The sequence below is a fragment of the Elgaria multicarinata genome, chromosome 5 (genome assembly GCF_023053635.1).
Source record: "Elgaria multicarinata webbii isolate HBS135686 ecotype San Diego chromosome 5, rElgMul1.1.pri, whole genome shotgun sequence".
Lineage (NCBI taxonomy): Eukaryota > Metazoa > Chordata > Lepidosauria > Squamata > Anguidae > Elgaria > Elgaria multicarinata.
In genome coordinates this window covers 102,212,108-102,284,196 of record NC_086175.1, presented here as the reverse complement: position 1 = coordinate 102,284,196, position 72,089 = coordinate 102,212,108, and the positions used below count along the sequence as shown (strand labels likewise).

General features: G+C 39.1%; 2 protein-coding genes across 6 annotated transcripts in view; one reads left to right on the top strand and one right to left on the bottom strand.

Annotated features, from left to right (window-relative positions):
* The window catches only part of ZBTB20 (zinc finger and BTB domain containing 20), a 584,371-nt gene extending 556,210 nt beyond the window's left edge, over nucleotides 1–28,161 (top strand). For all 5 annotated transcript variants that reach the window (XM_063126937.1, XM_063126938.1, XM_063126936.1 and 2 more), the window contains 3 exons: nucleotides 3,105–3,292; nucleotides 22,600–24,183; nucleotides 26,490–28,161. In XM_063126937.1, coding sequence (XP_062983007.1) covers nucleotides 3,105–3,292; nucleotides 22,600–24,183; nucleotides 26,490–26,908 — 2,191 coding nt within the window. In that variant the 3' untranslated portion in view covers nucleotides 26,909–28,161. The remainder of the gene's footprint in view (nucleotides 1–3,104; nucleotides 3,293–22,599; nucleotides 24,184–26,489) is intronic.
* A 33,738-nt stretch (nucleotides 28,162–61,899) lies between these two features.
* On the bottom strand, nucleotides 61,900–64,478 carry LOC134399569 (E3 ubiquitin-protein ligase RNF130-like). Its single transcript, XM_063127648.1, has one exon. The coding sequence runs from the start codon at nucleotides 63,826–63,828 to the stop codon at nucleotides 63,271–63,273; it is 558 nt and encodes a 185-aa protein (XP_062983718.1). The 5' UTR covers nucleotides 63,829–64,478; the 3' UTR covers nucleotides 61,900–63,270.
* Nucleotides 64,479–72,089: the final 7,611 nt, after the last annotated feature.

The following is a 72,089-nucleotide window of genomic DNA, read 5'->3' as shown; positions in this document are numbered from 1 at the left end:
TCTCCACACGAGCCGGAACACTGATTTTCCAGCATCCTGGCTCGTGTGAAATGTCTCCACAGATACAGATGGCTTTCCTCTTCCAATGTTGCCTTCTGCTCGTGAAGGGTGATGGATGAGAGAGCGGGGGTGGGTCTAGAACACTCTTCCTCGCATATTTGAACTACCCAGGTGAGAGAATACCTGAACGTGTATTCTGTAACTGATTATGTCAGTGCTCTTTCAACAGGCTTGGAATCTGTTACTGAGAGGAATAAAGGTGGCATAGATGGCTTCTTCAAAGGTTAAAGCGTCTGCTACACCAAGATCAGATTCACTGAGCACCAAGTTCCGTTTCAGTCTCCTAAAACCCATAGGGCCAATTCAAATATAATGGGAAACCATGATTTCCCACTGTGTGCACAAATCTACACAAGTCTCAGGTTTGTGCACTCTTTCCCACTCCCTCCTTTTGTGTGGCTGCAAGGGAGAAAAAATGGAAGCTATCATTTTGACTTTTAAATAAAATACAGTTATGTCTGAACATGGGGAAGTGTAGTTTGTTAGAATGAAGCTGAATCAAACCTTAGTTTCAGATCCTGGCTTTTTCAGAAACTACAAGTTTGAGGATGTACCGTATTTCTTCGATTGTAAGACGCCATCGATTGTAAGATGCACACTAATTTCAGTACCACCAACAGGAAAAAAAACCTAAGACACACCCCATTTTTAGAGATGTTTATATGGGAAAAAGGTGCACCTTAGAATTGAAGAAATAGGGTATGTGTCAGGGTCCGGGGCGTGGGCAGCAAGGCCTTAGCACAGGAACACCAGGGCCAGGATGGACAGCAGCGGAACCAGCATACAGTCCAGGCAGGGCTGGAGGCAAAAGGCAAGGTCCAGAGACGAGCGAGGTTCAGAGTCCAGAGGCAAAAGGAGAAACAGAAGGTCAGGCACAGCAAGGTCTGGGATTCACAGGTAGTCCTGCAGCAGGCACATTAGACCATGTTGCTGTGGAAATGCAGTTCTTATATAGCCCTTTCCTGGCTGCTCCCAGCTGGTCTGCATCAGTCCGCCTGTGAGTGCGTGATGATATGAGCATGGATCCGGCAACTACTCTGCAGCCAGTAGGGTGCACTGCAGCCGCCAGGTGGTGCTGAAGGACAGAACCTGACAGTATGCTGGGAACTGTTCAGGGGGAGTATTTCCTTGTTGATTCTGCTGGATCTCTGTGGCTTTTGATACTATTAACCATCGTATCCTTCTGGACCACCTGGCTTGGTTTGGTCTTGAGGTACTGTTTTACAGTGGCTCTGGTCCTTCTTGAATTCGCAATTTCAGAAGGTGGTGCTTGAGGACTTCTGCTTGATACTGTGGCCATTGGTTTATGGTGTCCCTCAGGGTTCTCATCTTGCCCCCCATGCTATTTAACATATGCATGAAACTGCTGAGAGAGTTTTGGGGGTTGATATTTTGGAGTTTGTTGCCAGCAGTATGCTGATGTTGCCAAGCTCTCATTTTTCCATTTAAATGCAAAGAAGCTGTTCAAGTACAAAATTAGTATCTGATGGCGGTAATGGTGGTAAATGGCTGGATAAGGGTGAACAAATTGAAACTTAATCCTGACAAGAACTAAGTAGTCCTGTTCATTTGAAAGGCAGGTCAGGGAATAGGGACTTAACTTATGGTGGATGGGGTTACATATGCTTTGAAGACTCAGGTTCACAGTTTGGGTGTACTTCTGGATCAGCCCTGAATCTGGATGCCCAGGTTTCGGCTGTGGCCAAGGCTGCATGTATATGGCTAAGGCTAGTGTACCAAAAGCACCCATTCCTGGAGATGTCAGATCTGGCCATGGCGACATGTACCTTAGCATGCTCTATATTGAGCTGTCTTTGAAAAGTGTTTGGAAACGTCAACTGCTCCAGAAAGTTGTGGCCAGACTGAGATTGGTTATGGGGAGCATGTTACAACAGCTTTACTGGCTATCAATCTGTTTCCAATCACAATTCAAAGTGCTGCTTATAATCTATAAAGATGTACGCAACTTGGAACCAGGCTTTTTGAAAGACTACCTTCTCCCTTAAGAGCCTGTCTTGGTTTTAAGATCCTTGGGCAAGGTCTTTCTCTCTGTCCTGCCTCCATCGGAGACGCATTTGCTAGGAACACAAGTGAAGGGGCTTTCTCGGTGATTGCTCCCAGCTCTGGAATGCCCTCCAGAGGAGGCAATCTTTATTGTCCATGTTTATTCAGGCAGTCTTTTGTTTAGCTGTCTTGTTTGCTGAACTAGGTATTTTAATTAGGGGGTATTATTTTTATTTATTTTAACTGATGTTTTTAATGTGTTTTTAACTGATGTGTTTTAAAGTTGTTTATTTTTTAATTATTTAACCTTTTATCTATATTTTAGTATTATTGACCACCTTGAGCACTATCGCTAGTGGAAAGGGAAGTTATAAATTAAATGATAGTTAGATAGAGGCAGTTCTGGATAGTGCGTGTGAAAATAGTAGAGTACATCTGATTAATAGCAGGAGCCATTTACCATTTATATATGAAAGTATACTATGAAGTTAACTACTAATTTATACAAATCTAACTTGAAAACCAAAGGGGTGTAGTGGATATGGGGATTGGACATAGACTGGAGATCTGAATTCAAATCTTATGATGCTCATTGGGTGGCCTTGGTGCTAGCTTTCACATATGACAAAGAAACAAACTTCACGACATGGTTGTTACCTATATTACACCATGTAGGTTTTGCACTCAGACATCTTCATATATGCATCTATGACTACATTTTGCATTTAAATACTTGCTTGTAACTGGCTTTCACTAGTATCTTCCAAGCCATGTTTAATTACCTAAAGCAGTAGAGCAGGTTTTGAACTCGTCGGAAATAGTACTGCAAATTTTTGTATTCAGTATGTTTTTACATGATCCCTAGATCATTGTATCAGTGTAAATACAAGGACTGGCATGTTTCCAACTAAAAAGTATGCAGAAAATGATTTCACCCTTTCAGTAAAAAATAATAATACAGTTTTCTTTAGCACATTCTAAAAATGCTCTTTCCTGCATATGCAACAAGTTCCTTCAAAGGTCTCTTTGTTTGTTTTCAGGAAGAAACCCAAGACAGCTAAAAAACAGAAGGACTCTGAGGAGAATGAGATTACGCAGACGGGTGCATACAGCGCCAAGTCGGGCCTTCCCTGCCTGAACTTTGAAACTGTCCCATCTCTGAGCCCAGCTTTCATCCATTCATCACATTCACCAATAAACCTGCACGCACACACAGGGTCACCTGATTGTGAGTACAGTAGTGCAGCTGGGGGTATCTGGGTGTGTGTGCTGTTATCATGTTCTTCTGAGTTTCTCAGTCTCGATTCATACCGTCAAAACAGAGACCTCTACTTAATTTATTTAATTATTCAATAAAATAAGATCATTGGATTTTTAAGGAATTATTTTTACAGACTCACCCTAATATGTCGGAAGTGGATTTTCATGAATTCCTTCGTTTTCATAGTACATTACTTGTTTGATTAGTTATATAGCCCACCTCATTCGGAAGACTCAGACAAGTACTGAATAGTAAAAACGTATAGGAAATTGCAAAACATAACAACTTTGTAAAGGACTTCCCCTTGCAAGTTGAATCTTTCTATTTGAGCCAGCTATAAGCCATTTTCTCAATGGTGGAGCTGCTAGTGATAGTGTTTCTTACTGCAAAGGTGGAACTGTACTTCAGCAGTTCGCTGTTACATGACACAGTTCACATTTAGTTATTTATTTACTTATTTAATGAGGACAATCACTGCAACTCGTGTGCCAGATAATATTGGTACATAGATGTGGCAAGCAAAGTGAAATGGTAAATACTATATTAATTGCTGTTTCAATATATGGGAATAGCATCTCAATTGTATGTTCCCCTCTACAATACAGTCATTCTAGGGATTCCTTTCTTCAGCCTGAGGAGGGAGGAATAGTCAATATCTGGGAGACACCTGACCACACAAGACTTTGAAAGGCAGCAACAGCTAGTATATCACTCCTATAATATGTTAATAATACCTTTGTGCATCTCTGCATTTGTGAGGAGGTGCAGCATTCTTCACCAAGGGTTGTTGCAAACAGTCTTCGAGAACAGCCTTACTTCAAACACAGTGTAGTAATCAATCCCTGGAACTCACACTGACATCTCCATCTTGTTCGAAGTCACTGTAATTCATTCTGTGATTACCCTTTATACATTAGTTCCAAGCCACATTGCTAGGTAATGCAGCTGTATCACTCACCCAACAACACTGACATGAGCATAGTCTGCAAAAAGATAGAATAAAATTGGTCAGGCACAATTGCAATCTCAGTGTCATTCCCTGATTGAAAATCAGTTTGGCTGGATCTTCCAAAACTAGTTGTGCTTCCCTAAAGCTGTGCTATTACAGAATTATTATTTTGCTATGAGGAGACAGACTAGGTCTTGGAATGATCTTAGATTTGAACTAAACTAGTTAGATCACTATTTCCAGTACTAAATATAAGTCCACTGTTGCAGCCATGTAGGGCTGTGTTGTATGTTTAACTAAAAATGAGTCAGCATAAGCGCTTGCACATGTATTTAATTGATTTTTTTCATTTTATCTTGAAATCAAGATCACAAGACAACTGAAACAAAATTGCAAAAACCTTGAAATCTTTAGTCATTTTTTTTTTATACTGAAGCTTTACAAGAATTCCAACAAGGAAGCCCTTTAGATGAATTGGGCATATGTAAAATCTCACTTTCACTGATGATTAAGGATGTCATAGTTTCCTTCTTCAGAAGTGGTTTTAAAATGAAATTTTACAAGGGAAAAAAAGGTAGATGCCAGCTTCCAGTGACTTTGCAGCCAACCAGACTTTGTGGAGGCCAATTTAAAAAAAAACCAGGTCATTGCAATAAAAGTAAGGATATCAGTTTCTTTTTTAACTTAAGAAAAACCTGCTTAAGGACAAATGTTGGAAGTAGCCATGTTATTGGGATTGTTGCTACAAAAATCACATCAGATACCATTCACCCCTTCTTCTTTCATTCATTTTAATATTTTAGCACCTGCATTAAAATATTTTTAGATTTTATAACTTAAAGCTGAGTTGAAGTTGTCTTTAAATATACTTTAACAGCAGATATTGAGTTTTTGTTGTTGATGATGATGCGTTTTGTCCAGAAGATCCTCAAAGTGGCACATAATTTATTAAAATGCAATGGTAACAACAAAACAACAATTACCAGCATTCAGATCAGAAAATCTACAATGCAAAAACAGCAGAATTTGTTAAAATCATGGTACAAAACAACATTCTCAGTTATCATAAAAAATGAGCAAGAATGGAATTAAAACATTTATTTTCCCACAAAGAATCTATATAATCTGTTCACAGAAATGAGAAAGTTCAATAGTAAGTGGGACTTGAAATATTATCCCAATATTTGCCTGTAGTACAAATATGGAAGCATCAAAGCAGTTCAACACTGAGTCTGGGGACTGAATGAACAATATTAATATGAATTTTTACTACCCCCAATCACTTTATGAAGCAGTGCTATTCCGGTCTTTTGTGTTTCTGCTGCTGTGTACCCACTTCTAGGAATAAATGGAAGACTTAATCTTTAAAGATCACATTGGCTGAGTTCATATAATATGACATCCCGTAAAGAGAACCAATTGAGTTGTGAACTGTGGGTTGTTCATGGTTAACAAACCGGGTTTGTTAACACAGCTGGGTTCACACAACACAACAACTTCAGTTCAATGACAACCCACACTCAACACTTACTCAACCTTGAGTGTGGGTTGTTGTGTTGTGTGAACCCAGTCATTATCGTGAACAGCCTTAAGTTTGCACACACAGAGAGGGAACTCACATAAAAGTGAATGTTTAAAAATCACTAGAATATTATAAGACATAGTTTTATCTGCAATGCTAAATTTGCTCAAATAATCAATTTATTAATTAAAAATACTTGCTTAATCATCTGGGTTGAATCAGCATGCTGTACTAACGGAGTGGTAGAATTGGAATGGCCACTTCAAAATGCCTCTCTAGGTGTTTGAAAGTGCTACATGGCATTCTTGGTTGAACGTTATGATTGAACACGAGGTTTGGTCAAGGGAAATAAGATGCATTTAACGGAGGGAAATTTAGAAGGAGAAGGCTAGGAATAAATTTATATGTTTTTATTAAAAGTTCAATGTCCTGCCTTTCTTTCAAAAAGAAATGTGAGATGGCTAAGGGGTAGGGGGGAGTACAACAAATATACCAAATTGTTAAAACGAAGTTAAAAAGAAAAGCAATAGGGTGAACAGCAACAAAGACCAACATTAATCAGAGGCCTTTGTAAAGGGCTATGCTTTCACCAAGTGACAAAAATTGAATGAAGAATCAGACAGATAGGCCCTTCCTATAGAAGGCTTTCGTTGACACACATGACAACCAAAAAAAGGTCCTGTCTCATACTAACCTGCTGAAATTCAGATGGTGGGAGGATACAGAATAGGACCCAATACATTGATCTCAGTTTGGTAAGGGTACACCTTGAAAGAGGCAATTCTTCAAATACCTTATCCCAGATGGTTCAGCACTTTGAAAGTTATACAAAGAACTTTGAATTGAGCTCAGAAATAAATGTTCTGTCATTTAAAAGTCCTGGGCAAATAAAGGCCTTTACCCAGTTCCAGGAATTGGTGTGAGCGGTTTAGCTACAAATCACAAATTGTTAGCATTTGGTCAGTGGCATTTTGAACCAGCAGGCTTCCAAGAGTTCCTTCATAGGCTGCCTTAGTAAACAGTCTTAGTCACAGGTCTCATTCATAATGAAGGCACAATAATACTGGCCAACCTCACAGGGCTGTTGCAATTATAACAGATTATTGTTCCCCGCCTCGATCCAGAGGCAGAGGTGGGTAAGAATTATTATTATTATTATTATTAGTAGTAGTAGTAGTAGTATTTTGGTGAAGTGCTTTGGGCACTTGGAAAAGCAGTATATAACTACTACTGAAATTGAAATGTATTCTATTCTGACAGATTTCATCCCTTCCCATGTACTCTGTCTGAATTTAGGACCTTTGTAATCTATTTACAAGTTTGCGATTTTCCTTGTATTTTCTAGCTTTTCTTAATGAATATTTATTTGTGTTGTAATCTGATATGGCTGTGGCAGTCAAGACCAAAGCCAAGTACAAATAAATCCCATATATTATTTAAACTTACTTAGCTCAGTGGGCAGTGCCTGCAGTTTGGCATTTGTATTGAACCTGTACTCAAGCAAAGAAAGACCAATGATGTTGGGACCCCAAAAATGTAGTTTGAAGAAAGGAAACAAAATGATTCAAACAATATCTTTTTAGACCACATATGTTGGAAATATAAGGTTAAAAAGTGCCACATTGTCCAGAATTCTTTCAAGTATCAAAAGTGCCATGTAGCTTACACATCTGCTCTCATGCCAGCACATTTCTTCTGATGAAACATATCATCTGAACCATTTCTTTCTTTGAAACCAACAAAGCACCTATTCTTGTAAATTTTCAGGAAGTCATTAAAGAGAAAATATTTAGTTTGGGACCATTTTTATTGTGGAGTTGAGGGTACATGTGACGTTCAGTAGTGCCATGAAGAACAAACTTTTATCCATGACTGCTGTATTCTAACAGTGTATTTTATGAAAACTAGAATACAATTATCTTTTTTGTTTTGTAATTTCATATATGGGCTCTAACAGGGTCTTAATTATTGCTGCTCAATGAGATCGGTTTTCAGTAGATACCATACACCTTTCAAGCAGTCATTGATGAACTAAAAAACATGAAATCCAGTCTCAACATACACATTTTGAAAGATATAGACCAGCTAGGTACGCCATACCATTGTATGGCATGTAGTTTGGTGTTTCTCCTTGATAGCCCACAAAACTTCCTCAGTGGGCTGTTTTTCATTTTCAGCACTGCAAAGCAGTATTTGTGTATGTTAACATTTTGGAAACCACCCCCAGTTCCTAAGAGGAGTGTTCCTGTTTAGGGTTCCAGCATGCCTGAAAAAGGAGACTGTGCTGTTCAGGGCTCAGGGGTGATGAAACCTTTTCTCCCACCCTTGTAAAACCTCCCCTCACTGTGCTATATACTAGCATTAAAAGGGGTGTGAGTGTAAGTACTTTATTACTTTTTAGCAGTGGGAGGCATTTTTGGAGAGTGGGAAAGGAAATAAGATATCCCCTCTCTGTATAGTGCAGGAAGGAGACTGATTGTTTTATTTAAACTTAGAGCACACATCCCCTCACCCTAATCCACCCATCCAGGATACCATAAGCTTTCAGGTTCTTGAACTATTCCGTCCTTCACCCGCAACAGCCTGTTTTCTTCCTCCCCCCACCCTGCCCATGGTTCCTTTCCTTCTTCTATTTCAGTTTATACCCTCAACATTCTGCAGCTGCTAGAGACCAATGAGAATGATAAACCTTGTTTGAGCACTTGCTACACTACTTTTTTCATCAGTGTTACTTTGGTAAACAAAAAAAATGCCTAGCCAAATGACTAACAGTTGTACAAACACTGCCTCTTCAAGAGCATCTAACATAGATTATCATTTCATGTTTTAAATAGTTGTATTATTTTCTGTTTCTTTTATTGCTGTCCGCCAATGTGTGGGCCCTTTGAGTGAACAGCTAGGGTAAAAATAGAATAAGCAAATTGCATCAACCACAAACTCAGTAGCAGTCCTGCACACTTCTGAGAGTGTTTGTTATCATGAGCCCAGGCTCTTCTCTTTCCTCCTTGCAGATCAAGACTTCAAGTGTATCAGGATAATTACAAAAGGACAGCAATGTATCCTCTTTTAGTTCACTTCCCTAATCCATTGAGAACATACGTAGGGAAAGCCAGTTGCATATAGACAGAGATTTTTCTTAGCCCTGCAAAGTGAAGGTCGACGGAATAAAATCTCACACATGTAGAAGGCGGCTTTTAACCAGTGCATATGTAAGCCCGGTATTTACATGAGCACTGGTTAAAAGCCATGCAGAGTGAATGTATCGGAGGGGGCAGGGGGTAGGGAGCAACATCATACCAGTTATCCCTGCTCCCTGATTTCCACACATCTACTGGTTCTGGCCCTACCCTCTGTGAGCACAGCTGAAGGTGAGAATGGGACTCTGCACATGCACACCAGTGCACATGTAGACTCTTCTACGCAGTTCTGAACCCTTCACAATCAGGGTTCTCGACTGCTTAGAAGGATCTACACACCTACCACTGAACACAGGTAGAATCCCATTCTTGCCTTCAGCTATACATGCAGAAGTTGTGGGCAGGCATGATCCTTCTCCCCTCCACACAGTTGCTGTGAGAGTGGAGCCTACACTGTCACCAAGACATTGTTTTTCTACAATGGATGTTTCTTTAACATAATGGCAAAAATTATGTATAGATTTCTAAGGACATGAAGATGTCATGATGGGGAAATCTTGCCAGCTACATTTCTTCCTATTGGATAGTTGTTAAAAGCAGCCAGAAAATGCTGTTAATCTTACAGTCACAACCTCTTCCCAAATCCAAATGCTTATAGTTCAAACTAGTTAGTAACAACTGCATGGATGATGGGGGTTTTCTTGAGAAATGATGCCATCATGTGGCCATTTTTATGTATATACAAAAGGCCATTTTTAGAAATATCCGATGTTTATGACGTTTTTTCTCTTCAGTTAACTCAGCAGTGTTGCTTATAACCCACCAATAAATTAACTACATAAAATAAATAATGCATTCGTTTAGTGCCGGTATTATTTGTAAGGATATTAGGATAAGGAACACTCTTAACACAGGTAAATAATTTATTCTTTGAAAAATCAAGAGATGGACAGATTGTTAACACTAAATCTAGTACATTACAAGATAGCACTGATAGTTCACGAATTAACAGTTCATTTAAAACATACCAAAAGTTTTCATGAGCATAAAACATTCCAGAAGGTCAGTTGATCTTATACTAATAAGATCAACATGACACCCATATTAAGTAATTCATTTAATTGTTCATATGAAGAGACATAACAAGATACCACACCAATTAGCAGCAAATAGGAAAAGATAAAATTAACAAAACTGAATTATGAAGTATCTGAATTTTGGATCTCACAGAGGGTTGGAAACTTATAGGAACTATAGTTAAAACAGGTACATTTGAAGGCACAAGTAACATAACAAATGTGGCTATTGCTATTAGCCGGAGGAGATTCTGAATTTGAAAGGCCATCTGCTGCAGTTCTAGGAGCTGTCAAAACATACCAAACATGTCCACTAAAAATGATGAAGGAATGAAATCTGTCCCAAGGCAAGGAGATTTGATTGAAAGTTAGGGACTGAACCAATGAATTGGATCACTGAGTTAGCATGAGATGGGATTTCTTGTGGGTGATGTAGCTGAAGACCCAAGCTTCTTCCTCTTCACACGACTCTAATAGTGGGTGAGGTGGGGAGAGGGTGTGTGTTCATTAACCCTGTTCGTGACAGCTCATCCCTGCAGTTCTCCATGCCTTCAGGCTGAGTTTCTGCAGTGGGGAGATTGCTATATTCATGTAGGCTCCCTACCTTAAGAAGTTGCTGTGGGTAATCCTTGGTAAAAGCCAATTATCTTTGTTGGGGAAAACAAAACAAAAAACAACACATCGATGATATGTCACAATTGCCATAAACTTTTAAAAGGCCAAAAGGGAGAACTTAATATTGAGACTTATCATTTTCATCCTCAAACCAAAAAAACTTCCTATGCTGTGGCCAAATGGATATATATTAAATCTATTGACTCAAGCCAAACACTGCTGTCAAGAAGCAAAAGAAAGTCCTTAGAGACACAGAACTTCCTAAATGTGATGTAGAATATCATCAGGGTGTGCTGGAGAATACTCTTTGGAGGTTGCTACTATTCTAAGGTTGATACTCTTTGGAGGTTGAGACCTCCATTCTTTTAGAGCATGGTAAAAAAGTGGAACAAAAGTGGAATTATACTGTATTTCGTAATTGTGTTTTAACCTGTTGGGTGTTTTATTGTGGTTTTAATTTTTGTGAACCGCCCAGAGAGCTTCGGCTATTGGGCGGTATAAAAATGTAATAAATAAATAAACAAAAGCCCCCAAAATGTTAAGATTCTGTAGTGCCCTTTTGAAATGGGATGCCAATGTCATGGTGCAGCAGAGGTGTCAAGTGTGCTGACACAAAAACCTGACGGTGGAAGGGTACTGAATTCAATGTCACAGTCCACTCTCATGATAGTGAGGATCGAATTATCTTATATGATGGAATTTCAGGTATGCAGAAAGCTTGGAGTTCACACTTTTTTTTAAAAAAAAAAGTCTCTTTTCTTTTTTAACATTACCTTGAGTGTTCTTGGGCAGAAAATTTATAAATACATTTTATATAAAAATGTATAAACAGCAGAACAAGTATAACCCAAAGAGGTTACTCCTATTTAGATCTCCTAGAGTCCCTATTATCTATTATATTGCTATCCAGAATGAAGTTATCCTCAGAAGAACCTTTTCAGATTTAAAAATATCCCCATCTTACATTTATGACCAAAAATATTGCTTGAATTCCATTTATTTGGAGTTCCAAATTAAGAGAACCTATAAAATATTGTATGAATTAAACTGCCTTTTGATCAAATTGAATTTGGTTACAGAAAGGAAATCCAAAGATATTTGGTAATTTTTTATCTGCCAGTCCACATTCACAATATGTTAGAAATACTCATGTTAAATTAACATAAAATGCAGTATGTTTCCCATCCCCACATGTAGTCTGCTACATATTTTCAGTTAAGTAACAATCTGGTAGGGTTATAATTTTTTGCACTGTTTGTTTTATCTAGTGTTTGTTTTAGGTAGCTATTACAGAAATAGATATTCTATTTTGAGATGTTCAGATAGATGATTAGGTGGAAATTCCAGCAAACCTCTAAGCAAAACAAAGAGGTTGGCTTTTGGTCAGCTCCCCTGAAAGAATGCAAATGTTTTTAGCTCCAGAAGAACCTTAATAGGAGGGTGCATATGCATGAGAGCAAATATGAGTAGGATTGCATCAAATCTCATTTTGAGCAAGTCAGAACCTGCCTGAAATTAGGACATGGAGACACTGAAAGCAATTCCGAATGTACATGCTCCCCCTATGAACAGTGCAACTGTGTGAAGAATACCAGAGGCATGAGGGACTCTGCACTAATGTCACTCCTTCGAGTACATAAATTGTGTACACATCTGATTGGGTCATGGGCCCAGGGCTGGGTAGAGGGGGGCAGTGGGGCCAGTTGGCATGGGCCTATGATTTTGAGGGGGCCTACTCCGAGTCCCCCTGTGCAAAGTTGCTTGACTTTTCTGTTGTTGATGATGAATTTACCCAAAGAAAAGCACGTAAAGCATTTCTGAATGTGAAGAAGTGATGTCTTATTTACATCTTGAATAAAAGTGCTTGCTATTACCATTTTTATAAATCGTTCTAGTTCATACATTTTTAGAACTGATTAAAAATACTTAATGAGCAGTTTGAAATGGGGCCTACATTTCCTATCTGGCCCGGGCCTATTACCAGCTTTGCCTGGCCCTGCATGGGCCTTATCATACATATACACAGGTATTTAAGGAAGCTTGATCGTCAGTCACAGTTTACACATTTGCTGCAAGAGACATCAGTGAAACATTGATGGACATGTGTCAAAAATGATGGCAGCATAAAGTTTGGAGCAGTCTTATTTCCAACATGGAGGAAGAAAGCATTGCCCTGATCCTAAAAATATGTCTTTATTTGATGGCAAATAAGATTAGGGTTTGCTGATGAAGGTAACCAGCAGTATGCTGCATAAGGCAAATTGGGCAATTATGTTCAGCTATGCATTGTGTATGTTATTGTAATAGAATATGAATATATTCATTAAGTAAAAGACGGTTTACAAAGCAATGTTAAGGCTCTAGAGCTTTCAGCCAAGCACCAAAAAGCAGGGAAATTGGGAGTTAAGGCTCACAAGCCTCAACACCACATCCTCCCTAAGGAGGCAGAAAGTGCAAGTGACATTCTCATTCTCCCAAAGCAAATAAACCATCATGACAGGATGGAGAATATGATGTGCAGAGGTGATTGTGGGGTTGTGGGACACTGATGACAAGCAACTTCTCATGTTGAGAGTTGTAGTCCAACACATCTGATGGGCACCAGGTTGGGGAAGGCTGTTTTAGAGCAAGAGAAGGCAAAATGTATATCTCCAGATGGTTTGGAGTTCAATTCATAAAAGTCCCTACCAGCATAGGATGTGTTCAGGAATGCTGGGAGTTGATGTCCAAATCAAGATATGATGTTTTCCAGCATTAAGACATGCAAACTCCAAAAGAGGTGAAATGAAGAGGAGGAGGATTATGTATGCTGCCTTGGGTTCCTTAGGAGGAAAAAAGGTGGGATATAAATGTAATAATAAATAAATCACTTTAAATCGACTGACTTAAACCAAATGAAGCGACAATGAATGAATCTTGAATACCTAATCCAAACAGTTCTTTGGATGTTAAAATTAGTTTTCAACGCATGGCATAGGTTTTCTGTTTATTGAATATCAGATATATGGTGTTGGGGAACTAGCAGTGAGAATTTTTCTTACGTGTTCAGTATTGTGAGATGAAAGGCAGAGCTAGCACCTAATACTTTCATGCATAAACTCCCAATTTCCCTGCTTTTTGGTTCTTGGTTGAAAGCTCTAGACTAGAGTCTTAACATTGTTTTGTTAAACATAGGTTTTTTGTTTAATAAATTTCATGGCTTTGTGTAATGGATGACTGGATGTTATACAGTTTCCATCAAGCCAGTGTCAGCCAGAATGTTACACCATTTTGTCATTCAATATAAAATCAAAGTTAGTGTTATATGTTGAACCCACTTTTCAAATTAATAAATGAGCCCCAGAAGTTATGCTCTGATGGTACTCGTTTGAACTTTTCAATAGCCAGTGTCCAGAGATAAAAGCTTTTTATCACTGCCTCATGAAAAGGAAGCATTTCATGTTTTGTGTCTGTATTTGGAGACAACTTGAAAAATTGTTCTACTAGAATTTAAAATACCTGATTAATTCTGGAAGCACACAAGATGATACAGGAAAATATTCTATATTAGAATAAGTTTCAGTTTACTATGTTATTTATTATAGCTCATTTGATACTACATTCTTTTTCTTCCTGTTTGGATCTCAAAGTAGTAGATTGTGATCAAGTTTGTAGTCAAGTTTCAAACCTGCACAAGCTGCATTTCCATCCATAGATATTTACTCAGAAGTAAGTCCCATTGAATTCCCATGGTTCTTGAAAAGCAGCATACTTGCTTTTAGATTTGCCAGTCCCAGCACTCTCTGTGTGTGTGCTATGTATGCCTGCTTTGTCTGACCCTATAGTTTCCTGCAAGGCCTACCCAGGGGAGGTCAGTAAATTAAAACCAGGGGTGGAATGTGGGATTGCATCAAGTTCATCTGAGAGCAGTTGCTGTAGAACATGGACCTGCCAAGAATGGTGAGGCCAGGTTTCTGGCAGACCCAGCCGGGCAACTTTATAGCCTGTTAGTCCCTCTGTTTGGTAGCCAGCAAGAGCACCTGCCTCATAAAGCAAATGGGCACATCAGAACTGTTATTATGGTCTGCCATTTTGTCTTTAGTAGTCTGTTGTCCAGACCTCTTCAGAAGGGAGAATAGAGTTATGTTATTGGAGTCAGTCTAAATTATCTCCAGGAGTCCCTTACTCAGTGCCTCCAACAGTGCCTCCGATAGCAAAGAGATTGGCCCTATTCAGATGACACTGTTAACCATGCTGATTAAGACATGCATTTTCCTTAACCAGGTGCCTCTGCAAACCACATTGTGGTTGGCTTCACTAACCCTGTTCTGCAGCAGGGTTAGCGGCACTAACTTTGGCTAAAGATGTCATGCAATGTAGCTATGATTAAGGGGCTGAAATCATAGAGCTAGCATTATAGAAAGGCCTAAATAGCCTAAATTGTGCAATTGCCGGCTCTCTTAGCGCAAGAGCTGATGGGATATGAAGTGGAGCATTCGGAGGACTCAGGTGCTCATCTAACTGCTTTGCGGTTAGTGTGTGATTAAGGAAACTGGTTAACTGTGTCATGCTAACCACAGAGCCCTCAGTGTCGTCCGAATGGGCTTACTGAGGGTTTTTCTCAACTCTGTAACTCTTGAAGTTACTAAGCCTGTTGAAAATAGATTTTAAAACGTAAGCCGGAAAACAGTGAATATCCCTCTTAACTTGTTAAACCAATGAAAACATGCCACACAAGAAGTCTTAAGATATGAATGGGTTATAAAGGAAAGTAAATGCAAAAGTACATCAGATACAAAAGTAAATGTCAAACATACAATGATTAGAAAAAAATACATGTGCATAGTATACAAAGTACACTAAAGTAACTGTTTATTAGAATGTAAGCCTATGCGGCAGGGTCTTGCTATTTACTGTTTTACTCTGTACAGCACCATGTACATTGATGGTGCTATATAAATAAATAAATAAATAAATAAATAAATAAATAATAAGGCCTATTAGAAAAACAGGGTGACTAGGCCAAAAACAAATTTGTAGGCCCAAAAGCACTTTGAAAGGTTTCAAAGTTGTACTTAAAACTTGCACCAGCCCAAACTAGTTAAATGTAGTATTTGAAGCTTTCAACTTCATAGCAGTATGGTCCAAATTCTTAGAAAAAAGGAAGGGAGCAGTGTGTGTGTGTGTGTGTATTGGTTGGGGTTAGGATTAAAAGGAATGTATAGCTACCTATTCAAAGGAGAGATTTGATGATCAAGTTAACATGGATCCAGAGGAAAGCTGAAAGAGATCTCTCCTAGAATCCAGGATGTAGAACTCAGCAAAGTCCAAATGGGGAAAATTAATCCAGATAGAGAGTGTATAAAAAAAATAAATTAAAAGTGCTGTGAAGCCCAACTTTCATCAATGAGAAAATCAAATAGGCGTCAAGCCTGGTGCCTGGGTCAAAGAAGCTGGCCTTGGGAAAAGATAGCACAAAATAGTTACAAAGCCAAGGGAAAACATGTTCCAAAAAGGAAAAAGAGGACTCTTCTTCACTCAAAAGGAAGGCAAGGACCAGGCTGAGACTGCTTCTCAGATTTCAGGCAGCAAAACTCTGCCCTCAAGGAAAGCCAGGCCTGTTTATGAACTATGATTTTCTCATTCAGTTCCATAGCTTCCTTGTGGTAGGGTTTGGTCATGCTGAGGGGATTGCTTGGTGTACACACCCACACCCATGTCACAGAAATGCATAGCTGCTTGCTGTTTCTGCTTTTAATCCAGATGGCTATTATTCCCTTCTCCCCCTCCCCTCATCCTCAACATTCCGAGTGCTACATTATGAGCTTCCATACGCTTTCATTAGCAATAAAAAACATTTTTATAAAAAGTAAATTTATTTTTTTAAAAAGAAAAACTGTTCCATCAAATATAAGATCAAAGGAAAAGGAAATCATCAGGATTTTAATTAGGTAAGCCCTCATATGACCAGATAGGGTGTACAAAAAAATCGCCAAGGTTTTTTTTTAACAAATTCCTTGGCTGAAGGACTTTTTATTTTCTTTACTACTTTAAACTGCCATCCTTCCCTCAGTCTTTCACCAATCTTCTTGAGGTTTTCAGATTATGTAAAACCAACATTTCTTTCTGGCACATTTTAGGAAGGTTGGTGAAACATTTTTTATTTTATGAATGTTAGAATGACCAACCAACCCCCCCATTACCCCTTTATCGTGGTCGAATACTCCCCCCCCCCCCCCGGTCGAACCTTAACTAATGACACATGGCCGTGCATCCTTAAATACTAGAATGTATCTAAGCTGATAGTTCTGTGATAGCTAAATGCTTTACAAATAGTTCAAGAATAAATCGTATTCAATCTACTGTCCCAACACACACACACACACACACACACACACACACACACACACATACACCCCTTGCATGCTATGAAACAATTTGTCACAACATCACAGTACTTTTCAGCATAGAAGCACTGAAAATACTGTTGTGCTAATGTGACATCCCGGATCTACAATGATACTGGCTGGTATAGCAATTATTTCACCCCATCTAGACTGTGCTTTTTAAATGCCAGGACCCATAGATTTGGGTCATGAGAATTTTTTTAATTGATGGCTTTTTAGCAAATAATGTGGCATATAACTATTAATAATGAATGAATAAATGAATAAATAAATAAAATAGTAAATAATAAAATAAATTATATGACGAACTATAGCAATCTTCAACATCTTACGAATATGAGCTGTAATTGTACCAGAATTATGTTTTGTTGGCTTGCAAGTGTCATTGTCTGTATGTTTTTTAATGTAAGGATAGCCTATTATGGAAATCCGTTAAGCTCAAGTCAGGAGCTCAAGTCCAATTAACTGAAATCTACTATTCTATCTTAACAAGCTTCTGAATCTACAGCCTTAGTCATGCTTGTAAATCATAATTACTAGGCTCTGTGTAGCTCTGAGTAACATTTCATGCACACTCAAACACTACAATTAACTGTTCCTCCATTCAGAATTCAGTACCTGCCTCTTCTTTTAGAGTTGTTCTGCAACATAAAGGATCTGACATATCCTGACATTTCTTTCCAAAACAGGATAGTGCATGCATATTACTGACAATTAGTAAGTTTTAAAGGATAACAAAAACAATTCTCAGACCCTCAGACACAGGATAAAACCCCTTGTCCTGTCACCATTCTGAAAGTATGGTACATGTGCACAATCTGTGGTACGTCCCCCCTTCTCCCCCAGGCTATATGCCCATTCATGGTCTGCCTGAGTAAGAATAGCCTTTGCATTTTCGCACCCTTTCATTTGTGTGCCATTTCTGAATCAACCTGCTTTCACAAAAAATGAACAAACCCTCCTACAGTAGTTTCTCATGCAGAGTCCATTGGGATTTCTATGTTGATATTCACTGGCAAAAGAGAGTTGCTTAACAAAGGCCACTTCAATTCCACAGAAACATTTCCCACTGTATTAACTTAAAAGAGAATGGCAGGTCTGGGAACAGAATGAGACAGAAGTCCCCCTCCCCCGCTCTGGATTTTCTATGCTGCGCCAATTAGGTGAGTGAGTGAATTAGTAAGAATTGATATAAATTAATATATAAAAGTATATTCTTCCTACAGTTATTTGTCATAATTTGAATGTAAAGGTTATGCATAGATTTTCTTGCTACCTAATGATTTATTTATTTACTACATTTGTATACCACCCAATAAATGCAGCTCTCTGGGTAGTTCATAAAAATTAAAACCACAAAATACAGAATAAAATACAATATAAAATATAAAAGCTTAAAAATATTTATTATTTATTTATTTAGTTAGTTATTACATTTCTATACCGCCCAATAGCCGAAGCTCTCTGGGCAGTTCACAAAATATAGTATAAAAGTGCAACCAGAGTAAAATTTAGCGGTGATACATTTGCTTACCTCTGGGTTTGTTTTGTAAAAATACCTTCTGGCCCACCTCCTGATGCTAAAATTGTTGAATTATGAAGTTTTCCCATATTTACTAAATTAAATATGGGAAAACTGCTTCTTCACTGGGCAGTCCTACCTATAGCATTTTCTTCATTTTAGCAGTTTTTCTATTTGAGTGTCTAAGGACTCTGACAGTACCACTCAGAGTTCCCAAAGCTGACCCTTTTCAGCTACCACCAATTCTCTTGGAATATTTTAAAATCTCCTAGTACCTTGGTACAAGAGGCTTAGGTGAGATATGGGGACCACAACTAGAGGCAAGATGAACTATTAAACAAGTTGTTTTATTAAAGTTTTTTTTTTTACATAAAAGAATACTACTATTTACTTTGATTTCAAAAGAATTCTGACTTGCAATTATGGGAGTTGTACTCCAACACCTTTGGAGGGCACCAGGTTGGGGAAGGGCTGCTCTAAACAAAAAGAGAGAAGTAGGTGGCCCTAAGTTGTTCATCATCAGTTTTCCACAACCCCACAGTCACCTCTGCACATCATATTCTCCATCCTGTCTTCATGGTTTATCTGCTTTGGGAGAATGAGAATTTCACTGACACTTTCTACCTTCTTAGGGAGGATGTGACGTTTAGGCTTGTGAGCCTTAACTCCCAATTTCCCTGCTTTTTGGTGCTTGGTTGAAAACTGTAGAGCCTTAACATTGTTTTGTAAACTGTAGGGTTTTTGTTTAATATCAGATTAAAAGCAATAGTCTCTTTCCCCCTTCAGAACTTATCACCAAGCAGTACTCTTACATAAGCCTTTGACAGTACCGTATTTCTTCGATTCTAAGACGCCATTGATTGTAAGACGCACACTAATTTCAGTACCACAAACAGAAAAAAAGCTTTGATTCTAAGAAATAATAAATGCACCCGCGATTCTAAGACGCACCCTGTTTTTAGAGATATATATATGGGGGGAAAAGTGTGCCTTAGAATCGAAGAAATACGGTAATAATGCTAGGCCTCAGGCCTACACAGATACATTTAATCATTACAGAACAAGACAGACATATCTTTTAAATGTTTGTATTTTTACATAGCATTTCTTCACAGAGCTGGGCTATTTATATTTCATATTCACTTTTGACCAGGTCATTTTTACTTGTCATTTTCAGACGATAAACCTTACTGACTTTTGCTATATCAAAAATGGATCTGAAATCAGGAATTAATTTAGTAATCTGTTTGCTCCAGGTTTATTTAGCTTTACTTCCTCTCCAACATCTGTCTGGCTTTTCCTTTTTACTTCTCTATCTTCAGTGCACAGTCACCTTGTTGATTATGCACCCTTACTATTTAGGGACTAAACCTAGCGGTATTGGATAATTTCCAGCCGGTCTTCAATATTCTACTCTTGGACAAGGTGCTGGAGTGTGTGGTGATTTTTCAGCTCCAGGGATTTCTATATGAAGCAATCTAGATTCATTTCAATCTGGCTTCAGGCCTGTTTATGGGCAGAGACTGCTTTAGTCGCCTTGTTGGACAATTTACGCTGTGTCCTGTACTGGGGAAGTGTCTGCCTGTTGGTTCTGCTGGACCTTTTGGCAGTTTTCAGTACCTGGTATCCTTCTTGGGCGTCTCTCTGAGATGGGACTGTTATACAGTGCCTCTGGCCCTTCTTGGAGGGGTGATTTCAGAAGGTGATGCTGGGGGATTCCTACTTGAAGAAGCTGTTAGACTTTGGCTTGTGGTAACCCTCAGGGCTCCATTTTATCTCTCATGCTATTTAACATATGCATGAGAGATTATCCAAAGTGTTGTGGTTCAGTGCTACCAATATACTGGTGACACCATACTCTATCTCTCTTTTCCATCTAAATTTAAGGAAGCTGTTCTAGTTCTAAATCAGTGTCTAATGTCAGTAATGAACTGGATGATGTCAAACAAATTTAAGCTTAATCTAGATAAACCAGAGGTGCTCCTGGTCATTCAGATCAGGGAACAGGGACTTGAACTGTGCTAGATGAGGTTACACTCCACCTGAATACTCAAGCTCGCAGTTTGGATATATTTCTGGACTTAGCACTGAACCAGGAGGCCCAGATTTTAGCAGTAGCCAGTAGATCAATTGCATAGCTGAGGTTAGTGTGCCAACTGCACTCATTCCTAGAGATGTCTGATTCATCTGCTCCAAAATGCTGTGGCCAGACTGTTGACTAGGACTTATTACAGGGAGCATGTGATTTCCTTGTTACAACAGCTTTACTGGCTACCAGTCTGTTTCCAGGGACGATTCAAAGTGCTGATTAGAACCTATAAAGCTCTATATGGTTTAGGACCAAGCTACCTCAAAGACCACCTTCTCCCATACAAGCCTTAAGTTCTTTGGGATAGGCCCTTCTTTCAATACGGTTGCCTTCAGAGAGGGCCTTCTTGGTGACCACATGTAGGGTGTAGGATGTCGTGGGAGATTAGGTTTGTTCCATCTTGGCTATCCTTGTGCCAGGAGGCAGAGACCTCTTTATTCAAGCAGGTCTTTGGTGTGTGAGTGGATCTGTTGAGTTGAATGTTCTTTTTATTCTGTTATTGCTGTGTTTTATTGTGTTTTAATGCATTATTTTATTATTGTATTAATCAAGTTTTATTTATAATTGTAAGCAACCTTGAGTGCCATTTTTCTTGTAGAAAGGTGGAGTACAAATCAGATAAATAAATAAATACACATTACATGCAAATGTGTTCATTAGAGCACTGCTGTTTCATATTTGTTTCTTAAGGAAGTATTTTCAAAGAGGACAATTGAGGGTGAAGTGGTGGTTGGAGGAGGCTTACCACAATTAACACTTATCTCTTATAAACACAGACATACGTAGAAGAAAAGTTGCTTGGAGAAGCAATTTGCAATGGGGGAAACAGGAAGGAAAGCATTTAAATGTTTTCTTACCTTCCAATTCTCTGCTCTGCCCACTGAAGATGCTTTTCCTTTCCTTTCCTTTTTTTAAAAAGGGAGAGTTTTAAGGACCTAACAGACACATTTGCATGTATCATGTAGTTAGCCCTTTGGGAACTATTATTCCAGGTGTTGTGATTTGCATACCTCTGCTGCCTTAGGGTGAATATATTCAATGACTTGGATCATATATCCAATGACCTGAATGAGACCTGAAATGTTTCCACACATAACATTCGGTTAGGATACAGAAATGGGCAGGATTTTAAATGCCTTTCAAAGGCTATAGAACAGTCTTGCCTTTCATACTTTACATTTTTACTGCAGGTTCTGACTGGAGGTATATTCAGAAAAGGTACAGTAATTAAAGGGTGTGAAAATGCAAAGATAGTTCTCAAGCAGGCACTGAATGGACATATAGCTGAGGGGAAGGAAATTAACACCGATTATGTGGCAAACCCTGGTATGACCCTGGTGAAGCCTCATCAAACACAATTACTGCATAAAGTGTGAACTGGCTGTGATTCCTATATTAAAAGTAGTTAAGGGTTTCTCACCTTAATCATAAACATCAATCAAATATTAATGTCTTTCAAAAATATAGCTAGATTTCCCCGCAGAAGTACTGTGGAGCTATAATGCCATTGGCATAATGCCACTAGAACCATTTCTTTATCACTAATTACATTGGTATGTTAGTACAATGGGAAAGGCAAACAAACCCTTATTTAGAACAGCAATAACATTTGTTTCTGGACCGATAGTAAATATTTTGATCTTTACATGCACAACTAAATATAGTACTACACACACTTCTCACTTTGCCTTCTTCATTTGCTTAAAGGGGAGGAACGCATTTATTCTCCAATCAGAATTTTTGAAGAGGCCTGGGAAGAACACTGGATTCTCCAGATGGGTGATATAATAAGCTGAGCCATAAAACCCTGAATTTAAGCAAGACCAAACTAAAGTATCTTGCAATCTGTTTGTGGATTGAAGATGTAAAACCAGATCTTATTTCTCTGAACATTCAATATGCGAGGCTGTGTGCGTAATCTACATGCAGGCATCAGACTCTAATCTGCCTTTCTGTTTTGCCTTTTCTATTACTGCAGGTAACATTAGTTGCAAGGGGATGACAGAGCGCATTCACAGCATCAATCTCCACAACTTCAGCAATTCGGTGCTCGAGACCCTCAACGAGCAACGCAACCGTGGCCACTTCTGTGATGTGACGGTCCGCATCCACGGGAGCATGCTGCGCGCCCACCGTTGTGTGTTGGCGGCTGGCAGCCCCTTCTTCCAGGACAAGCTCTTACTGGGCTACAGCGACATTGAAATTCCCTCCGTGGTGTCAGTCCAGTCAGTACAAAAGCTCATTGACTTCATGTATAGTGGGGTGCTGAGGGTCTCACAGTCAGAGGCCTTACAGATCCTCACAGCAGCCAGCATCCTGCAGATCAAGACTGTGATTGATGAATGCACACGGATTGTCTCACAGAATGTGGGCGACATCTATCCAGTGACCCAGGATTCTGCCCAGGAGACACCTCGAGGAACTCCTGAATCAGCCACTTCGGGGCAGAGCAGTGACACTGAGTCTGGCTATCTGCAAAGCCACTCACAGCACAGTGTAGACAGGATCTACTCAGCTTTGTATGCCTGTTCTATGCAGAATGGTAGTGGAGAGCGCTCATTCTACAGTGGAGCAGTGGTCAGCCACCATGAGACGGCACTAGGACTTTCCAGAGACCATCATATGGAAGACCCAAGCTGGATTACACGGATCCATGAACGCTCTCAGCAGATGGAGCGGTATCTCTCCACCACTCCAGAAACAACACATTGCCGGAAGCAACCGCGGCCAGTTCGGATTCAGACCCTAGTGGGCAATATTCACATCAAGCAAGAGATGGAGGATGACTATGACTACTATGGACAGCAGAGGGTACAGATCCTAGAGCGCAATGAGTCTGAGGAATGCACTGAGGATACTGATCAAGCAGAAGGCACTGAGAGCGAGCCCAAGGGGGAGAGCTTTGACTCTGGAGTCAGTTCCTCTATCGGCACTGAACCTGATTCTGTTGAACAGCAATTTCTAAGCCGAGAAGGTCAACAAGAGCCTCCCCAAGCAGAACAAAATGATGCTTCTGCTGAAGGCACTCAGCAGCAGCACATAGATGCCAACTCTTCCTCACCAGAGAGAGGCAATGACACTGAAAGGGACAGCACACTGCTCACTGTTAGTAACAGTACTGAAAAGGGGACTTTGCAGCCTTCTATCACTACAACTGTTGCCCAAGCATTGCCAAGTACCCAGCTCTACTTACGCCAGACAGAAACCCTCACCAGCAATCTGAGGATGCCGCTGACACTGACCAGCAACACACAAGTCATTGGCACAGCTGGCAATACTTACTTGCCTGCACTCTTTACTACACAGTCTGCTGGCAGTGGCCCTAAGCCTTTCCTCTTCAGTCTGCCCCAGCCCTTAGGCCAACAAACACAGTTTGTGACAGTGTCCCAGCCTGGCCTGTCAACTTTTACTGCCCAACTGCCAGCCCCACAGCCCCTGGCTCCTTCTGCAGGCCACAGCACAGCAGGTGGGCAGGGTGAAAAAAAGCCTTATGAGTGTACCCTCTGCAACAAGACTTTCACCGCCAAACAGAATTATGTCAAGCACATGTTTGTACATACAGGTGAGTGTGTGGCCCTTTGCCTTATATGTGAGGCTGGGAGTCCAAGGAAGAAACACATGTATAAGTATGCAGTTGATTTCGAGAGGTATTCTATTCTTCTATCATCACAATGTATACTAATTGTTGCTTTTTTAAAAAAGAAAATGCTCTTATGACACTGAAAGCATTCATAGTAGAATGAATTGTCTGTTTCAACATTCTGTCCCCTCTTGAAAATCAGTAATAGGATGTTTTCCTTATGTTTAAGTCTACTTCCATGCAGTGTAAAACTGCTTCTGCTTCATCTCTCCTATTTGAAAGTATGAACAGTTGTCCTTCTTTTCTTTGAGATCCTTTTAAACTTTCAGCAGATCCTCCTATAATATAATTTGCTTCCTTTCCTCCCTGAATATGAATATATATATATATATATATATATATATATATATATATATATATTAGCCTAAACATACTCTATTCCTTTAGCCACCCTCATAAAATTTGTCTTCCTATGAAGGACTTGTCTTCCTTTATTGTTATTGTAGCCCTCTTCTTTTTTCCATTCCTTTTGTAACCCATGAACCCAGAAATGAATTCAATACTACAGATTTGGTTACAGAAGCTGCATAGAACTGTACGATTCCAAGTTGTTGTTGTTGTTATTATTATTATTATTTGTATCCCACCTTTTGCCCAATGGGGAAGTGATACTCAATCTAACCTAAAACGACATTAGTTTTATGTATCACATTATTGATCCATATTGTTTATTATCCATTGTATCCCAAATCTTTCCTAAATAGACAGTTTTCCCTCATCTGGTTCTTCATTCCTATTTGAACTTTACAGATTACATTAGGGTGCTGTTGCACTCATGTCCTGCAGTCATGTCCTTTCTAGTGGCAGCTGGTTGGCCACTGTGAGAACAAAATGCTGGACTAGATTATATGGAATAATTAAATCCCATATAATAAATGTTTATTATATGGGATAATAGCTGTCTAGGCTAGATTTTTTTATTGCTAGTATTTGTTGTTTTTATGAATTTTGCTGCTTTGCTGTATTTGTTTTTATTATATGTGATTTGATTTTCAACTGCCTTGGGAGGGGTCCTGCCCTGAACGGCAGCCTAAAAATACTTGAAATAATAAATGCTAACAAAAAGAACTATAGCAAGGCATGGGATGGGGGAACTGCATTAGGAAACTGTGGGCATGTCTAGACCAGGGGAGGGAGGGGGGAGGATCTTGTGGTATTCTGCTCACGAGATCCTCCCCTTTGTCCACATGTGAGCATGACATCCAGGGAGGAAGGAGGGATGTTGCACCCGCCATTTTCTTTTTCTTTTTACAGAAGATGAGCACACATGTGCTCCAACAAAAAAGTAAGTTTTTTTAAAAAAAAAACCCCGATTGGCACGGAGTACCTGAAGAGCTCCATGCCCAGTTCCCACCTCCTCGCATTTACTTGTGAGGAGGCAGGACGAAGCCAGGACAGGCGCCCACACACCTTCCGCAGTCTCAGGACGATCCAGAGACCGCAGGAAAAATTGGGCTACAAGTGGTCCCTGTTATCCCGGGGAAATGGAGGGATCATCCCTCCTTGCTCCCGGGATCCCTTGTGTGTCATGTGGATGCACAGGGATGATCCTGGGATGATCCCTGGGATAAACACTGGTCTAGACATGCTCTATGCCAAACCTTACCAGCTGCCACTTCATTTGTCCCAGACTTTGCTACTGGTGCAGCTACAGCACTAGCATGGTCTCCTGATGCAGTTTTTCTTTTTTCAATGCCTTGCTACAGCTCTCCTTGCTATAATGCATTACCAGTTGCTGCTATGTGCTACACAATATGGGTTGAACTGTTAGCCAAGTGGGAATTTTGGGATGGATTTAGAAAATATTACATAAAGATTGCATGGTGTGGTTGGTTGGGTGTGCTTCTAAATAGTATGATCCCCTGTAACATGTTTGGAATTAGTGATACTCATCTAAATTGATCTTCAACATTTATTCCTGGCTATGTAAAGAATAGTGCAGTCATTATTAACTTGGTAACTTTGGTTCAGTTATTTTATCTTTCTGTCCTCTCATCTGTTGTTGGAGAAAATGAGTATCACTTTAAGCTGAGATAAGAGATTAAAATACCACATATGATAAAATTAGATACTGACGTTTAAGAAAGCACTCCTTCCCCCAAATGGTTGTTCTACAATTAGAGCAAGTAGAAATGACCTGTCGATTAGAGGGCTTAGTTGGTGTTAATGTAGGTTTCTTTTCTGGTTCTCTTTCCCATGTCTTTCCTCTCCCTTATGCTACTATGCAGGTGAGAAACCCCATCAATGCAGCATTTGTTGGCGATCATTCTCCTTAAAGGATTACCTAATCAAACACATGGTGACTCACACTGGTGTCAGAGCCTACCAATGCAGCATCTGTAACAAGCGTTTTACCCAGAAGAGCTCCCTAAACGTGCACATGCGGCTCCACCGTGGGGAGAAATCCTATGAATGCTACATCTGCAAGAAAAAATTCTCACACAAGACCCTGCTCGAAAGACACGTGGCTCTGCATAGTGCCACAAACGGAACAGCTAGCACAACAGGCAGTGGAGCAAGGGCTCTTCCTGCTGGAGTGATGGCCTGCACAGAGGGAACCACGTACGTCTGCTCTGTCTGTCCAGCTAAGTTTGACCAAATTGAGCATTTCAATGACCACATGAGGATGCATGTTTCAGATGGATAAGTAAGATCTATTCTGTTACGAACAACAACAAAGCCCAACCAGAGAAACAACAACAAAAAGCTATGGCACTAGAATTTAATGTTTTTGGGGTTTTTTGTTTTCGTTTTTCATTTTTGTTTTTTGTTTTGTTTATTTTCACTTCATTTTTGTACTACATGAAGAACTGTTTTTTGCCTGCTGGTACATTACATTTCTGGAAGCTGGGTGAATAGTTATTATCCCAGCCTTCCTTTGATGGTGGCCTTAAGGCCAGATAGTGCTTCAGGGGATCTACTGGTTGGATCTCTAGCTACTGGCCTCTAAATACAACCCTTCTTTACTACAAAAAAAAAACTTTAAAAAAATCTTTTTTGTCACTTGTGAAGAGCACTACAAGAAACAACAACAACAACAAGAGAAAATGTTATGAAATCTACAAGGCCTACTGTCGTAAGTACACCACTTGCAGTGTTTCAATGGACAGATTCACAATTCTGACCGCTTTGGACTTCACAGTATCCAGTTAAAACTGTGGAATAGAACCATATGGTTGAGCAGCAACCACAGAAAATGGGCCCTATTGGTTTCCACCATTAGTCTTGCTATTATAAAAAGGGCTGTGGAGAAAGGCAAAGGGAGTTTGGGTTGGATGGTGTGGAGTCCCTGCAGGATGGGGAAGGAGAAAAATAGGTTCCTCTTGTGGGTTCTGTTCCATTCCACACATTCTGATTCATAATCTCCAACTTCTTTCTTCCCCACTAACACCAACACCGTCTTTCACCAGAAGCTAGAAACAATAAAGTGAGAATAAGGTTAGCAAAGGTGGCTTTTTTTGTAATTTATTCAGTGTCTTTGCTGAGCCTAGGGCCTCAGCACAATCAATGGGACTTTTGCAAATATCAAAGAGAAATAGCAAAAGGAAAAATAATTCAAGAGGTTTTTTTTCACCTAGTGTTCTAGGTACAAGAAAAGGAATCACTTCCACAATCTTTGTGGGTAAAAGTCAAAAAAGGCTGCATCAAGATTTATTCTTGTGGAGGGAAAAGTAAAGTAGAAGGTGGGTGGGGAGTAACTAAAAAGAGTTCTCAAGATTTTTTTTTAATCCAAAATTTTATAGAGGGACAGGAGTTGTGTTTACCAGATAAGAGTGCTGATTTTTTAAAAAAATATATTTACCACAGTATTTGTGTAAAAAAAACAAAAAACAAAAGTGTAACCTTGTTAAAGTAATTTTTGTTTTTTCTTTTGTTTTGCATACACTGCCACTAATACCTGCTCAGTTGAATAACTGAATATATGTGTGTGTATAATATATATATATATATATATATATATATATGGATGTATATATGTATATACATATATGCACATATATATTTTATTTTAGATACAGACTGTTAAAGTTAGGTATCCTACTTCCAAATAGCAAGAGGGAAAGGAGGGTGAGTGATCCTGATGGTTTGTTTTAAAGAAGAGAAAATGGATCTCAACTTATTTTCTGTTGTTTTTTGCTGTGCTTTTTCAGAATAGCAGCCTGGGAGTAGAGTGATATTATACGTGATTTCTTCCATCATATTCTGTCCAACTTGCGATGACACTTGAAAAGCTGTTCTGAATTTGGATTTATAATTTTCTTAGGCTTTTCATTGATTTCCCTCTTAGATTTAGATGAAAGACAATTAGTTTTCAGAAGCAAGGTTTTAACATTATTTATTCACTCATTGGAATGATAGAATATGATTTTGTTTATAAGTTCTGGAAGTCCCTAGAAAAGAAAGAACTTAAATAGTTACTTGTGGAGATTGTCCTTATACATCCAGTTATTCTGTCTATAATCTTCCATAGTTATGAGGAATGGATCTAGTCCCTCTAGTTTTCTTAAATGCCAAAATTGTTATTTTTTCCTTAGAAGTACAAGTAATCTTCCCTCTTTTTCATCTGCAAAAATGTTAAATTTAGGGGTCATACTTTGCATTCTCTACTCATCCAAAGCAGACTAGGCAGACAGGATATACATTAAAGGTTCCTTTAATTTTATTTTGATATTTAATTTTATTTTGATAATTTTATTTCTTATTTCCTCCTTACAAGAGAAATTATCATCCCCAAGACTGACTGACATTCTTTGGGTACTTAGTTACATTGGAGCAATGTCTTAACAAATCAAGTATGCATTTGTCCTGTTTATCTTGGTACAGTAATTTCTAGTCAAGGCAGAAATGATCTAATAATAATATGCAAAAGTAGGGACAAGGGGGAAATACCTATTCAATTTTAAATGTATCTCTTCTTTAACCAAATTTTCTGAGACTGCAGTTCTTAAAAGTTCCATAAAAACCAATGGGACCTACTCAGTATAAAGTATTCATAGAATCATAAAATAGTAGAGTTGGAAGGGGACTATAAGGCCAGCAAGTCCAGGGTGCCAGGTTTACTGAAGTCTGTAGATTGTATAAGATACTCCTCCATACTATACATCATCATCATTATTATTTATGTGATTCTTAAAATCCGACTATTTCTTATGGTGAAAACATGCAGTGTTATACAGCATAATCCTATGTATGTTTATTCAGAAGTAAGTCCTACTGAATTCAACAGGACTTCTTCTCAGATTGGTGTATATAGAATTGCAGCCATAAGGTACAATCATATACAGGGAGAAAGCCCCATTGAAAACAATGGAACACTTATGTGTAGACATATATAGAATTGCACTTACTGTCTGTAATCTGGGATGAAATAAGTTTATGAATAAGTATGTCAGATTCTAAACTAATAATTGCTACAATCTGCAAAGATAGTTGTCAAAATCCTAACCAGCTACACTGAGCCAGCATAGTGGGGGGTTGATTTATGGACCCCGTCAATCTATTCCAAACCCCCACCTCCAGGAGCCCAGTGGTGCACCCAATTTACTCCCAGGGTGAAGTCTGGATCTGGCACAATGCTGTGACATTACAGTGCAGCACCTGCTGGCCAAGCTCAACCAACGGTTACCACATTCTGTCAACCATCCCACCTGTGCACCATCACAAATTGTGTGTGGGGGGTCCCTTTGATAGTAGAGAGCCAGGGCCTGTAGTCACACATTTTAACTATTCAGATGTCTGCCCAGTCAGCAGTCTACAAATATAACATCCCATCCCAACCATAAACAAATTAAATGGAAGAAAGCCCCATGGATTTCATTGTAAGTTAGTTCCACATAATTGGTCTGATTGAGCCAAGAGAATACACATATAGAACTGTCATCTTGAGTAAATGGTGAAGCCCATCTGAATAGGAGCTTCTTCCTTACAGAGCTCTGAATTTAGGAAAATGTGTTTAAGCATGCGATGTAAAATATTGACTTCTGCTATAGTAATTCACAAACCAAGGGCAAACAATAGCTGCATCAGAAGGAAATATATGAGAAGGACAGGAATTGCACAAAAGTATACGACAGTGTCTTTTGGCAAAACATCATCTTCATTGAATACAAGAATCAGACAGGAATGTGAGTTTCTCATTAGGTTTTAAGCAATATCTCAGTTAGCCTTATATAGGTCATTTGCCACATGAAGCTTAGGGACAAGCTACTTGACAATAACTGAGAGAAGTAGTTAGAATATGATAAAATATCCTTGTAAGAAATTTGATTTCAGATGTCAACAAAGGGCCAATCAGCCTGAGATTTATGAGATGACCAAGAATTGACTACAGAAATATTTGGAAGTCTATATTAAACTATTGCCAATATATAGTAGTCTGATGTTCAATTGCAAATCATGGGTATACATTAGAAAAGAAGACCTTTGCTTGGTGAAGTAGTAGTGCAGGTCCCATCCTGCTCATATACCTGAAGTAGCAAATGGTGTGTGTGCTCCATGCAGAAGCTTCTATGTGTAGCCAATCCAGTAATGTGGTCTTACCCTCCTGTTCTGAAGGTTACCCCACATGAAGCACCTGCACCTGTTACTTTAGGTAATGATGAAGAATACAGGCACTTGGACACTCTTCCACCACATCAAAGTTGTTACTACCTGTAATATATGAACTGAGACTAAATAAGTGGGATTTATGACATGTTCAAGTGACAAGTTATCTAAACTAAAAATAATTTCCAGATGTAGCAGTTATGTTGCTGCAGCTATAGTTTTGGTTGTCTATCTCGTTTGAAAGGTATTCTTATTTCAATCTTAATTTTAAAAATATGCAGTTTTGTTTCAGCAGTGCTACTATGTTCTACATTTTTGGCTACTGGATCTCTTTTCCAAATCTAAAACAATATAAAGAGGTCTTGATTTAGGTGGTACCTATACATGGGTACAACTACAGTTTAAGAGATTAAATCACTAGAACATAAGAAGAGCTATGTTGGATCGGACAGCTCTCACACTCAAACTTGCGTCTCCGAAGCCCGTTCAACCCAGAAAGTTTGCTCTTCAGGAGGCTAATTCTCATCTTTTTATTCCACTGTAATCTCACTGTGGTTAGTACCAAATGTTTCAAGAAAAACTAGCAGAAATTCAAAACAAGATGGCTTTATAAGCATTTTATTGTAACTCAAATATTTTAGCTTTCAATTTATATAACCAAACTATCCACATGATCACAATCCAAAACAGAATTAGTTGTGCTTAAGCTAACTGGTTTCAATAGACATAAAGCACATCTAACTTCATGTTGCATAGCTCCTTAATTTAAACCCCTATAATATAATTGGAAATGTACAGACTGTCCATATAGTTGTTTTCTAGCCTTTTTGAATCCTAATAATTTTGTTATTTTTAAAAACTATATTGCTTATAGCCAAAGGCCACCATAATCCAAAAAATCTAATATTTTCATTGGTTCCAGTGATGGTTTTGGCACTGAATTCTACAGAAAAAAATAGTATTATATTTATTTTTTATGTTTTAAATATATTTGCACTAAACGTAACTGAACTTCCATTTGTTTAATTGTTAAAGGGCTCAGTAATAGCACCAAAAGACTCTTCTTTTGTGTATTGTTTAAAACATTCTCACTAAAACATTCTTTTAATCTATAAAGTAAAGAAGACCAAGGCCAAGAGTCTTTGCTGAGAAATGAGGGAAAACATTTGTTTGCATGTAAGGTAATTGTTGCTGTTATTCTCTGGCCAAATGAGTTAATTCATGTCATGCCAGCATTTCATACAAGAAGGTATTTGGTAATACAGGAATGATGTTGGAGAATATAAAGTTATGCCTTCACAGAAACATCAGGTGTTTAGTGACTTGGTATTTTTTCCCCACATATTACAATGTGCAGAAAAAAAGTAGCTGCACAAATGACTTGCACTCATGCTTTCTCTAATCTGAACCATTTTTCTGAAAATATGTGCATTAATTTTTTAGGCTGAGTAACATGCATTGAAAGTATTAAGTAATTCATGCAGAAGTGTTACGTAATTGTATTACTTATTGTATACAATTGTATCATATTGTATTGAAAAACAGTTCTGAGGTTACCCCAAACTCTGCAGTGCCAGGGAAAGGGTTGTTGCTGGGACTTATGGAGCTCTGTAGATATTTCTGCCATCCTTTCTCTGCCATCCTCACTGACCCAGAAACTTCCTGGCTCATTGAGTGGATTAATGAAAGGTTCAGCAAACCACCAGCAAGGGTGCCATTTGGTTTGTTTAGATCAGCTATACTAAATTCATGTCTCCAGCGGCTCACCAAAATCAAATGGATATGTCTTTAAAAATTGGGTTTTTAAATGTAAAATGAGTAAGTACACTTCGCATTTCTAATGGATTACATATCTCGTAGGAATATCTTAACATACAAGTGCAACAACTTTACAGCTGTACACACTTATAATCTAGGCCAGTTCAATCATTTGCCTGCAGTTGCCCATTTTGGTAATTCAGCTCCAGGTCTCAGCATGATCTCAGTGTCATCAAAAGCATGGCATGCTCTGGAGGCCTCCCCTCCCTCAACCCTTATGCAAACCCACCTACCCTGGTGCCTCTGTGGGGAATTTTGTAAATCAAGGGCTGTTGTCACCCCGTCTCTCCAGGCAGTATGAAATTAAGTCAAGGGCCACAGGATTTTCATCCCTAAAATAATGCGGCATCAGTGATAGTAAAGGCTACTGCTGCAGCAACTTTGGTTAGACTCTAGAATGATGTAGCAATAGAACCCCAAGTGCCAAAATCCCTGAGAAATATCATTTCCCAGCCCTCTTGGCAACCACAATGCTGCTGCAGTGTTCAAGGTTCAATGAAGAATGTAGGAACAACCTTTCTCGTTGCTACCACCAAGTAATTACATTAATTGTAAGGAGTGCTGAGACCAAACTGTGCCCAAATATTGAATGGGTTTGGCTCGGCTTATAATTAGCTTAGAAATTCTGAACTAAGGGATTTGGTACTCCAAATATCTCAAATCTGAACTTTGCAGCATCACTAGTTAGCATGACAGTATCATATGGCCACGTGGGCATCCGAGAGCGGCAGGATGTTACATGTAATTGGACTAGTGTGTAAGAACAAGGAGTTTATGTGCTATTTTCCACATTTGGACTATCCTAATCTTTACTTTTTGGCAGAGACTATAGGTAAGTAATTACCCCAAAATGGAATTTAAACTGGGTATTGTATTCATGCATCTTTTAAAACTGATGATTTAATGAATACCATTAATATAGCTTGTAAAAGAAGACACTGTCATGTACTTTCGATGATTTTTTTTCAAGGCAAAGGCTTGAAGACAAAAACGCTTTTGTATGCACTTAAACCTTCCTGAGCAGTACTGTTTACCCAGTGATTCCCCCCCTTCTCTAATGTGTGAAAGTTAAAAAGTGAAGTAAATTGTTTTTATTTCCACATTAGTTCTCTACTTCGCCAGTTATAGGGAGTGAGAAGTGGTAGGATTTAAAGGTGGATAAGGTTAAAATTTCTGAAGATCAAAGAACATGTAATTAGCAAAATCAGAAATAAGTGAAATTGCAACACATCTTCAAAGCTAGAGTTTCATCCCTGCTGCAATTCCACCAAAATAAAATAGAAGTAGTGAGTTTGTCATTTGAAGAAGAAAAAATTAACAGCAAAAAAAGTAAAAGTAAGGGCTCTTTTTGCATCAACATTTTTGATACTGGAGCAGAATTAACAGACAAGCAATGGTAAATAGCGACCCTCTTTATATAAAATTTGCTCCTGTTTTGAGTTTACTGTTTTGTTCTTTCCCACATCCTATAAACTGAGTCTGTGCTTACAATTAAAAAGGCATCCTGAAAGCTCCTGATTTCCCTTCAAGAAAAAAAGTTAATCTTTTTAAACACTTGTATGTTATTTCCACATCCCACAAAGCTGCTTTATACTAGGTCAGACTATTTGGCTATTAAGCCCAGTATTGTCTACTCTGGCTGGCAGTGGCTCTGCAGGTTTCTCCCATTGCCTACAACCTGATCCTTTTAACTGGAGACGAAAGGAATAGAATTTGGAATGGTCTGTGTGCAAAGCATATACTCAGCTGTTGAGCTAGGGCCCTTTCTGTATTTGCTGCTCTTTGCAAATATCACCTGCATGAAATAGCCAAAAGGAGAAAAAAGATAAAATTTATGGAATTATATCTCTAAAGAGGGAGGAGCACTGCATAATACACTATCGGTGAAAAGAGTATTTATTCCAAATCTATCCACTGATGAGCGTCTTAAGCTTACTTTCATAAAGGTCTCCTAAAATATTAGTACTGTAATAAAATACCCAAGACATTGTGAGGTTAAATGGAATTTTCTTTTGGAAGCAATTATATTGCAGCCTTATGAAGGATTGCTGCCTTAAAACAATAAAGAGGGAGGGGTGTTTTATTTTTTATACCTACACAAATATATATGATTTTAAAATGTTCATTCATTTGTATGAAGTGCTGCATATTTTGTTTTGATTTGAAACTGTCTGATAGTACAGAAAGGGTTAACTGAGCCCTGAAGAGTCTACTAGCTGGGAAGTATTAGTGCTCCTGTTAAGGTAGCTACTATGTATTTGCACTGCACTGTGCCTGTTGGGTGTCAGTCAACTAACTTCAACAATAAGTTAACCGTTTGGGATTCATGATAGCTTCTTTCACTTGGTATTATCTTGATATTAGCTTTGCAACCTAAGTCCCTAATTAGTAACGTGTCATATTATCAATGGTTTTATCTAAATGTAGGCTGCATGATCTGGGCAAAGACTAAGGGCCATATCAGATGTGACAGTGGCACATCTGTTTGTTTCATCATGGATCTGTTCCCATCTTATAGAAAGCAGATGTTGGGGGACCAATTTAAAGTTTCATATATGTGAGGATAGTAGGACTGTCCCCTTGCCTGCCACTTATCTCTCTGCAGTTTGTGTTTGAACAACACAGATCTGGCACCATTACATTTGGCACCATCATAGATTTGAAGAAGAGAAAGGTCCATTTACCTATTTGTCTCTCTTCGGATCTGGAACAAAGATTTTTTTGTTAGCACATTTCTTTTTACAATGGAAATGATGCAGCAAAAATATGAATCTAGAATGCTTCATTATTATTTTAATATAAGTCCCCAAGGACCAAAGCTTGCCTTTAGTTCACATTATTGGAATTATATTATATTGGAAGCAGGCACGTGTTACAAGTGACAGAATTTGGCTTGCTGTAATGTCTAATTATTGCTATGATATAATGTGCTCCTCCTATACCAAGGAGCTAGTAAAGTCATGCAGTTGTACCATGGCAATAATTAGACGTTACATGCTTATATTCAGTTGAAACAGCAAGAACTGGTCTTGAAAATAGTCTCCATTGCTGCTAGAACTTGTGCAACTGAATCAAGCAATTTTCTAATGCAACTGTGTAATGTGGGAGAAGAGCAGGGATACTATTCAGCCTCTTATGTGTCTAGTGCATTGATGGTTTCCACCTAATCCAGTATTGCAAAAGTACCTTCACAGACTGTACAACCATAGCACCTTGAATACTATAGAAGTCTCTTAACTCCCTGCTCTTTAATAATTGCCAAGTATATTTCAGAGTAGTACTTTTAACTAAAAGACATATTCATCGGTTTTAAATTACAAGTATGTGACATTGATATCATCAATATCCTGCCATCCACTTCCTCTTCTGACTATGATGAAAAAAGTGCCCTGCAGAAGTCTGATCCTTTCACTTGCTCATCCCCTCCCCTCCTCTGCATCACAGGAGACAGAAGGTAATGATCCTTTCCTTTGGGCTGGGCTCCATGAAGTGAAAAGATAGATGCCACTTCCCTTCTGCTCATCTTTGATATGCAGAAAGTGGGGAAGATTATTGATTGAACTTACTGCACCTAGGTAATCCACAGACAGGAGCAGCAATTGTGTGTCACACACACACACCTCTGCCTACCTTGGTCCCCTCTGCCCTCCTTTCAGATTCGCAGGAGCAGCAGACTACTGTAGCCATTAAAGGAGAGGAAGAGAATGAGCCAGGAGTGACTGACTGAGAGAGTTAAGGCTGCAGATCCCACCAGCTCCACTCCTCTCACTGTAGCTAGATTCCCTGCCCCCCCTACATTCGCACACACATACACACACACACAAAGTGCCATACAGTCTTAACATACACATTTTTATTGGGAAGGATGACTGAGGATGGAGCTTATTCCAAGTAAGTGTGCATAGTATTGTAGCCACACTTTCTTCCCTCTTCGATTTGAGCAATTCCTTTCCCCATCGCTCCCTCTCTCCCTCCCTCCCTCCCCCCCCTCTCTCTCTCACACACACACCATAGGGCTCCATTTCAGTCTCTAACTAATCAGGAATTTTCTTATTTTGGCAGCAGCATCCAAAGGTTCAATACAAAAGGAAATTTTTGAGATTGGAGATTCTGAGCTTGGAAGCCCAAATAGATAGATGGGATACAGCTGGAGGGGGCTGAGTTTCATGCATTGTGAGTTACCAGCCAAGTCATTGACTTCAGGTCTCTAGCGACTGCACAGTATACTACGGATACATGTATACTAGCACATTTGCTTGCCTTTTAGATTAACTAATCCATTTCAATGGGATGAATGCAATTAAATAGGTACTTGCCCAAATATTGCCCAGCTAAATTCTAATAATTTAGATTAGGCTTCAGATTTCACCCACTGTATATTTTGGACTATATGTGCAACACTGCAGGGGTGGAAAAACATCTCTCCCAGAGTCTCCTGTGACCTTTAAATGCAACTTTATAATAATATCTTGTGACTTTTCTCTACTACTTTTGGTAACATCAAAGAGTTTGATAAAAAGCAAGTGAGGGACAGAAATAGCAATAGTGTGTTTCCAGGGCCACAGTCAACAAAGATGAGTGTTGAGTAAATTATCAGAATCAACAGCCTAATGCTACCACCAGAAAAGATGACTTTTCAGTCTATATAGCCTACTATTAACCAGGTCTTTTTCTGTTCCATGTAATATATACATTGAATAAATGTGTTGCATGCACATGCATGTTCACACATTCATATCTTCTCTAGTCTACAAATAACTAGTGCGCCGCCTTTGCCAGTGTCTTTCCAAAAATGACTATTCCTACTTAAAATTGCAGACCACAATATCTTATCAGGTGAAAGAAGAAGTGGTGGGACATTTTAGTGATGTCAAAGCATACATTTGAGAACTTGCTCCCCAAATTTAAGGTCTTGTTTCATTGTTAAGTGGGTTAGGTGAGCAGATCATTCTGCAGGAGCCTATTTTAGAAGCATGGTAGCTCTCAGCAGGTTTCTTTGCTCTAGAATTCCTTTGCTTCATTGAAGATTTTGTGATGACTGAGCACGTTTTCTTGTGTTAGTGGCATTTAAATATGAAAATGAGTGCAACAAGATTGTTCATTCATTTGGGGAGAATATTTTTGTTAATAAGTGTACATTGTCTTTTCATAATCAAAATGTTGGTGACCGTAAATGTATTTTTTTCCTGGAATGTTTTAAACTAAAATAGTACTAGTGACTTAGTGGAAGAAGACAAGTTGCTATTTAGCTCTGCGTAGTTAAATACATTACACTACAATACAGTATTTCTGAAAACTAGAACATAAGTACACAATATGTACATCTCTGTATCGATAGGTAACACATTCATATCTCTATATAAATACACATATAAACACTACACATACAGTATATTCATTTGTACTTTTAAATCTGCCTGTAATTATAGAATAACAAAGATTTTCACATTTATTATTCACCATTCACCTTCAGCAGTTAATTTAAGTCATTTAATGATTAAAACACTAAAACTAGATTGCTTTTTTATATTAACACTTTCTGTATCTTCTTTATGGATTTTCCCTATTTTAAAATGTTATTTCCTTAGCAAAACATAGGAAAGTTTAAATAGAGAAGCAACACAGTATTCTTATTAAAAGCCAAGTTTTATTTTGTGTGTGCATTAGAAGTCAAGGAAGCAAAACATATAAAAGTAACTATTTCTCTCTGCAAATATTAGTACAATCCTGTGCATGTTTATCAGAAGTAAATCCCATTGAATTCAGTGGGATTTATAGTCAAGTAAATATGCATAGAAAGAATACAGCCTCAATCTGGTTGCTATATGCAAAATTTATGATAGGGTTGCCTCTTTCATCACTGGTACTGATGTAAAATAGCATGCCATTTCTTTCCTACAAGAGTAAAGAAAAAAAGAGGGAGAAAGGTATTGACTGCCCTAGGTTTACTAGCTCTCTAACAGAGAGAGTTTACTAGCTCTCTAACTGTTATTTGTTTTTGAGATTAAAAAAACTTGACCTGCCTTGACTGAAAATAGTACAGATAAGTTTTTCTAGTAACATAAAAAGATTTTGATTACACTTTAGATCCAGTTTTGCTTAGTAGCCTCAATAAGAGAAATTAATTTTAAGAAGTTGCATTAATTATTTTCAATTCTGAGTGCTGCTCTCAGGTCCCAATGCAACACTATTTCTGGCCTGAGATTTGGGACAATTCAAATTTTACCATGTTTCATGAGTATATAGCAAGAGTAAGTTCAAGAGCAATGGCATCACAGAAAATTGCACAAAATGGGTTAAAATTTCATGGCCTGGTAATGGTCTCAGAAAAATTATACAATGTTTTGATTTGCGGTAAGGCATTTCTATTTTGGTTAGACCATTTTTAATTAAGTTTATTGCATTGCCTATGGCTTATTATCCATTTTTCAGGTTAGCTTTGTAAATAGTAAATCACATATACACACAAATATTCAGGCAACAAGGCAGGGGAGTTTCACCAAAGTTAATAATAATAATAATAATAAATTTATTTTTACCTGCCTCTCCATGCCTTTTTCTTTTTTCTTTTAGGCCACAATTGGCTAATATAAATGTGTATGGTCAGACAGGCAAATAAAACTTTCTGTACGCTTTGTATGGACTTAATATAAAAGGTAGCTTTAAATAGGGATAACATCTATTAATAAAATTACCCTTTATATGTAAAAGTGTTGGTAATAATCAGTTGTCAAGACATTTCATCTATATAAAAAGCAGCTGAAAAAGTATTACCAAAGTAGTTGGAGCATAGTGAAGTGGTATTTCAGTGGTGAATATTGGCATGGTTTGATGGTATCAAGCATAAGTACATCAAGCATAAGTTGTCCCATGGACACTGTCCATTAAAATCTTGATTTTGCAACTGTAATCTTACTTCTTTCTACAATTTTGAGTTTATGGTCAATTTCATTACAAACACACAAAACTCTAAATTTGAGAAAAGGAAAACCCTTTTCTTGAAGGAGCTATCACAACTAGTCAGATTAACCCAAGGAATCCATTGTTTGCTATATTCATTACATTATATCTACGTCACTTTTGAATCCGATTGTTGAATCAAACAATAGCCATGACGTTCCCACAAAATATTATCCAGGCCTTCTAATGGCTTTTGAAGTACTATCATGGAATACTTTCTTATCTGCTTCTGATGTCTGTTTAAAGAACAACATTCCCTGCCCTTCCTTTAACAAGCTTGCATTGTGATCATTTAACTACTGTAAAGAGTTTATCAACTGATGCAGCCTCATTATTGCCTTAAAATGCCTATATATGTATATATATTTGCAGAGCCTTTGTGCTTATTTTACATGTTTATAGTTTGCTGCTTATTTTTCTTAAGTAAAGAGTGGTCTGGCAAACCAGATGGTACCAAATTTGTACATATTCTCCACTAGAAATTGCATTTTCACATTACAGTGTGTTGATGAGGCAATTGTGTAGAAGAAAGTGAAACTAACAAAATAACTGATGGTGAAAACTACTTTAACAAATATGTCCAAAATAGTCAGTGGTTAACCAAAAGTCTTGCTTTTCACAGTGGTATTTTGAGGTTTTATTATTTCTCATTTATTGAATAAATGCATATACATACAGAGAACTCATGAAAATCTAAGAAACCCTTTAAAACCAACTACTCTCTATTACTTTCTGCGCTTAAAACAATGCAGGCGTTGTGGATTTATTTAGTTTCTGATTTGACAGTTTATTTGTATATCATCAAGTGTATGTGCAGACAACTCTTGCTTAGGTCATCTTAGTACATCACACATTATTTATTTCCTTTCCCTCTTCTGATTGATTCCTTCAGTTTATTGGATGAAATGTATATTGTAAATTCATATCCCTGTAAAACATAGCCTTTAATTTAGCAGATACCCTTGTTCTTTTCCTCTTCAACATATATTAAGAAAGAGAGTGATTTTGGACGTAACATGAGAGTCCTTAAAACAAACATTTCTTTCAGGTTTTTACAGGCGATAGAATAAGGACCAGTTTGTATTCCCCCAGAAACTAGATTCTATGTGCAGTGGAGTACAGAAACCTGTGCATATCCACTTTCCATTGTATGTGATGCATGTCAAGTCACCATAATAATGGGATGGACAGATCACCTAGGCAAGAAGTATGCTTGTGTGGTATTCTACATATTGTAGGGCATGCATACAAGCTCATGACACACCACATATAAACCCTTAACCCTAGTGGAGTGTATAAATTAACTTTAATAAAACAATCTTTTATTGAAACCCTTTCACCAAAATGAGGCACTTCACCAAAGAATGAGAGCAATAACAGCTTGCACCGAATACAAGGGATTTCCATGTTTTGTGACCAGTACAGGATAAGAGTAAAAGATCTTCACAGATGCTTAGGCATTTCTTCAACCATGTTTGTTTTTAGTTTCTTCATATTAATCAGAAAACTTTTTATTCCTGTCTTAACAGAAACAAGTGTATTTCTGCAATGGGCTTGAGATTTCTTTTTCTTATTTTAAACAATATATGGTAAATAGAAAAACTATTCAGCTATCATAAAATCACCCTACACAGATAGTTTAGTGACATGAAATCAAAAGCCACTTGAATTTAAATCAGTGGCACTGTCAGGTGCTTTTTTTAGACTTCTCTGCCTTTGTATATAGATCTTTATTCTCTGACCATGTCAAGTTGGAAAGTTAGCAAACTTTCCCTATAAAATAGGGTATATTGTCAATGTTACTCAAAAAGTAATTTTACTGAATTGTTTCATATAGTAAGTCATATAAACAAAGTAATAGTGATAACTCTATTGGGTTTTTTAATAAATAAATAATAAGCCTTAATACTTTAATCTCAGGCTTGTTTTCATGATTAAGGGATTAATTGGACACAAGAAATGAACATTCACTGAGTAAAAGAACCTGTGCACAATTTGGACCTTCTGACATGGCATGTATCATATAGTTTTGACCTGATGTGTTAATAAAAATTCTTTGTGAGACGAAAATTTAAAGTGGAGTAGTGGAAGGTTTTTCCCAACTCCAAATCACTGCTCCCCACCCACAAAAAAACCCCTGTTTCTTGCTGACAAGGTTTCATATACATGTATGCTCCCCTGTGTGATTTGCAGTGGGGGAAGGTTAAGTACCCTTTTCTTTCGCTTTTGCTTCTCAGTTTGAAATCCCTCCCCTTGTTGTTTAAATGCATTGGGTACTGTTACACATGTGAGGTAGGGTCTATGCCTAAAACATGGTAATTCCCACCATGTTTGTACAAGAGTTACTTTATCAAAAACCATGTACCATTGATTATCAATATAAGCCATTCCATCCAAATAGATAAATCTTTCTTGAACTTCAGTGACGCTACTAGGTTTCTTTCCACTAGCTTATGGTTTTAAGATTAAAGGCTAAAATTATTTTAAAAGTCTGTTATGCGAGGAATGAACTGGCGGATGTTGTATTGCTTCTTTGTCACCTAAATTCTTCATTCTTCTTCAAGGTTTTGATTATTAATAAGTTAATCGTACAAATGGAGAAATAATCTAGATATCCTAAATTTTCGACTGTTTAAGCATCTACAATTAACTTACATTAAGTCATTCACTATGTAATGTGGGATTAAAAGGTCTTAAAACAGGCAATATAAGATGCCTGAGAAACACAACCTATAAATAACTAAAAAAGTGTTTTGCAGAGTGAATTGATCTTAGAGCTCAAACTAGGCATTTCAATTACAATCCTAGACACATGTACATGGGAGAAAGTCCCATCATAGAACTCATTAGGACTTCTGAATACACATACATTAGGACTGCATGTTAAGAAGATGACACAATTTTTCTGTTTGATAAGAAAAAAGGTCATAATAAAATGCTAACGCAGGTGCATGTGCAAAGCACTATGGATAGTCCACAGAGCTCCACACAGAATACTATAGCTTGCACCCCTGAACACTGAACAGAAGAGGGATCATAATTTAAAGTTAAAGTGGATATACTTTAAAGCATGCACATGAGAAATTGAAAGTGGATACACTTTAAGCATGCACATGAGACTCTTTGGATCTCACTGTAAATTAGTGGTTATGTTAGTTGAAAGGTGAAAAGCACAGCAAACTGATTGCAGCCCTAAATTAGTGCTGCCAAGTCAATTACTCAAAAGCTATCTGGTGTAAAGCAGATCTGACAATGAATGGAATAAGCTCTTACTTAATAAATTTCTTCCATCATTAATTGGCTTACAATTTCCTAACACCTAAGTACTCCAATACTTTACAGGTTTCCAGCATCTTGTTATAGGCTTGACTGTTTTTCCAGGTGTAGCATACAGGGCTAATTTTGAAAATGCTGTCCAACATCCCCTACCCAACTTTCAATGTTCCAGCTCAGATTTCATTTTTCTTATTTCTGATCAAATGGTTCTCTTTTAAATCTTTTCTCAAGTAAAAAGGAGCAGAATATGTTAAGTGCTCCTGTTTTCTTGTGTAAGAGAAAAGATAAGCAACTTCTGGTTGATTAAAAATCTGGGGGGAAATGAATTTGAAATCATCATCCTGTAATAATCATGCAAATAATTCATGAAAATATTTATTTAGAAATCAGGAAAATCATATTTTCTTTGCAAGTATTTATCTATTTGTTCATTGCTCACAATGCAACTTGCTCTGCTTCTATAATTTTAATATCTCCCTTCCATATGGGTTTTAGAAACTGCTTTCTGAAAGCTTTCAAATACTGTAAACAATCTCCAGACGAGAGCTCCTCTCTATGTTTTTTAAAGTAATGTGCTACTGTTGTTTAACAAAGTGGAAAATCCCATAAAATTTCTAATTTTTTTTCATTAAAGGGGAAACAAACACAGAAGATTTAATTAGGACTTTCTAATCCACTGGTACATTTTAATTTATGTTACATTGTAGTTTTCTTTTGGATTTGAGTTTTCTTATATAATAAAATAAACTACACTCCTGGCACTTTTAGCCTGAAAGGGGAATTGGACAAATTGCATATGGTGATGCATATTTACATGTTATTTTAAATGCTTGGCTTGCACTTGCATCTTAATTTTTTTAGGATCCATGAGAGGGGTGCTTGATATGGATCAGGACTGCAGCAGAGGTGAAGAGGAGGGTTTAACATTTTCCGCTTATTATTATTATTATTATTATTATTATTATTATTTATATAGCACCATCAATGTACATGGTGCTGTACAGAGTAAAACAATAAAATAGCAAAACCCTGCCACATAGGCTTACATTCTAATAAAATCGTAATAAAACAATAAGAAGGGGAAGAGAATGCACCAAACAGGCATAGGGTAGAGTAAAACTAACAGTATAAAAGTCAGAACAAAATCAAGTTTTAAAAGCTTTAGAAAAAAGAAAAGTTTTTAGCTGAGCTTTAAAAGCTGTGATTGAACGCTGAAATCCAAATGAAAATCCCCCCCGCAAAGCTTTGCCCTAGGAGAGAGGTTTCTCTTTGTTCCAAACACAGCTTCCCTGCCAGAGGAGAAGGCATGTGGAGGGGGCATTTTGATTGGGTTTTCTGCACAGAAGGAAAAGGTTAACCCCCTTGTCACCACCACCACAGTACCCATATATATTGAGGAGACTTTGTTGCTCCTATTTTTAAAAAGTGCAAGTGAAAACCACGTATTTAACTAATGTGTAAGAAAGATTCATTTTGACCTGTTTGTTTTAGGATATCTACTGAGAGTGTCTATTTTAAGGAGTTGATTGCACTGTAAAACCTTAAAATGGGACCTGTTAAAAATTGTGTTTTGGGAACAAAAAAATTATATATCGTATATACACCCATTGCAATGGAGCCATCTAACAGAACCACTACTGATCTTTGCTTTATCCACTCAGCTCTCCCATCCATGTGGCACTCCTTTATGTTCTCTTCCTAGGCTTCATATATTTTCCATCTTTAAAATGAAGGGGCTTCCTCTAAAAGTACTGCAGATGGAATGATGACCATGGGTTGAATAGAAAGAAACAGGAATTAAGACGAGGTGTATGACAGAGTGGTTGGGTAGACCGCAACTCCTGCTTTAGTTTGGATGTTTGTAATACTTGGAGGGAGGGAAGCATTTTCCTTACTTTTGGATAAGGCTTTTTATTTTTGCACTAAGACTGCATTGTATTGCACTACTGAAATGTATCTATGGGATCAGAAGGCCTATGTAGGGGTAATGTAAAGGAGAAAGAAAAGGGGCATAGAGGTGGGTAGCAGCAAGCATCTGATTCAGAACCAATCTCATCTGGTAAGATAGGGAAAAAAATACTCCATAACAATCTGCACTTATAGACACTGATAGCTTAAATGAAAATCTTCTGTCAAGTGGAGAAGACGCCATTATTTCCACCTAAGTGGAAATATGGACATGCTTGCTATCATTAATTAAACAAAATAGCACTGTAGCAGAAACATAAGAGGTATCCTGTAGAAAATGGCTTCCAAGTGTTAAACATTTCTAATGTACCACCAGTTAGAAAAACTAAAATAACTTTTTAGTTAGCATCATAAGAGTTGGAAGAGACCAAAAGGCTATCTGGTCCAGCCTTTTGTCTAAAAGAAAATTTATTTTCAATCTCAAACATGATGATTAGTCAGGGTGAACACAATCATCCATATACCAAGTATTAACTTGTTACAGTCTACAAATAACCACTTAGTAAGCAATTCATATATAACATTCTACCAAGTGGGGAGAATTTTTCCACACATCCACACCCAATCAGAAATCCAAGGAAAGGGGAGTAGTAAAATTCTCCCCACCAGCTGTCAAGATGTGATAAATGTTTAGCTTACCAAGGGCTTATAAATACAGTGTCACAAGTTAATCATTTGAAAATGGCAATCTGTATTCATCTCATCCTTTGATAGGAATAAAACCAATCCACTATGTCCTTCCAAGGAAATTTCTTTGGATGCCAACTCCATGTGACCTGTCCTTCTGTCTCTGATGACCCTAGAAGAACGGTGAAAAGCTCAAGATCTTTCCTGACACACTGTGAGATCACTAGTAGAAATAGCAGAACAGCCATTATTAAACCATAATAGCATATCCCATAAAAGCTAACAAAGTAGAAGTATGATGCAACCCAGCACAAGCACTTCAGCTATGTTAGGTTCATTCAGTTGGAACTAATCTTCCAACTCAATACTTGCATTGAGTCATGTTCTTTGCTCCTTTCAGTATAAGCATGCATTTGGAATCAAAGTATATTTGGAATCAAAGTAGAATCAAAACTCTATTAACAGAGCTTTGATAATAAAATATAAACATACTTGACAGTAAATTATAAGCCTACTGACCAAGCATCAGAGGAAGGAAATGGTCTGGATTTTATGCCATCTTGAATTACTTTTGCTTACTCAGACAATCCTCAGAGTGATCTCTGAATCTCTTTTGGAAGTAGGAGAGGTGGTCAATATTTTAGATTACATAAGTCTTCAGGAGGGTCATGGCCTGTATATCAGGTTTAATAAGGTTATATTGGTCTGGAATCAACAATATATAGCCTCGACTTTTGTTATATGTGTTAATCATTCCTTTGGGGTGGGGGAGTTTCATTTTTCTATTATTCCTAAACTTTGAAGTGGGAAGCGCTGATTTTATACAGTTCAGTGGGTAAAGGTTTGCAGTCTCTAGCAAAGGGTGAATAGCAATCTAGTTTACTGAAAAGGGAGCACTTGAGCATTTTAATACCATTGCTCTGTTTCTTTTTTCTCTTCCTGTATCTTTTATTCTGCCTAAACAGTACAGTGTTTCCACTCAGCAACAAGGAAAAAGATTTAATCAAGATTATCTTTTATTAACTAGAAACTTTCATGTGAACTGTACATTTCCTTTTCCAAATAGTTGATGCAGTATTTGGACAGTATCATTCCACCCTGAAATGTATGGCACAGCTTTGTTCTTTATTTCACATGTGGTACCTTAAGTGTCATGGAGTACACTGTTAGGTTCCAGACATTTCAAAGGAATGAAAACTGCATAGCATATACTAGAGGAGCTGAGAGATAAACCTGTCTAACTAGCCTTCTAAGAAAATACTTTTTCATGAATCAATTATCCTAGAATTGATTGAACACCATTAGTGCTATCTTAACAGCAATGAAAAATTGATTGAAGCTCAACTTTTCAAAAATAGGGAGACAATGTTTTACATCTCAGTCCAGACCATTCCCTTGTGCTGATTACTTTGTTCTTTCTTAAATGAAAAGGCAAGGATGTCTTACATGCTCATAATGTCTAATGGAAACTTAGCTTGAATACAGATCTTAAAGAAGTCTTGATCTAAGTTCTCCTTAAATGCCCAAGATTCAGAATGTACTGAGAAAACTAAAACTCTTTTTGAACTCAAAATACATATCTTCTTTAATTTTGATTTTACATTGAAGTGGCACTGTTTAAATGGTCAGTGGAACGCTTTTTTTTTTTTTTTTAAAGAAGTGGTCATACTGACTTTTGCCTGAATTTTAGAAGCCTCTAAAATTGTAGTAGAAACCAGGCTGAGTGTATTAGAGTTTATACAAATCTATGGCCTTTTTTCCAGGGTGATTATGCTCTTGAATTGTTTATTGTTCAAATAAGTCTATTTGTTCTACTTCCACACAAGTAGGATAGTATACATATACTAGTAAAATGTTTCCAATTTTCTTGTCTTTTTTAAAAAATATGTAATTCTACTGTAGACCAAAAAAAAAGCTCTTCATTTTAATTTCAAAAGCTAAAAGGCCAGTGAGTAAAAAGTGAAAATCTGAAACAGTAAATGAGCAGGAAGCAGGGGGAGCAGTGGTTAACTATGCTGAGACAGAAATATTCAAATAGCCTTACCCATTTCTTAACCAATGCTTACAAATCACCCAGTTGTGGAGGGTTAGATAGCTTTCTTAGGTCATTCTTGCTATGTTTGTACAGTTGTTTTTTGGCTTTGCTTTTGCACATTGTATTCTCTTTTTAAATACCTGCATTTATAGTAGTGTATCTTTATAAAGCTAGGGGGGTTCTTTTTGAATGAGTGAAATAGTCTTTCTGTTTAGGGTAGGGGGGATGCACTGGAAATAAAATTAGAAAATATTTAATTTTAAAAAAGGAAAATAAAAGGAAAATGCACACTTACTTAAGGAACAGACTAAACCATCTCCCCCTCTTCATTCCTTTTATGCCTCCTTTACAAAGCATCCAAAGCACTAGAGGCTAAAAATATGAACTCCCATATTTTGGACAGCCTTATTAGTCCTGACCCTACCTACTTGTTCATGGAGATTTGCAGTGACAGAACCAGCAGGTAGTCCAATAATAAAAACTAGGAAGGTTATAAAAAAAAATCAGCCGTAGTGCAGAAAAAAGACATAAATGTATATGAATCACATGAGGTGATGCAAATCTGGGGATATATGTTAGTTTGCAATCAGACATCTCAGTTTCACCGGTTTCATCACAGCCATTTTAATAACAATAGGGTAAAGTGCAGTATTACATAATATCCACTAGAGATTTTTTTGGTGTAGGTAAAATATGTTGTAGAAATGCCTTCCTTCTTTTGCACCCCACTTTATCAAATATCATATATCCTGCTACCAACTGATATGACTTGATTTTAATTTGAGATTCTGTCCTTGATAGAAAACTGACTTCTTCATATTTGACTACTGTGATCCAGAAAAGATCCTTTGCCTCTTGCACTTTTAGGGTATATGGAAACGCCCTCTCCATTGTTGAAAATATGGCTATGAAGTTGTTAGTAAGTGAAATCAGCCTGTTCTCCCTGTAGACTATTATCCCTGCTTGCCCTTTTTCTTCCTTGTTTCTCTCAATCAAGTACAGTGGAGTTGATAGACATTGAAATAATACATACTAACTGCTATTTTAAAAGACAAGTTTCCCCCCTCGTGTCACTTATCTGGGTCCTATCAATAATTTTATAAACCATTGGCTCACAAGTATCTTCTGTTTAATCATTGGCTTTTTTTTACTTTGTTCTTCTAAGAATATGTGGAACAGAGTGGGGAAGTTGGCTGTTTTTTAACTACACAATCTTAATAGTTGGTTTATATCTTCCATGTTTTATGCAAAAATTAAATCAATAAATATTTGTGCCCTAGGTTGAAGGTTACATGTTTAGGAAAGCAACAAATAGTTGGAATCTTTTCTACATTTTTGTGAAGACTCTTTTTGGAAAGGAAGGGTACATATTTTTGTTGTGTAATATTTTCTATTTTTGAATGCATTTTCTTGGTACAAGACTGTTTTGTGGATTTTTTTGGTGAAAACATTATTTAAAAAAAGAAAAGAAAGAAAAAATAATTGAAAAGTTTGCCCTTAAGGATATGCTGCAGTCTTGAGTTTTAAAAAAAAAGATGTGTTAAAGTTGGGGGATTGTATTGTTGTTTTCTTTTGTAATTGTTACAAGAAGTTTGTATCCACTGCTGTTTATTTTGTTTCAGATGAGGAAGTAAAGGGATTGTTCTTGATTTATTTTTTTTAAGCTATTTATGAAATGTCTAAAACACTGGACTGTGACTTTGTGTACTACCCCTGTGTCTTCATCAAGCTGTTGGTAATCCCATTTCTCCTCCTTCTACCTTAAGGCTGGCTAAGTTAGGTGAATACAGTAGTTGATGTACAGGCAGCATATGAACCTTCAATTTAAAGTCTGAGGGGGCGAAACCAAAGGTCAAAAGAGTTTTTGCATCTGCTGTACATAATCACTCCAGATATATCTCTCCTCCTTCCTAGTTTATAATTTCTAATGAGTAGGAGGTTTCATGATGGATTCACACCATTGTCTGTCAAAGTACTTTCTGGTAAAGCCAACTAAGATGTGACCAGACGAGCTACCTGAATTCCTGGGTGTTATACTGATTACAAATACATAAAAAAGGGAGATGAGATATTTTAAGCATCAAGCCCATTTTCATTGGCATTTTGTGATTGATGGGACAATACGAAGACTGCTCTAAATGCTGCTTTTCTGATTAAAGAAAGTAGGCAAAGTCTGAGGATTGTCAATAATTTCTTTGTTTGTGGTCAATGACTTCTTCATACATTGTCAATATTTGAAGAAATAAATGGGAATGCTTAAACTAGAAAGAGTAAAGCTGTAATCTAAATGCTCCTTCGATGGGAAGGAAGGGAACAGGGAGACACCAACAGTCAGAACACCATAAACTGGAGATATGTAACTGGGCTATGTTCAAGGCCAAGCAAAATCTTTTCCATTCTTGACATAGAACACTGCCAAATCCTGAGCATGTCAAGCAAATAGAAAGCTGAAGAGTGGTCTTCATTTCCCCCTTCACTTCCCTTTTTTCTTCTATCTTTGACTCCTTCATTCTCTGGCCATTGTTTTGTTTGTTCCAAAATTATCTTCTGTGGACATCTGCTCCCATGATCACTTTTCCACCTTCCAGTAAAACTGTTCTTGTTTTCCAAACCTGAGTTCAGCCAAGACTGAGTGAAATCATGTGCCTTCTTTTTCTGTTTTATAATAAAACTTACCTCCTGACCTTTCTTTAAGTTATATATAAAAGAGACATAGGAGGCTGTCAGAAGTTCTACTAGTGTCCCACAGAATGATTTGTGGAAGCTGTGGTGATTAATTCTCTCTTCATATCCATGTGTTCTAGGTCTTCCCAGAGAAACATCTTTCCCTAACCCCTGTGCACACTACTCAACTTATCCAAAACTAACACTTAAGGGCTTGAGGCATTTTTGCTCCCATTTCCACTGTAATCCAGTGAAAATTTCATACTTGGAGTTCACACCTTTTGCCCAGTTTGTGGCCTTATAAGACTTACACATCACTAAAAGTGGCAATCCTGGTTTTGCCCATATTTTGTGGTGTTTCCATTAAAATATTTATTTACCCTCAAGCTATTCTGAGGTCTAGCCTAGAGATCAAATATATTTAGACTTCACAATTTTGTGCTTCCCTTACTATAGTCCAGTCCAGAGCTTTGCTGCCTCTTTGCTTTCCTCTTATACTCTTCCGCTACACTCTGTGCTTTCGTAGTCATCTCATGTGTTTGTGAATGGGTAAGGAAAATCAAAGGGAAATCCCTGATGATCAGGGAATAGTTTGAGAGCAGACAAGATCTCACTGTGGACCTTGGAGGTGGAAGGGTATATTAGCTGCTTCATTAATGCTGCAAACTTGGCATAGGATCCCCAAATCAGAAATTGGGGAGGAAAATACTTTCATTTTGGCTTAATAGACAATCTGACAAAGCTTCTCCTGTGCAATAATACTTTAAAATTTTACAAAGATATCCAATAGTAATAAAAATACTTTTATTCCCAAGTTTCTTTAATAGCTCAAAGTATCCATATATTCCCTATGTTACTGTATGTGTGCATGTGTGAAGAAACAAAGGGTGCTGATCTAGAGCTCTTTGGTGCTGATAAGACTGAAGATTAAATCCCTTTTCCAAGGCATAATTTTGACACATGTAAAATACACAAGAATAAACTGTATCGCATGCAATATCTCATCAAGAGGATGTTGAGATTTCTACAGTGCCTTATTCCTAATAGATGTTGGCACGTAAACACACAAACACAAATCTCTTGCAGACGCAGGTTCTTCTCTATAACTAACTGAGTAGGACCCCAAGTGTGCCACAGGGGCAAAGATGAAGAGGGAGAAGTCACTGAAGCTCTGTACAAATTACTCCAAATTTACTTTAGAAACAACACTGAAATTTCAAAATTTAAATCAAATCCCTTCCACCTTTTTTGTGTCGGCCATGCTATTTTGGAAAAGACATTATTTGTCTGAGAACAACTACCTGTTTGATCTTGCTATTACCCATTTGCTGTTGGCATTACTAAATCTACACGATTCAGACATTTTCACTTCTGAAGTGTTTTCCAAAGGGCAAGTGAATGCCCCGTTTATTTCATGTTAAATGCACTTTAAAAAAAATTGGAGACTGTTTCAAATGCACAGGGGAAAGATAGTGCACTAATGTCTGAACCCAGTTCACTTTATCTCCAGTTAAAATATACTCTCGTGTATGATGTGGTTACAGATATGTATTCACACATGTACACAAAGCCTGAAGTGTAGAAGGAGATTATCCTCTCTTTCCACAGCCACAAAACCAGATCTTACACAAACACAGAAGCAGCAGAGGAATTAATTGTTGGACTCTTGAAACAGATCACAAATACAAACAGCTACTTGCAAGTAACTTTGGTCCTTTCTGTATGTTCAATACCTACAGTAGGAGTGGATTGTAACCAGAAGAAAAAGGAACGGTGCTAAATGAAAGTAACTGAATGATTGGGCAAAAATATTACAGTCTAAATGACACAGTTCAGGTTCTGCACCTTTTGGGGTTTTTTTGTTTTTGGTTTTGGTTTTTTTTGTGTGTGTTTATTGGCCTACCCAACAAAACAATAACAAAATAAAAAAAACCTGTAACAGAAAGTCCTTGTTTATGGAAGATGTCAGAAATCTCTTAACTTTTGGCCTTGCTCTGAATCACCACGTGCAAAAATCTGTACTTTTTAAAACTAAATATTTAAAAAAAAAACTTTTGAAGCACCTTAATGTGGCTTCCCATTCCAAGAGTGGTAGCCACCTTTTTTCCTTTGAGCACCTTATTGATGTGTTATACTATCTGCTGTCTTTTTGTTATCCGTTAGCTGAATGGCTGGCTGTTAACATATACAAATGTGTGCAGGAGCAAGGTATGGTTTTGTGTGTGCCCAGTGTATTTCACACATGCAAGCCATCGTACAAGACAATGCATATACACTTGCACACATGCAAACACACACCAGTGATATTTCTATGGGTGAAGTTCCATCCATATTTTCCCATTCCTCAGTGCATAATTTTGAAGGGTTTGATGACATAACTCACGAGATATGACTCCAGTGCTATGACTCTGATAGTTACCCTATCTCTTTGCTTTCCAATTAGAAAAAAAAATAGCATTAGAATTCCTACATGTCTGAGGACTGGATAATTTCATGCAATGGGCAAAGAAATGCCCCCCAAATCATCAATAACTGAGTGAGTGGGAAAAACTACATTGAAGACTAATCTTGCAGTCTTTACACAAATAAAAAAAATGATTTTCACATGTAAAGGTTTCAAGATAAGGTCCCTTTTGGGCAAAGATACTTTCCTGGGCAGACTTTTTTCTGCCGAGTCCCAAGTGTGTTGTAGTGGCTGTAAGTGTACTTATACATGCACACAAAAACACACCCTTATTCAGTGCAACATGGTTTAAGAAAATGAGACGAGCAGGTCAAAAGTTTTGAGGGAATATTGAGTTCCTTTTTTTTCTCTCATTTTACTCTGTAAATGGTATGTCAGTTATAAAGCAAGTAAACTGAGAATTGTTTTTAAAAAAAACCTTGCATACGCCTTTTCTATCAAGTGCTTTAAAATATAGAATAACTACACACATCCTGCCAGTTTTTTCTTACAGTGAGAGTATCCTTACCTGCCATTTAATATTAGCCTCGTATTTTTCTCACGTATATTTACCTGTGACTTGTATTTGTTATTTAAAACAGAAAAAAGGAAAAAAAAGAAAATTAACTGTAGCGCTTCATTATACTATATTATTATTATTGTGACATTTTGGAATACTGTGAAGTTTTATCTCTTGCATATACTTTATACGGAAGTATTACGCCTTAAAGATACGGAAATAAATTTTACAAGGTTTCTGTTTTGTGTGGAAGAGTAATCGATGTTGCTAAGAATGATGTTTGTTATTTTGGGTTTTCTTTTTTCTTTTCTTTTTTTAATGTTACCAGCACTTTTTTTGTAAGTTTCACTTTCTGAGGTATTGTACAAGTTCACACTGTTTGTGAAGTTTGAATATGAAGGAATAATTAAAAAGAAAGAAAGAAACTGCTGTCTTTGTTACTTTATTATTCTACTAGCGCATAGTGAAATGGGGAGCACAATCCACATGAAAATTCTGCTGCAGGTTTAATGTTGTGCCAGAACACGTGCACTTAAATTGGGTTGGCTGGGCTGTATACGTAGTATTCTACTAAAGGTTTCCAATTCATTTAAATGAAGACAATGGATCATCGGCTGCATTCATTTACAGCCTCCATGGCACAAGAGGTCTATGTGAACATCTACAAACACACAGCTCTCTGGAACAGGATATTTGTAGGTTTATAATGAATAATGAAGGCAGTGTTAAACAGGCTAAATTTAAGCATTCATTTGGTGCTAAACGTATCTCTTTTGTATCTGCTTTTTTGGTTACAGAGGTCAGATGTTACATCATTTATATATATATACATCTATACATTCCATATCAGTTCAGATACAAATTACAAGTTTCCGCCTTGGGTGGACTCCCCCCCACCTTAGTAATACCATCTTCCTATCCACTCCAAATGTCTATGTACAGTAACGGGGGTGTCCTCCCTTCTTCTTTATTCACAAAGTCAATACATTTCTTCCAGGTTTATTTTCGCATAATTGTCCTTGCACTTTCCTCATTTTATCTGTCAATTTTTCTAGAAGGGCAACCTGCCAAATCCTCTGATACCAATTATCAACGTGTAGGCCTTTGCCATCCTTCCAGTGCCTGGCAATCAGCCCTCTTGCCGCCAGTAAAAGGTGGCCTATTAAATTTGACTTGAGTTTAAAAAAAAAATGGTAAGCCAGTGCAGCTGTTTCAAGACCCATGTTATATGACTTGTAAAATGCACACCAGACAAAAGTCTGGTCACCATAGTAGCTGAAGTTTCCAGACACTCTTTTCTAGGGTATCCTAATGTAGCGCACATTACAGCACTTACTTGGTCATTAAGAGATTCAGCTCAGACTGTAGAAGAGTAATTTACTGCTGGTTATAAAAAAAAAAATACTCTCCCCATTGCTGAACAGATAATTGGGATGAGTGTGAAACATTTCATTGCACTGGGGATCATTGACTCTGACTCTGAAATACTATTTTTACATGAAATCACAATTTTTCTCATTGGAATTTCTCTCTTACTCTATGCTTGGTAAGCAATTATTTCCGCAGTCAGAAAGCAGCTCTTCAAAAGCTAGCATGGCCAGCCAGAGGGAAATAATGTTATAAGGCCTCCACATGTTCATAAAAGTGTGGTAAAAATGTTTCCTATGGGAAAGAAAATGGTTTTCAAAAAAGGGTTTGCGTAAGAGGGACAGATTCTGCACTTCAACATTATGCTTCCCATCGAAGAACAATCCATGAAGAGAACCCATGATTTATTGCTGGGTTGTGAACTTTTTTTCGTGGTTAACAAAGCATAGTTTGTTATTGTGGCTGGGTTCAGACAACACAACCCATGATTCAACAACCACTCATGGTTCAATGAGAACCCAACCAATATTCAACCTTGAATATGATTTGTTGTGTCAATGTGTTCTCATATACATTTTATTGTATTGTTTTCTCCGACAGTATCGGTTCCACTGTCAAAAAAGCTCTTACTGTTAGGGTGCTTCTCCTAACATTTAGCTGAAATCTGCTTCCCTGCAATGCCTACCCATCGGTTCTAGTCCTGCCCTCTGGAGCAACTGAGGAAAAGACTGCTCCATCTTCTTCATGGTAGGCCTTTAGATACTTAAAGGCTGCTATCATGTCTCCTCTTAATCTTTTCTTCTCCTGACTAAACATACCCAGTTCTTTCAACTGTTCCTCATAGGACTTGATTTCCAGACCCCTCACTATTATTATTATTATTTATTTATATAGCACCATCAGTGTACATGGTGCTGTACAGAGTAAAACAGTAAATAGCAAGACCCTGCCGCATAGGCTTACAATCTAATAAAATCATAGTAAAACAATAAGGAGGGGAAGAGAATGCAAACAGGTACAGGGTAGGGTAAGCAGGCACAGGGTAGGGTAAAACTAACAGTAGAAAGTAACAGTAGAAGTCTGCACAACATCAAGTTTTAAAAGCTTTAGGAAAAAGAAAAGTTTTTAGTTGAGCTTTAAAAGCTGCGGTTGAACTTGTAGTTCTCAAATGTTCTGGAAGAGCGTTCCAGGCGTAAGGGGCAGCAGAAGAGAATGGACGAAGCCGAGCAAGGGAAGTAGAGGCCCTTGGGCAGGCAAGAAACATGGCATCAGAGGAGCGAAGAGCACGAGCGGGGCAATAGTGTGAGATGAGAGAGGAGAGATAGGAAGGAGCTAGACCGTGAAAAGCTTTGAAGGTTAACAGGAGAAGTTTATATTGGATTCTGAAGTGAATTGGAAGCCAATGAAGAGATTTCAGAAGCGGAGTAACATGGTCGGAGCGGCGAGCCAAGAAGATGATCTTTGCGGCAGAGTGGTGAACAGAAACCAACGGACTGATGTGAGAAGAAGGAAGGCCAGAGAGAAGAAGGTTGCAGTAGTCCAACCGTGAAATAACCAGTGCATGAACAAGCGTTTTGGCAGAAGAGACAGACAAAAATGATCGAATCCTGGCAATATTATACAGGAAAAATCGACAAGATTTAGCTACTGCCTCAATATGAGGAATAAAGGAGAGCGAGGAGTCGAATATAAAGCCAAGGCTACGAGCTTCCTTGACCGGAGTAAGCGTAACATCATTGACAGTAAGAGAGAATGAGAGATGAGGAGAAGGTTTAGGAGGAAAAACGAGCAATTCAGTCTTTGCCATATTAAGTTTCAAGCGACGATGAAGCAGCCAAGCTGAGATATCTGAAAGACATGCCGAGATACGATCGTGAACATCAGGAGAAAGTTCCGGAGATGACAGATATAGTTGTGTATCATCGGCGTACAGATGATATTGGAGGCCATGAGATTGAATAAGCTTGCCCAAGGGCAACATGTATAAGGAAAACAACAACGGGCCAAGCACTGAGCCTTGCGGAACCCCTACTGAAAGGGGAAAGGAGGAAGACAAGCTGACACCCTGGTCGAGTTGGTCAGTGTCTTTCTCTGAATACCCTGTTCATGCATTCAATCCTTATGAGAGTACGCTGAGAGGAATTTTGCTTAAAAAAAAAAATTACAAATTTGCAGTTGTGAAATAATTTTCCTTGGAAAATTTGGCAATATACAACTTAATGCGTTTAGGATGTAATCCTATCTGGATAATCAGCCTCTGAACTCAGTGGCTTGGAGGGATCCAATGCAGGGTGGCTGGAGCACAGAGGCGATCTTTTCCTCTGTGCTCCACCCATCCTGAATTTCTGCTAGATGAGTGATTTCACTCATCTAGCAATGGTGCTTGGGAGTGGGAGGAAAGGAGGCTGGGGTAGCCATAGGAAATAGCATATTGCAGCAGCCCCAGTCTCCTCCCCGCCCCACCCGCCGCCCCTGGGAACACCCCCTTTTTCCCATCTCTGCATTCCATTTTTGGAGTGTGCAGTAGTAGCCAGGGCAATTATCTCTGTGCCATCTACAAGGGGGAAGGGAACACAGTTTCCTGGCTTCAAGGTCGGAGCCCTGTCTCCAATGTCACAGCCAGAAAACCAAAGACTCTTATGGTCCCCAGATGCTGTCTAGAGGCCATAGGACCTTGAAGGCCTTTTTATTTGGACTGAATTTAGACGTCAGGGTTTAAGGTTGAGTTAATACAGGACTTTAAGGGACAAACAAATTCTCAAGTTTAAGGAGAAACAGTAATGGGGAGAAAGCTAACACAAAGCATTGGAATGAGAATGGGCTGCAACTTTATTAAACCTCTAAAACAGCAGTTCTCAAACTTTTTTTTTCAAACCAGTTGAAAATTGCTGGGGGGCCTCAGCAGACCATTTGATAAACCCTTTTGTTATACAACCCAAAACACATACATAACACATATTTTAATAGCCATTGTCTTATCTCTCTAATGCAATGGATGTGCATGGATTTATTAGTAAGGCTTTGTGAAGTTAGTATCTGTTGCCGGGGGGGGGGGGGGGACTGCAAGGCCAAGTTCCAACTATTCTTGACTGTTCTGCAGCCTTTCTGTGAACAAAGGAACACATACGAAGTTGCCTTATATTGAGTCAGGCCACTGGTCTATCTAGCCCAGTAATGTTGACAGTGACTGGAAGTGGCTCTCCAGGGTTTCAGGAAGAATTTTTTCAGCCCTACCTAACAATGCCAGGGATTGAACCTGTGACCTTCTGTGTTCCATAGGCCGACAGAGGTTGTGGAATAAGCTTCAGGCTTTATCAATTGAGAAGCGCCTCCTCTTCCTCATACAGCAGCTATACTCCAATACAGACATTAAAATCTGATATGGTATAGCAGCCTCCCTTTCTGATTCAATCTTTACTTCTAAAGGAGTCAAGCAAGACTGCATTTTGGCTCCACTATTATTTAACCTTTATATTAATATAACCCAAAAAAATTATGCTCCTACCTTTTTCCCTCTGACAATTGGAAAGATGAAGGTCCCCGCCTTGCTTTATGCCAATGACATGGCCCTCATCTCATTAACTCAAGTTGGTATGAGGAGATTACTTACACAACTTGGAGTGTATTGCAAACAGGAGGACCTAATTGTCAACTACAACAAGACTAATTATTATTATTATTTATTTATATAGCACCATCGATGTACATGGTGCTGTACAGATAACACAGTAAATAGCAAGACCCTGCCGCAAAGGCTTACAATCTAATAAAGGTTGTGTGGTATTCCCTAAGAGACATGTTCACCATAGATGGACCTTAGACGGACAAGTTATTGAACAGACTTGCTCTTTCAAATACTTGGGCCTTCATTTCTCGGAGAACACCTTGTGGCATGCCCACATCAAAGCAATTTCAACCTCTGGCAGTTGCCTTCTAGGCCCTATTAAAAAGCTGTATCATACGAAGGAACACCACTTACTTGAACCTATAGTAAAAGTTTATGCTGCCAAAATAATAGCACATCTTTTGTACGGCGCACCTATATGGGGTGTTTACTATAAAAATGAATTAGAACCTATACAGAATAACTTCTTGCACTCTCTCTTGGCAGTGGCACATAATATTCCTGGAGCACTATTAAGAACAGAAATAGGCCTTCCCTCCCTGAGAGCCCGTGTACATAAATCTGTTATTCTTTACATGAAAAAGCTCTGTCAGATGCCTGAACAACACCTGGCAAAAATGTGTTTTTTGGATTTACAAGACAGGGAGGGATGGGTGCGCACTGGTAGAAGTTGTTGTTGTTGTTGTTGTTGTTGTTATTATATTTATTTGTATCCTACCTTTTGCCCGATGCTGGGCCTCAAGGTGACCTTACAAAGTTTAAAACATACATTGGGGAGGGAGGGGGGGGGAACAAAACCATAAACGTTTAAAATACACAACAAAATTATAAGACATTAACATAGATGGAGGGCTGGATTATTCTCCAAAGGCCTGCTTGAACAAAAAAGTTTTAGCCTGCTTCCGAAAGCCCATCAAGGAGGGAGCCAGCCTAGCTTCCCCAGGAAAAGAGTTCCAGAGCACTGAAGAAACCACCAAGAAAGCCCTCTCCCATGTTCCCACCAAGCGTGCCTGTGAAGAAGGTGGGACTGAAAGAAGGCCTTCTCCACAAGATCTTAAAGCACGATCAGGCTCATAAGGGAGAATACGTTTTTTCAAATAACCTGGACCCGAGCCATATAGGGCTTTATAGGTCATAACCAGCACTTTGAATTGTGCCTGGAAACAGACTGGAAGCCAGTGGAGCTGTTTTACAGGGGAGTTGTGTGATCCCTGTAACCAGCCCCAGTCAACAATCTGGCTGCAGCTCTTTGAACCAGCTGGAGTTTCCAAACACTCTTCAAAGGCAGCCCCACATAGAGCGCGTTACAGTAATCCAATCGGGATGTAACTAAGGCATGTGTCACCGTGGCCAGATCCGACATCTCTCGGAACGGACGCAGCTGGCGCACTAGCTTTAACTGTGCAAATGCACTCCTGGCCACCGCCGAAACCTGGGCATCCAGGCTCAGGGCTGAATCCAGAAGTACACCCAAGCTGTGGACCTATGTCTTCAGGGGGAGTGTAACCCCATCCAACACAAGCTGAATCCCTATTCCATGATCTGCCTTTCAACTGACCAGGAGCACCTCTGTCTTATCTGGATTAAGCTTCAATTTGTTTGCCCTCATCCAATCCATTACTGTCAACAAACAGCGGTTTAGCACAGAAACCGCTCCCTTGGAATTGGGTGGAAAGGAGTAGTAGAGTTGGGTGTCATCAGCGTACTGGTGGAACTGCACCCCACAACTCCGGATAACCTCTCCCAATGGTTTCATGTATATGTTAAATAGCATGGGGGACAAAACAGAGCCCTCAGGGACTCCACAGGCCAACGGCCAAGGAGTCGAACAGGAGTCCCCCAGTACCACCTTCTGGGTCCATCCATCCAGGAAGGAATGGAGCCACTGTAAAACAGTGCCTCCAAGACCTATCCCAGCAAGGCGGCCCTGAAGGATACCATGGTCAATGGTATCGAACACCGCTGAGAGCTCCAGCAGAACCAGCAGGGACACACGCCCCCTGTCCAGTTCCTGGTGAAGATCATCCACCAAGGCGACCAAAGCTATTTCTGTCCCATAACCAGGCCTGAAGCCAGATTGAAATGGATCTAGATAATCTGTTTCATCCAGGAATCCCTGGAGTTGGGAGGCCACCACACGCTCCATCTTACCACTGCCTACTTCAAGCGGGCTGGGACCCTACCTTGGCGAAGGGAGGCATTGACCACTCCGCTTACCCATTCAGTCAGTCCCCCTCTGGCAGCTTTTATAAGCCAGGAAAGGCAAGGATCAAGTATACATGTGGTGGCTCTCACCAATCCAAGGACCCTGTCCACATCATTGGACTGTGCAAATTGAAAGGTATCCAATAATACTTGACAAGCAGGGGCCAAAGTTACATCCACTGGGTCTGTATCAACAATAGCATCCAAGTTAGAGCGGATCAGAGCGATTTTGTCTGCGAAGTGCTGGGCAAATTGGTCACAGCAGGCTGTTGAAAGGTCTGAAATCACTTTTTGGGGGCCAGAGTGTAGAAGGCCCCTGACCACCCAAAACAGCTCTGCTGGACAGCTCTTTGCAGATGCAATAGTGGCAGAGAAAAAAAGTTTTTTCGCTGCCCGAATTGCCACAGAGTAGACCTTCAAATAGGCTCTAGCCTGTGTTCGATCAGATTCACTCCGAGTTTTCCGCCAACGTCGCTCTAGCCTCCATCTCACTCGTTTCATTGCTGCCAGTTCACTGGAAAACCAAGGGGCTGGTGTGGCTCCACAATGTGAGAGAGGACACTCAGGAGCAATCGTGTCCACCACCCTGGCCATCTCTGCATTCCAGAGATCAACCAGGGCTTCGACAGAATCACCTGCCGAGGCAACAGGAAAATCCCCAAGAGCCATCAGGAAACCATTCGGATCCATCAGCCTCCTGGGGCGGACCATCTTAATCGGTCCTCCACCCCTGTAGAGGTTTTGACTGCCAACAAGTCTAAACCCCACCAGGTAGTGATCTGTCCATGACAATGGAACTATAGAAAGTTCCTCCACTCTCAGATCCCTGTCACCCCATCCAGCACAAAAAACAAGGTCCAAAGTGTGCCCAGCAACATGGGTGGGGCCAGATACTACTTGGGACAGACCCATAGTTTGATGTCTTCCTACTCACCTCTCTTGGTCACAACCCTACATGATCTATCTATTTGCCAAATCCATGATCTAATATTTAGTAATGACACTGGGATTGACCTTGAACACGTTAGGAAATGTAAGTTGGCCACCTGGTATCCTAAGTTTAAGCAGGACCACAAAATGGCTTCATCCCTGAAGGAATTAACTTTTTTCCCTGTCAGGCAAGCGTTCACGCAATTAAGACTTCAACAGATGCCCACGGAACTCTTGAAGGGGAGATATGGTAACTGTCCCGTAAGTGAGCGTCTATGCATATGCGGAGCAGGCCAAGTTGAGGACCTGGTTCATTATATCCTTCACTGCCACCTTTATAAATCACCACGGATTAAATTCATCCTCCCCTTCCTAAATTCTTTTGAAGGTTACACAGAGGAGTTTAAAATCAGGTGGTTGCTGGCAGATACGGACAACTTTGTAAGCTATAGGGTGGCCCTATTTGCCCCAGCAGCATTAAAGTTAAGGAAAGCTTTTGTGGCGAGTCTGGATTCTGACCTTGGGTAAGGTAGATAATAACACAAAGAGTATGGGATTGATTCAAGATGACGTGTTCTATTGCTACCTTATTTAGCTTAATGTGTTAATTTATTTTATTGTTTTAACAGTTTTAAATAGATTAATGTTTTAATGTTCTTAATGTTTTATGATGTTGTAATGGCCATTGGCTACAAACAATAAAAAAAATTATTCTAAAGCGGTTCATGGGTACAACATCCAGCTAATGCCATCCCCGCCCAAGTCTCTGCTTGATATAAAAAGCAGCAGTTTAACACCCTTAACTTTATGCGTTACATGAAGCTGACCGCAGTATTTTTTGCTTAAAAGTTTCAAAGTTGCACTCCAGTGGCTAAAGCTGAACCAAAGACAAGAAGCACAAATTCTGGAATCAATTAAGTAGTCTGTAGATACAATGCTCAAAACAGAAATGGTAGACAAATCATATGGTTGGCCTACAACACAGAAATAGTAAAACATCTATGCAGACAGTACAATGTAATAAAAAGAATAGCAGTTATTAGGAAATAATATCCTGATCATGTATATAAAGAAATAATATAGATGATATTAATAACTGCATAATAATGACAAAGCATCTATTGAAAGCAATAAAAATCCTAAATCTGCATCTCCCTAATAAAATTCCCTCCAGCCCATCTAGTTCAAAGCATCCTAGACCATTCTAAGTTTCATAACTATTCTAAACTGGCTAGCATTTTTGAATAAACTTAAAAGCTGTTATATGGATCAGAGATGGGATCAGATGTTTTGGAGCTGGGTCCAGATGTGGGCATTTAGAATTTCTCCCTGCACCCAACATCTTTATAGGTGAAAGTGTCACCATTTCCTCAATAAACGTCTGTCTATCCCTTTGAAATATCAGTGTATTTTTCTAGACAACTGTTGTCTTCTTCTCCAAAAGCATTAAAGATGTACTATCCACTATTCTGAGGATATTCTTCCGTTTCTTGTCAAATTAGTCCTGTTAACAACTGGTACCAAGGTTACATGCTGGCAGTTACTCTTTACTTTAGCAAAAGAAGCCACTTTAATTCAGAAACCGCTTTCTTGCCTTCCTCAAAGGTTGCTGCGGATTGGATTCTTTGTTAATGGACGTCATCCATTTCACTCCATCACAATTGCTCTTGGACTTGCAGAATCCAGTGCTGACTTAGTCCTGGAAGGACCAAATCAACCCCAATTCCTATCCAGTACCATGAGGAAGAGGAAAAACCCAGGAATTTGTGGCCAATAAGAAACTCCCATTTTAAAAATAGCGTCCTAACCCCATGAACTGGAAGCCAGCCTCCATATATTTGGGACTTCAATTCACAGATGTCCCTGCTAGCATGACCAACTATCAGGAACATTAGGAGTTGAAGTACAAAACATTTGGCAATTTACTTTCTGCCCATCCCTGAACCATACGGAAAAAATTACTGTTGATAATATGAATAGAAATGCTTAGTAGACAAGAGATCCATGACTACATGTTAGATTTATCACTGAGATCCAACTGCTATTGTAGTTAGGACAGTCATGTTATTTGCTAAATAATACAGGATCATTTTAATCTTTGATTCTTTGATCATGACAGCAACAGTGTCTCCAGTTCCATTATGAGTCATAGTGACTGGCCCTTCCCCAGATATGTTGTAAATTACCACAGCTGATGCGTTATATGAAGCTGCCTGCAGTATTTTTTGCTTAAAAGTGCATTTTCCTCGCTTCAGTAGGGCAATCCACTGCTTCGTGTTTGGAGGAACATGAAACTTTGTTTGGGGATTACAACCGAAAGGATCTTCATTGACAGGCAAGGGTGCGACAAGCAAGCCTTTGACAGCTACTCTGGGAGATTGGAGCCCATAGCGTCCAGGATCAAAGCTTATCGAATCTCGTACTGAACCATCAGGATTCAATACAGTCATTTTAACATCAGGTAGCACATATCCTCGGTTGGCATCATCTGCAGTATCTAAGAAAGCATAAGGATAAAACTGGACCAAAATGGGCACAGGAAGCAAATAGTTCCAGTAGGGCAAAATCCACTTTAGGATCATTTCCAGCCGTTTAAAAAAAAGTGTTGTTTTTTACTTCAAAAATTCTGCTGAGTAAGGTGTGTCTACGTTTGCATAAATATATCACTTAGTCCATTTCACAGTACAAAGGAAATCATGCGAAGAGGAAAGAAAGCTAATCCTGGATGCCTGGCAGATATACAGCCCCACTTAAAGTGACTGCTGACTGGGCGGGAAAGGGGGGGGGGGGTGTCGTAGCCAGAAGCCTTAAAAAGAAGATAATCCTCCGAAGACCGAGTAGTTCTTCAGTTGTTCACAGTACAATGCGCTGCTCTGGGCCAACCTGGTTCCTTCCCTCTGCTGGCGCTTCCCCTGAATTTCAGCCAAGGAGAGGCGGCGGCAGCGATTCTCGGAGGGCTTCGTCTTTCCAGAAACCTTCTAGGGGAGCGAGCGACCAGGGGAGCAATGCTGACGGGACGGAGACAAGCGAAGTGGGTTACCCCTCTCTTTCAGGGCGGGCTCTGGTCGAGTTGCCACAGGAGAGTCGGGCGCCTCCCGCTCATCCCCCTTCCAGGGCGGCTGCAACTGCAGCAGCTTCTACGCAACGAGGGGCGAATGGGCAGGCAAGAAGGAAGCGGTTCAGCGCTACGCCGCTGCTTTTCTTCAGCTGCGCAGCCCGTAGCGCATCAGAAACTCGGTGTTGGAAGCCCTGCGTAGTCCCAAGGCGGGGCAGCTTTCTTCTATTATGGCCCCGGGGGCTTCGAAGCCATGGCCGGAAGGAGCTTCCTCCATCCAATCGCGGCCCCACAAAAAGGAAGGGAAAAAACCAATTCCACCCACCAACCACGGGGACAACCTGTCCTCCTCCCCCCCCCCCCCCCGCTCTCAGTTACAGCAGCAACAGGGCTGCCAGCCAACAGGGTTGTGCAAGGCCTTGGCACCAAAAGGTCCCCCATGAAGATGAGGCCTAGTTGAAAATAAAGTTGTGTTTAGGTCAGGGGCAACAACCGCCACTCTGCTTTACAAGGTTTTCCTTATGGAAAACATCAATGCCAATCTCGCCAAAGAGAACATGCTGGATCAGACCAAGGGTCCACCTTGAACAACATGATGTTTGCACACTGGCCAATCCGCTGCCTGTGAGAAACTTGCAAGCAGGACATGGAGGCAACAGCACCCTCCTGCCTGTGTTTGGATTAAGTGCACTTCAAGAAGAATCGATTTGGAGGAAAAGCAACTGCCATGTATTATTATTATTTATTTATTTATTTATTTATATAGCACCATCAATGTACATGGTGCTGTACGGAGTAAAACAATAAATAGCAAGACCCTGCTGCATAGGCTTACATTCTAATTAGGCATAATAGTGCTGCTCCTGTTGAGAAATTATATTCAGGGTGAATGAAAACATGTGCTGGTAGGCAAGGAGTAGGATTGCGAGGGCAGACCTTGCTTCTGGCCCACATATGTTCATGTATCCCAATCACTCACGTGGAAAGAACCCTACGCATGAAAAACTGAATGCATGGTGCTCCACACATATACTGGGTGTATCATAACAACAGGAGATAAGAAAAGCTGTGCTGGATCAGAGCAAAGGGCTGTTTAGTTCAACATTCTGTTGACAAAAGTTACCAATTAGATGCCCATGCAAAACCCAAAAGATGGGCATGAGTGCAGTAGCACCATCTCTTTTGCTCATGTTCCCAGCAACTGGCAGACAGACATATACTGGAGGTAATACATAGCCATCATGCCCATTGACTGCTTTATCATCCATCAATTTGTCTAATCCCCTTTTAAAGATGTCCAAGCTGGTGTCCATCACTACACCTTGTGGTAGCGAATTCCATAGTTGAATAATGCACCATGTGAAGAACTGAGTGTCCCACCATTCAGCTTCATTGGATGAACCCCAGGTTCTAGTATTATGACAAAGGGAGAAAACCTTCCCTATCCACTTTCCCCTGCCATGCATAATTTTATATATTTCAATAATGCAATGAATTCATTAAGCCTCCCTGCTATCTCTTCATCCATCTTTAGCATTCGTTTTAACTCCACAGTCATCCAACAATCCAAAGCAAAAGAGAAAAACAATTCCGCCCACCAACCATGGCGTGCGCCTGTCCTTTTCTCCCTCACAACAACACAGCTGCCTGCCAATTAGATTGTGCAAGACCTTGGCACCACAAGTGTCCCACATCAGGAAGAGTCCTATTTGAAAATAAATTTGTGTTTAGGTCAGGAACAACAACCATAATTCCGCTTTACGTTCTGTTTTTCTTATGGAAAACATCAACTGAATTCAATGAATGCAAATCTTGCCAAAGAGAACAGAAGAGCCATACTGGATCAGATCAAGGGTCCATCTCGAAGAACTTTATGTTTGCACATTGGCCAACCAGCAGCCTGTTAGAAACCCACAAGTAGGACATGAATGCTATATCACCTTCCTGCTTGTGTTCCCAAGAGCAATAGGTCGGATTAAGGGCAGTTTGAGAAGAATCAATTTGGAGGAAAAGAAACTGCCATGTATCAGGCATAATAGTGCTGCTCCGACTGAGAAATTATGTGCACATGATTCAATATTATTCAGTATATTCAAGGTAAGTGAAAACACATGCTGGTGGGGGAGAATAGGATTACGGGGGCAGACCCTGCCTCTGGCCCACACATGTTCAATTTAAAGTGTGCATGGATCCTAGAATCATAGAATAGTAGAGTTGGAAGGGGCCTATAAAGCCATAGAGTCCAACCCCCTGCTCAATGCATGAATCCACCTTAAAGCATCCCTGAGAGAGGGCTCTCCAGCTGCCTCTTGAAGGCCTCTAGTGCGGTAGAGCCCACAGCATCCCTAGGTAAATGTTTCCATTGTCATACCGCTCTAACAGGAAGTTTTTCCTGATGTCCAGCCGGAATCTGGCTTCCTGTAACTTGAGTCCATTATTCCACGCTGGGATGTGTTCTGATTTGGGATTCCACAAAAGGGTTCTGAGCACAAATGAGTTCCCATTTGGTACTGGGTGCTACTAGCCATGAATCTGAATGCTTTATTTCTATAGGGGGAGGGGTGGGGTGTCAAAGCTGGGAAAGGAGAACAAAGAACAGTTTAAATATCCAAAACCCACTATTAGGCAATGTCTTTATTAGAAACAACCAAAACCCCACAAAAGATTGTGCAATCTTTTGAGTTTTCTAGAACACACTTCATCACACTACGTCAAGAGTCCCAATGTGGTGCACGAGGGCATTTTTAAAAAAATATATATACATGAATTTGTATGAAATGTATACGTTTTAGCAATTATACATGGGCTGCAGCAGAAGTGGCCCAAATATCAAAATAAGTATCCATTTGAAGGTGATGTCTACATGCTACCCATTCAAATATTGAAAGTGCTGTAAAGTCCTCAGTCCATTGTATTATGGGAGGTGTTTATCCTTCCAATGTTGGTAATATTAGTCTTTTAGCTGTCAAACGTGTGCAGAAAATCAATTTGTTAATTTCCATGAAGCAAGAAAATAATTTAAAAGAGTGAATATTAAAAACTGTTCCATTTTTTTCTGTGTAATAACCTGCCTGCAAAAAGAAACAACTACTGAACGTTGCCAAAGTATCTGTTTGAAAGAAACATTACCTGTATTGCACTGCCTCCAATTAGCTGAATTAGACAATCCCTCATTAAAGAGACACTGCCGGTCCAATAGACACAAAGCCAGTTTTTTTGCTGAGTAAGATGCAGCCTAAGATCCATAGCTATGAAAGGTGGGTGCCAAGCAGTGACCCACTCATTTATTTATTATATTTATATCCCACTTTTTTGCCTCCAAGGAACCCAAGGCGGCATACATAATCTTCCTCCTCCTCCTGCTCTCCATTTTATCCTCACAACAACAACCCTGTGAAGTAGGTTGGGCTGAAAGTCTGTGACTGGCCCAAAGTCACCCAGTGGGTTTCCATGGCCGGATCTCCCGACTCCCAGTCCCACACGCTAGCCACTACACCACACTAAATTAGGCATTTAGTGGTGGTGCCCATAGCAATATTATTTATTACATTATATACTGCCCCATAGCCGAAGCTCTCTGGGCGGTTACATGCTAGGAATTATTTTAATTGTCTTGTAAAAAATTAAGCGATAGAAACTGCATAGATGGGAGAGGGTTTTACTTCAACTCTGGAAATGATATGGATACAATGATACTTGATTGACATCTTGATTCTGCTGTTGATCTTTTCTTCTATTTTGTGAGGAAGGGGGCAATCCTATGCATGTTTAGAGGGAGTGGGAAACTGCAACCCTGGGAGTTTTAGGATCCCCCCCCTTCTGAACATGCATAGGATTGTGCCTCAAGATTATCAAATGAAGTAACCCTCTCTAACTTGGAGGAAAAGGAATTGCCATGTATTAGGCATAATAGTGCTGCTCCTACTGAGAAATTATGCGCACATGATTAAATATTATTCAAATAGTATATTCAGGATGAGTGAAAACATATACTGGGTGGGGGAGGGGAGTAGGATTACAACGGCAGACCCTGCTTCTGGCCCACACATGTTCAATTTAAAGTGACAACGCATGGTTCTCAAGTCACTTGGAGAGAATCCTACACATGTAAAAATGAATGCATGACACTGCACACTGACACCGGATGTATCATAACAACAGGATAAGCAAAGCTGAGCTGGATCACCTTGTGGCAGGAGGCTAGAACTCCGGTTTACCCTCTTGACTCCCTGGCAGTTCCCAAGGTTGGTTCAAGGCATTAGGCACCTTTTGTCCTTTGTGGTTGGGAACATTTGGCACCCTCGCCCCCGGTATAGAGCCATCTCTGTCCTGTTAATTCAGAGAATTCAGGGTGCCTGTCACTTATCCCATTTCCTCCCTTCATCTGTCTCTCCCAGAACCTTAAGGCCATTCACATTCTTTCACCCCTTCCTCCCACCAGGACCAGGGCATTTCACATAAGGTTGCCAACCTTGCTTCTCTCCTCCTCCCTCTCCTGATATTGCACATAGACATTTGTATGTTTTAGCAACACAGAGAGGATCAGCTTATTTACAATTCACGTTACATCGAAGTTTATGTTGGTATAGATCTCTTTGCATTGCATCACATTTGTTACATTTCAAATGAGGTCTAAGGATCACAGTGACGCCTGTGTTTACATAAAGGAGAGGAAGAGCATAGGTAGAAGTTCACCTCACAAGGTCATAAAGCTGACAACTTTACTGATAGGAGGAGGAAAGGGAATGGGGGTAGGTGTCCCACTGAGAAAGTGTGCAAAAGAACAATATTATTATTTATTAATTTATTTATATAGCACCATCAATGTACATGGTGCTGTACATAGTAAAAGATTATTGATAGGAATTGGGGTGGGGGGGCTAGCTGGATGCAAGGTGGCCACAGGAGAAAGGGAAGGGGGAATTTGAGAGAAAATCCCAAGACAAGCAGCTTTTAGCATTTAGAGGAAGGCGCATTCTGTTTTGATTCAGTTCAATCCTGCACGCAATATGGCACCCAGGCATGTCAGCTCAACAGCACAATCCTATACATGTCTACTCAGAAGCAATCCCATTAATCTTACTGGGACTTACTTGCAGGTAAGTGGATATAGGATTCCAGCCCAAATCACATTTTTAAAACAATGGGTCAGCAGTGGATGGTCCCCAAGGCCAATCTGCCCCCCTGAGTAGCCCAAAAGGTTGGCCTGTGCCCCCAGACCCTCCCCCCAAATGAGTTTTTCATTGGTTTGCTACACTGAGATCTAAGTTCTCAAACAGAATTCTACAACCACTAAAAACCTAACAGGCTACCCATACTAACGTTATTTTGTCACATTTTCTTATTAAGTATCATTTTGGTTACTTTAAGACAGATGAAGCCTAGCTTGCTTGAAATATTAACATATTGCAAAAGTAATAACAATATGCCAAATCCCACTTCTGTAAGAATTTTAAAATGGATTTTCAGTAGCATCTCCTTTCCCCAACAGTACAGGATCTCAGCATTCAGAAACTCCTAAGTTTAAACTAGCAATGGCACTGTGCTGAATGGCATCCATTTCGTTAAAATTACAGAAGTCCTGAATCTCAGCAACGGTAAGTTAAATGTACTGGAATGTCTTGGGTATTAACGCTACAAAATCATATATTTTACTAAACGCTTTTTCCTTAACTTTTGCAATTCAGCAATTTCTGTCTGAACACTTATTTGAGAGTAAGTTTCGTTTAACTAATTGGAGCTTACTTTCAATATATGCATAGGATTGCACGCACACATGAAGGACAACCTACTGTTGGTCTGCCATGACTGTTCCTGTTGGTATCTAAGGGTTCATTGAGTCACAAGAGCAAAGATGGTTGGAGTTACAGGCTATTAGGATTCTTGCCAAGACAGTTCAGTAAGTTCAATGGCATGTGTTACAGAACTTGGGAACCATATTTTGGAATGATGATATTATTATTATTATTATTATTATTATTATTATTATTATTATTATTATTATTATTATTAATCCCATAATGCCCAGAAACTGCCTGGAACAGCAATTTCCAAGTAAGCCAAGCCAACCAAATTCACTAGTCACACATGACTAGATGGAAGTCATGAAAAAAGCCACAAAATGTCCACAGAAACCACGTTCCAATACCCGTTCCAGGCAATAGTCCATATTCTGGGAAATGGTCCCAAACAGCAACTTCTAAGTGAGTCAGATCAGCCAAATTCACCAGCCACACATACCTGGAAGGTGTGTGTGTGCAAGAAGCCACAAAACATCCACAAAAACCACATTCCAGAACATGGCCCAGAATGCCAACTTTCAAGTAAGCTAAATCAACCAAATTCCAAATAAGCTAAATCAACCACACATAACATATAGCAGGGTTGAAATCAACTACAAAATGTCAACAGGAACCACATTCCAGGCCTTTACCGCCAATTTCCAAGTGAACCAGACCAACCAAATTCATCAATCACAAATGACTAGATGTGAGTAATGCAATCAGCCACAGAAACCATGTTTTGGAATCTGTTCCAGACAGTAAATAGTATCCATGGAAAATGGCTCAAAAGACCTGCACCTAATCTACTACACCTACAGCCCATTCGCAACGGAGGAGAGGTGATTCCAACTTTTCCCACTTCTGCAATTGGCACTCACAGGGCACATGCAAGCGAAGTTTCCCGCAATGAGAGGAGTGTCGTTGTGGGAGCAAGTTTGCGGGGCTAGGCAAATGGATACGGGGCACAAGGTTATTATTTTTAATTACTCATGAGGGATGTGCACCAGTGCAGATACACAGCAACACATGGGGGGATGAATATGTGCTCTTGCACAGAGGTGTTTGTTCTAAAAAAAATAAAAAAAACTTGGCACACACCCCTCACAGCTAATTGGCTGTTCGCTGATCACAGCAAACAGCAATGACCTTGCAAGTGGGGGGAGGCACACCACACACGTTCCTTGCAATAGACGTGAGAGAGCGGAAAAAACATGACCAACGCAGTCAGGGATATTCTGGGAAAACTGAGAGGTGGAGCCGAGATCACTGTGGGAGCAGGTGAACGTCATGTGTGCCCCATTAGCGACGACTATGATACAATCCTGCAATAAACAGCTGGTGTAGACGCCCCACAAGTGTCAAGTGAGCCGAACCAGCCAAATTCATCAGGCTCGCATGACTGGTTGGGAAACATCTACAGCAACCACGTTCCAGTATCTGTTCCAGAAAATTGGCAGCTAAGGCTTATTGCCTTATCTGACATGCCCAAAGATTAGTAATGATGTTGTGCAATGTCACAAATTGTGCTTGCTTGCAAACTTACCCTCCAACCTTTTTCCTTGGTCAGCAGAGACACCCCATGCTGTCCTGATCCTGAATTGCTTTATGAAGCATCTAGCCCTATTGCTTGCTGGAAGATGGCTCCCTCTCGCTGTTCAACACATCCTGGCAGCTATTGATGTAAGCAGCAAACAGGCATGGGTCAATTCACAATAGGATTTCTCTAGAAACACAGCAAGTCTCAGATGCTTCATAAGGCAACACAGGACAAGGACAACATGGAGCATCTTTGCTGGTTCCAGGCACTCCATCTGAATTTGGACCTGGGAGACCAAGGACAAGTCTGGGCGCATGGAGAGCAAGTTGAACGCAAGCACAATTTGTGACATTGCACATTATCACTGATCACAGGGCACATTAGTTAAGGCATCAGCCTTAGCTTCCAATTTCCTGGCGTTGTAGAGCTTGAGCCAACATGAGATAACCTTAACTCTGGTCTTAAACC

Bases quoted from the DNA above. Each gene is read 5' to 3' on its own strand.
- LOC134399569 (XM_063127648.1), bottom strand. From the start codon at position 63,828: ATGATCCTAAAGTGGATTTTGCCCTACTGGAACTATTTGCTTCCTGTG.